The following is a 70,809-nucleotide window of genomic DNA, read 5'->3' on the forward strand; positions in this document are numbered from 1 at the left end:
AAAAGAAAAAAGCTCTTAACTTCCATAAAATGATTCCTTCAGATGGATTCCAGAGATCAAAGCATGTTACAGAAAAAGCTTAGTATTTGGATTAGTGCTGTTCTTTCTTTGCTGAGCTTTTAGCCTGTTTGTGAAGCAGTGCTTTCTTAACAGAAATGAATAATTCATGGACAGTGTTTTAACAACAACACACTGGGAGTACTATTAATTCCATTTTTTTTCTTTAAAATCCATTTTGGAGTAGTAATGCTTGTGTTGCTGAATAAACTTAATTTAATTTTTTGAGTGTTCAATCACTTACTAAGTTAAATAGAGGACAGTGCAAAAGCAGGTTGTTTTCATGGCTTTTAGCATGCTCAAGGAGCAGCTCACCCTATATAGTACCTGAAAGTTTTTTCATCCTGAGCTCTTATATTGCATATTTTGCAAAAGGAGGTGAAGATATGTCTTGTATTCGGTCCATGATCCTGAAATGGTTGTGCAAATTCCAAAGACTGGTTAAAGAGCTGCCAATGAGTGCAAGGAGTTACTTCATGTCCTAAATCAGAGGAAAGCTGGAAACATTCATGCCTTGCTGAGAGAGACTTTCCAGTGAGTGTTCTGGCTTTAGGTACCAAACCTTACTGGGACTGCCTGAGCCACACAGTCAAGCCCCAGCTCATCTCACTTTATGGTTCATCCCTGATCCTCAAAGATCCCAACTCTGCTATTCTGCTGGCTGGAGAGCTGGTTTATACAGGCCTCTGTATAAACTACTGCTGTTGTTTAACATGGATTTGAAAGCTGGAGATCAGCATTGGTGATTCACCCTTCTGTGAACCTAGGCAGCTGGGAAAATGCCTTACAAACTGTGTCATAAAGCCAAGTTTTGCTCAGTCCTTCTCTACCACTTGAACAAGTTTGCAGGACCCAAGAGTCTCCTGAACCTCGTGCCCAAGCATCAGTGGAACAGAACTACTCTGCATCCAGGTTATTCCAGGCACACAGTTCATTTTCCTGCAGCCTCAGTCCTGATCTGCTCCTGCTGTATCAACTCAGGAGTGTGGAGCTTCTGTGGCACCAAACATTCCTGGTGGAGGGACCAATCCTGTGTGCTTCCAGCAGCACAAACAGTGTCACTTCAGCTGCTCCACTGAGTGCCAGTGGGTTTGGATACTCCTGGATGGTGGCAATGCAAAGATTTACTGGTGACTCATCTGCAGGTGGTGCTTCAGAGCAGCACAGTGAGGGTTTACAGCCCAGGGTCAAGGGCTGTGATACCTCTGAAGTCACCCTGAGATTCTCATGGGCATTCGTGGGAGTTGGATGAAGCCTCAAATTAGATGGGAAAAAACAAAGGATGACAACAAACAAGCTGTGGGAACTGGCTGTGATAAACACTCCTAACTGCTTCCCTTTGCCAGTAATCACCCAGTTTGGTACAGCTAAAGTGCAGGGCTTAGGTGCTCAGTGTGCAGAAAAAATTCACAGCAAGTTGAACACAACATTACTGGATCAGCTCACAACAATATTTTGCTTCTCTGGCTTTTTTTTTTTGAGAGCGTGTGAAGGGCCTGCAGAAGCACCATAAAGGACTTCAAAGAGAAACATAATTTAAATATAATTCAGGTCAAAATTTAGTGTTGCTGGATGTGTATTTTCATGTGTTTTTTTACTCAAGCATTGTTGCTAACAATTTTATTTTGTCCTTCTCTTCCAGGAACAGTTTGATGTGATATATTTTGATGAGTGGTACCTTTACTCAGGTTTTATTTTATGGAATAATGCATTTAAACATGAAGTGGTGCTGCTGTGCATGTGGCACTGGCATCTAACACAGCTCTGGTACACAGCAGCCAAAGGCGAATATATTGATTTTTATGAATGATGATGAATAAAGCAGATCTCTCTTTCCTGCCTGCACTGAGCCTGTGGAGATGTGTAATTGATGTTTGCCTGCTGCAGCTGTAGTTCTGGGCAGCATCTGCTCAGGATGCTGGATAGGGCTTTAGGCTGACACTGGGTTATATATAAGGGTTCCTTATATCAGTTGCTGTACTGCTATGAAAAGATGTATAGAACTGCTTTAATGCATGATGCTTCTGTGGCCTGAATCAAACTTACTGGAAAGATGTTTGGTAAGGATAATCCCCAGCAAATTGAATTTCCTTTGTTAAGGCAAATGAAGTACATGAGGATGCTGAATTTTTCTTTATAAACATTTTCCAATCCCACATGGCTTCTCCCAAGTTCTCTAAGACTGCTAAATTGTGTAAAACCACCTACAGCTGTGCTTTGCCACTTGCAAAGCTGACTTGATCAGATAAATATCAAGATTTACCAGAGCTGAACATACTGCTGTACCTGATGTAGCAGGCTGTGAATCCCAGCACCAGAGTCACCTGTGGGATAGGAGTGAAGGGGCACAAGGATGCACCCAATAGAGAAATTCAGTTGTTGTGTTCTTCCTTTAATCATCACCGACTTGGGAAAACATTTCTGGTGTTGCCTTGTGAAGAAGAACTTGTGATGCTTTCTCACCTGCTACTCAAACCTGGCAGTGAGAGATGATGCTGGGGATGCCCCAGTGCTGCTGGAGGGACTGGCAGTGGGAAGGGCATGAAGAGCCCTGTTTGTCACCTGAAAAGCCCTGTTTATCACCTGTCCCACTTGCTTGTGACTGGTCCTAACCTGACCTCCAGGACTTATTCAAATAACTTGATTGCTGCTCTGGCCTTGTGGTTCCTTGATGGAGCTGTTTTTGATGTGCTCTGCTCAAAGTCACTGCACTGGGTACAACATGCTGGTCATTGTGACTGGGATGAAGTGCAGCAGGAATTTGAATCTTCTTGGTTTCAACTGTGACACATCACTTTGTGGGGGATAAAGTGCAAGTAATGGCAAGAATTTTTGGGGGAGTAAAAAAATCCTTCCTATTTTTATTTGAAAATATAATCCTATGTTCCTGAGATGCAATTCTTGCTGCTGACATAAAGCAGAATTGTAAGTGACCAGCACTAACAAGACTGGCCTCTTTTGGTTTTTCCCTTTCAGAACTAATTGGAGGATATGAAGAAATGTTTATTTTCAATTTCAGTACACTTTCTGTCCTAATCTTTGTTTCATATAACATTGCAGAACAGAGGAATCAGAGATGTGGCCAGTTCATTGGAAAATTAGAGAATAATTCAAAGGAAAATTAAAGAAAAACTAGGATTGCTTCAACTCTTCTAGAGTTTGTATTGGAAAGAAATTAATTTCAGATGCAGTGAGATTCTGTTCTGCATAGGCAGCAAAAGATAACGTATTTAAAAAGGAGAAATTAAGTTTTTCTGCTACTTGAGTGGTAGTCAAGCACCTAGATAATGTTTTCAGACTAAAAAAAATTAGAGCCTTAAGAAACTCGCTGCAATTATTGTGCAAAGAAAGGTTTCAATGAAATTTCTCTATTCAGTTATTCATTCATGGTGTTAAAATAAAGTGATAGACATCAAGCCCCAGCTGGCCACTGGGACTGTAATGAATTTTGGTAGTTTAGATAACCAGCTGTAGGAAACAAAAATGGAAAGAAAAGTTGTCTGTTCTTCTTTCTGTTCAATGATCTTCCATTTACATATTGCTAGAAACATGTTAAACAGAGTGTACCAAAGGAAATTATTTAGTTAATTAAAATAGCTTGATGAATGCTTCAGGCTTTCAATTCTCTCCTAATGAAATTGGATCTTTTAACCTTGGGAGGCCTCCTTTTCCATGCAGGGAGCTGGTGCCTGGCAGAACCCTGCAGCCACAGGCTTCCCCCTGTTTCCCAAAGAGGCTTTTCCATTGCTCACCAATACTCAGCATTCAGCATTTAAGACAAATTTGGCAAATTTGTTCTCTGGCTGGAGAGAAAGGAATGGCTAATTTTGGCCATTTGGGCTGAGGAGAGCTGTTGAGGGGTTCATCCAACAGCAGTCTGGGAGATCTATCTTCCTTTGCTCTAATCTCCCAGTGAGCCACAGGAGTTTTTGCTTTCCTTTCCCTTTCCCTTTCCCTTTCCCTTTCCCTTTCCCTTTCCCTTTCCCTTTCCCTTTCCCTTTCCCTTTTTGTGCTTTTCCCTTTCCTGTCATCTCCTGTCCTTTTCCTCCTTCTTTGCTTCCTCTTTCTTCTCCTTTCCTTTTTCCTTTCCTCCTTCCTTTCCTCTCAGCTGGTAGGATTTTTTCCCACCTCCTAATATATCTGATTTTGTGGTGGCTGAATGCAGAGTCTTGTGGCTAACAGCTTTTATCATCACTCTGTTACAAACTCCCCAGGTCTAGGGGATTAAAACTGGAAAAGGAAGAAGTCTTTAAATTGGTTTTAATAGGTTTTAAAATGGAATTCAGTGGGTCAAAGCAAGGGAATAAAGGTAAAAGAGCTTGCTAAGGTGTCAATCAGTGCCTTTTCCAGATGTCTGCTTTTAATTTTTATTTCCTAAAATGTTTTTGGAAACCTTGCTCTGTGGATAGTCACGATGGCAGATATCAGAGATGTGCCTTACACCTGCAGTATCCTTAATTAAAAATCATGTGTATAAATAACTGGGAGAAGGATTTTGCTGGGTTTTGCAGCCTCCCTGTTTTGCAGGGTGTTTGCTCCCCCACCAGACTCCCCTCTGCTCACAAAAGCAGCTGGAGGGCAGTGATCCAAAAGGGAGAGCTCCACCACAGCACCTTATCTCTTCCTTTGCACTGGGTTAGCAATTACCACTTGCCTCTGCCTTGTTGTATTTGTCTGCCCTTACTTCCCAGACCTTTCAGTTTTTAACTCAAATCCATATGTATTGAAAGACGGGGCAGAAATTTTATCCCCAGCACAATCTTCTGCATCCCACTGCATAAGGGCTTTTTCTTTTCCACTTTTCTTTTTAATTGGAGATGGAATTCTAATTGAAACATTTTGAGTGAAAACATTCCTGGACATAAATGGGCAGCAAAGAAGGCAGAAATGGAATTGCTGTAACTTTAATGAATATATTCAGTTTTATTAGTTCAAAAGTAGTATCATAATTGCTTTTTCCATTCAGTGGCTGAAGAAGTTTTCACCAATAATAAATAGGTTTTTTAATGGAAATGGTAGAAGTGGTTATGGGCAGTAATAGCCACTACAATGTTTGCAGTTTTCAAATTAGGTCCACATAATTGCTCATAAAAACAAAATTTCATTTGTTAAAAATCTCTGGAAACATATTGAATGCGTAATGGTAGAAATGCCGCTGCCATAGGAATTATTTTCCTGTCATATTTAATAATCAGGATCTAGTCAAGTATTTAAATGTGTTGCATAAACAAATACTATATTTGGAAAACAGACAAAACAGTGTTTAAAAAGTGTGCTTGAAAATATCAGTGACTGCATTTCTTAGACTTAGCGATCGCATCCCCATTATCCGAACAGTTCCCAATTAATTGCTTTCTTAACAGATTTTAGCGCTGGGAAATGAACTAGGAAGGCTGATAAATTACAAAATCTGTCTTTCTTTGTTTGTCTCTCTCCCCCTGGCTGCCTCTCTGCTGGGCTGTGTGCCCCAGGCCAGATGGTGCGTGGGCGCTCGGTGCTGCTGCGGGCGGCGGGCGAGGGCAGAGCCTGCCCCCAGCAGCTCACCCAGCACAGGAGCTGCCCCGTGAAGCCCTGCTACAGCTGGCTGCTGGGCCCCTGGTCCCCCTGCTCCGTCCAGGTAGGGCTTTCTCCACGCTCTCCAGAGCTTCTCTGTGCCTGGCACGGCAGAATCCATCATCGCCTTGTGGGGGTGATGGCTGGTCGTGGGCTCCAGGTGTCTGTGGGGCTGGTGGAGGGCTGTAGGGGGAAGTTCAGGAGTGGTAAATCCCTGCCTCTCATCTTCCAGCTATCACCAGCTGTTCATGAGAAGTGATACAGGTTCAAGTACTGTGAGCTCATAGAATTACTGCAGGGGATTTATGGAGTGAATGTGTTTGACTGGGCATAGTCATAGTGACCTGTAATTTAATTACATAAAATATCTCTAACAAGAAAATAGATACACTAGATATCAAGACAGCTTAGCCTTTTTTTATCCTTTTTTTATTTCCATTTTTTTAAGGACTCTATAGCATGTCGTCTCCCCCAGGTCTCCAGTATAATAGTGTGAGTTATTGTATGAAGGGCTGATTCCTACTTTCTCCTTACCCTGGCTATCTTTTTAATGATCTAAAATTGTCTGGATTCAGTTCCCATGTGCTGTCCCTACACCTGCCACCTCTGCTCAGCACTGGGGCCATCATTTTTTCACTGGCAGTGAACTTCTATCAAGCTTGAATTGACTTTTTCTTCCCCTCCGTGCTTTTCCTTCTCTCCTTATCTGTTAGATCACATTTCCAATATTAAAACGCATTAGTTGGGAACCCAGTTTAAGCAGAGGTGAATCTTTCACAGTGAGGTTTATCAGCCTGCTGAAATCTGCCTGGTGAGATGGAGGTAGGAGAATGTGGTGGAAACGAGCCCTGTCTGGTCCCAGGGGACAAGACCTGTGCCAGATCTGTGGCTGCTTCTCCACATTATATCATGTAGGAGATTGAAGGCAATAATGCACATAAAGACACACATCCCTTGTGATTTCTGCTCTGCCAGTGCCTTCAATACCCACGTGGTTGCTCTGTGGTGGAGGGACGTGTAGTGAATATGTGAGTGGCACAATAAATACCCAGAATTTTCTCAGGTTTTCACAAATGAAATCTGGATTGTGACAGTCCAAGATCAGAGAAACAGAAGTATATTTATATTTTCTCTAATCAATAACTCATTGCAACTGGTGATGTGAATGTGGTCCTTGTATGTGCTGTACTCAGCATGTGTAAATGTATATAACATATGTAGAACATAAATAAAACAAAATGATAGTATCAGCTGGTATTTTGCCTAGCTAACATAAGCAGATTCTGTTAAACATCAGGGAAGAGACCTTCATAGGAGCTAACACAGCTGATAAAAAAATTAGTAGGGGAGCTGAATTAAGGCCGTGGCTTACTTCAGATAAATAACACATTGTGCAGATTAAAGTGTGCCCATAACAAACCCAGCTAAATTTCAGCTCAGAGCAAGCAACCACAGCATTATACCATCCCTGCATTCAGTGACTTAGAGCCTGCTTCTCTCCTTCAATTACCACAGAGCAGTTTCTCTCCCCTTTGCTTTGTTTTGGAGAGAAGCTATTCTATTCATGTTCACTTCTCTTTAATGAGGTGCTTAGGAATTAAATGTAGTTCATAAATACAGGGTGATTTATTCCTGTGCTTTACTGGAAAAGAAGCTTAAGCCTGCATTCTAAAGAAAGCTTTCAGAAGCCCTGTTTTCAGGGGTGCTTTGTGAAATAAGGTAAAGCATCCTATGGTAAGGCCAGAATGCATAGTGTGAAAGTGTCCTCCTGTAATAATAGAAATGGGACAACTAATTATAAGGCTAAATATTTTTTCCATATATTATAACTGAGACTGCAATTCCTAGTTGTAGGAGGACTATTTTATGCTAAATTGACTTCATGTGAATAATTAGAGGTGTCTTTGTGGTTAGGAATAGAGCCTGCAGTGTTCTGTGTTGCTGATTGTCACAGTATGGAAATCAGTGTGTTGCTCCCCAAGTAATTTCACACATCCCAGGCACACCTGTGGCAGCATGAGGGCATTTCCCCTGCATCCAGAAGGCTGCAGAACTTAGCAACTGGTCAGTACATCCAGTTTTAAAGGGTTACAGGGTTAAATTTCCTCCTAGAGTTGAAGTGGTTTACCCTGATTAGCTTGAAAACAAGGAAAAAAAATAACAGTGTCTGACACTGCTCATCATTTTTTCCATTAAGGGAATATAAGTGGAATAGCCAGGCATCATCAAACACGAGCTGGCTGACATTCCTAAAAAGACTCAGAACCTTTCCTTTCTAACAGTTTTGAAGCACTCCCTTAAATGTGATCATGCAACACTCCCTCATTAGAGAGACTTTTACCTGATTAAGTGCTCATCAACCTGTGAAAGCATTGCCCAATCAACTCTTTACCTAAAATAATTGTGCACACATGAACCCCACTAAAAGCCAAAAAGGGAAAACTTTTCTTGAAGGCACCATCTGGGTGAAACATCTGATTAGGGCTGTGACCTCCTGTCTTATTGGAGTGTTACATGTGGGATGTATCAGATGTGATGTGAGAGAAGGCTCATGGAGATGCTGCCTTGCATTAGTCTGTGAATTCCAGAGATCCCTGACTGTCCAACACAGGAGCTGTGACCTTCTCCTTGTTTTCCCATCACAGTGAGCAGGGTGAGAGGTGGAGGCTCCATGCAGGTGCTGGTGGAGGGGCACATACATCCTGTATTTAGGAAACTCAGCATGGGTTCTACATCCTCACTAGGGTCACCACAGGAATTTTTGCAGACAAATGGCAGGAATCCCTTGTGGAAGTCAAATTCCCACATATTTCCAGCAAGGAGATCGTGACTCAAGAGGGAAATCCTGGTTCTAGGCAAATCTCAGAGGATCATTTCTTCCAAAGAAGAGCATTTACAACAAAGAATTGATCCCAACTTTTGAATATGTGATGGTTTCCTTGGCAGTTCTCCTCTGATTAACAGCTATTCCCTGCATCCTCAGTGTTCCATTGCTGGCACAAACTTCCTCTGGTTCCACACCTGTTAATTAGATCTTCAAATATATCATTTTGGGGGCACAAATTATTTTGAGGATGAGAAGGAAGTTAATGCAGTGCTTCTGCATTGCTTAAGACCTTTTCAAATATCCCAAAAAGCATCTCCTACTGTAAGTGACAGGGTGACATTTTAAGTGTGTTCAATTGATTTTAAAAATCCATTGCTGGTCTTGAAAGAAAGCAAGCAAGTGGGAGCAACTGGTAAAAAGCAAATCTTTCTCTTTGGGATTGTTTTGAGAAGTTGTAGGTTTGAGTTTTTGGGGTTTTTTTTGTTCTAGACATTAGAAAATATTAGCGTAGCTCCAAAATAGTGTGATAGAAAAATGGAGGGTGTTGCCTGTAGCCTTTTATAGTGGAAACAGTTGTACTGAAAAAATTTATCGTTTTGACATATTTATTTCTCAGTATTCCTCTTATTATTTACATATTGAGATATATATGTGAATAATTACATACTGTTTGTAGGAGAGGTATATTTTTGAAAACTCTTCTTGTCGTCTCCAACGATTTAGTCATTCTTTGAGTCACTTCAAGCTGGAGATACTGCAGTTTGATTAGTGTCTATTTTGCTTAAGAATATTCTCCCTTCATCTTCTGTTCCCACAAGTTATTTCTAAGCACTCTAACCTAGTGGACAGGTGCACAAGTTTTTCACACACCATTAATCTCAGACCACAACAGAAGTTTCAGCAGTGAAACAGTAATTTAGAACAGTAGGTTACACACTGACTAAAGTGAAACACTGTGTTAAAAACCTGGAATCTGACTTTATATAGTAAATCTACACTATTACTTCTTTAAGATGCTTTAGATAAGCAGCTGCTCTAAATCCAGCTGGCTATGTTCTTAGTCCCATTTTATTGTGGATCTGCAGCAGAAAGGAGGGAGAGGATGCAAAAGCTGCCAGGTGTGTGCAGGAGAGGTGTTCTTGAGATTCCTGCTAGCAAACCTGCTGCTGGATGAATGCACTCAGTAGGAGACATTCTGTTCTGAAGATGAAGTCCATTATTTTAAAAGAACCCACTGCCAGGAAATCCAAAGGAGTGTTTCCCTTGGTTATATAAAGGCAATGTTTTCTCCTTGAGTTTTGTTTACTGAATTTTTCTAAAGTGCCATTTCCACGAGGCTTCAGGTGCACATTCATAAGGCATCCTGAGGCACCTGAACAGCATCACAGCTCTTCATCTGATGAGAATGAAACAATTCCACCCTCTAGAAATAGCCTCAGTGCTTCATCTCTCAGAGCATCCTCAGCCCTTGATCATAACTTTAGCCAGGGAATATTGATTTTCCACTAAGGGATGTCATCTTCAGTAGTTTGGTGTATGTCTGGTATTTCAGGACTGGGATGATGACCATGAAGTGTCTTAGAGTGAGCCTCCTTTTTCTTGTTCCAATGGGGTTCAGTGCTGACAGGTGATGGCTGACTTGGGTTGATGTTTTGGTAGTGTGTGACATGAACTGGTGATCTCTGTCTGCTCCAGATCTGGTCACTCCCTTCTGAACATGACACAGACAGCCCACAATGCAGTAAGGATTTTTGCTTTGCAGGGTTTAAATCATGTGAGTGCTCTTCTTGGGTTGTATCATCAAAGGAGGGTAGAAGAAATGTCTGTTCCTTATGGGCAAGCCCTGTTCTTGGCTTCCTAAGAGAAGCCCAGAATGCCTGTGCTCAACTACTTGGCATTAATTAAGAATCAGTAAATTCATTAATTGGAGTAAAAGGCATGAAGGGCAGACCTCAAAGATGGTATTAATCCTTTATGAATGTATTCTCTTCCACACCTTTGATAATGACACACTTTCATGTGTGGCCCTGCCCCTGCCTCCGAGTTTCTGTAGAGAGGTGTACAGAGATCTCCATCTGTCTTCTCATAACTGGGGATACTGCTGCAGACAAAATTTGTATCTTTGAAGACTTTTCATATAGAATGTGTTTCTTCTGTCATATTCTAATGTCATTGATGTGTGCCTCTGTTCCCTTTCCTCATCCCCTAGGGTGGACAGTGTGGAGATGGATTGCAAGTCCGCAACCTCACGTGTGTAGTGCATGATGCATCAGTTTCTGCTACATCCAAACCAGTAGAAAATGCATTATGTGGTGAGCTACCATCAAAAGAAAATGTGCTGCAGTTACCCTGCTCTGTGCCTTGCCCAGGTAAAGGCTTTGGAAGGTCACAGTGAGTTTTCTGCCTGTGCTGGTGTCTGAGGTAGACATGCTCCCATAGTCCTGAGTACTGTCAGCCCTTGTAGTATAAATCTGTGCTTCAGCAGATCAGGTAAATGCTCAGTCTGCTGTTTCTGGACCACCTGAGCAAGTCTTCCTTTGTTTTCTGAGAAAATGAGATACCCCATGAAGCAGAAAATCCAAATATTGTGTACTACTCAGAGACATCTTAGGGATATTTCACTATTAAAGCTGTTGTGTGCTTAGCTTAGCCTTATCCTTCAAGGCTAATTCTTTTTGAAAACCTGTGATCTCTTGTTTTGCTGTGCAGGCGACTGCCACCTGACAGAGTGGTCAGAGTGGAGCTCCTGTGAGCTGACCTGCATCAGTGGCAGGAGCTTGGAGACAGCAGGGCGCCAGTCCCGCTCCAGAGCCTTCGTGGTGCAGTCTGCAGAGCACCGCGGGAGCTGCTCCGGGCAGCACGTGGAGACACGGCCTTGCTCAGGTAGCCACAGCACTGCTTCCTGCCCAGCAGGAGCTTGTTCTGGTGTGCTGCAGGGTGCAGAGTAACTGGTGTTGGTGTTGCAGGAGGGAAGTGCTACGAATACCTGTGGCAAAGCAGCCCCTGGCGAGACAACGTGCGCGCGGTGTGGTGTCAGCGCTCGGATGGAGTGAACGTCACGGGTATGTCCCCCAGTGGCCTGGCACACTTGGGATGAAATGTCTCCACAGAGCCTTTCCTGCCTCTGCATCTGTTGCTCAGAGGGAGTTGGGCATCCTTCCTCACTCTTCCAGAATTTCAGTTTGGATTTTTGTGCGTAGGAAAGACAAGTGGGAGCTCAGCAGCCTGGCTGTCCGCCCAGCATCACACAAGTATTGCCCGGAGTGTTTGGGCTAATTGCCCTTACTGTCAGGCTGGTCATGGGAAAAAATGAGTGTACACATACTAAAGGCCTGCCTGGGCTGGCTTGCACAGCCCTCAGTTCAACCTTTCTGAGGCTGTGAAGAGCAGAAGAGAACATCACACACTGGTAGACACCCCATCTTCTGTACCTCGTCTCCTTTTCTTTTGTTTCTTCAAAACACAGGAGTCTCAAATCAGTCAAACTGTGAGATTCCTGCTGTTGCTGTGACCTACAAATTCTGCCTGTGCAGGATGAAAAGGGAAATTCATGGTCAGAACTTTGAAGCTCCTTGAGAGATTGACAAAGGCAATAGGGCTGCATATCCATGGGATCTCTTTCAATATGCATGGGGTGAATGAGGAGAGAGTAGAAATGAAAATGCAGATGTTCATGTCTTGTTCTATTTATAATGACTAGTTAGGATAATAACAGAAGTCTTATGTGCAAAGGTTGCCAAGTATTTAAGAACTCATTAACATGTTTTTATTCCTATAAAACACAGGCTTTCCCAAGTGAGGATGGGCAAGGGCGTTATGTGGATTATGTATTTTTATGTAGATAAACCATTAATGAGGACACAGAAGATCTGCATCTAATTCCAGATTCTGTCCCCCACTTCCTATGTGGCCAGTGGCAAATTGCTTAAATCTGTATATCTCTGTTCTCCATTAACAAGATGGGTATGGTAATGATTCCCAGCCTTGTTAAGGCAAATTAATTAATGCGATGCCTACAGATATTATGCTAATGTGCTTAATAGACTAGTATTTAACTATATAAAATAAGCAGGCAAGCACTTCTTACACTGTGGTGATCTAAGAAAAAGCATTTTGAAGCATGCCCTTGGAGGCACTCAGTATTTTCTTTTCCAGGAGGGTGTCCTCTTCGGACGAAACCTGCCGAAGTCCGGCACTGCAGCCCAGCTTGCAGAAAGCCCTTCTCCTACTGCACACAGGTAACTGCAGAACAGGGCTGGAAATCAACTCTGCGAGATCTAATCAATTCCATTGCATCTTAGATTGCATTCCAGGACTTAGAAAATAGTTTAGTTTAGCCGTGGTACCACCTCGAGGATGTTGTGGGAATTTCATCCTGAAAGGAAACTGTGAACCTGCACAAACGAGTGATGGAGTATTTATGTGGTGTTGCAAGTTTGGGTTTGTTCTGTGGAGGGGTTTTTGTTTTAATTTTAATGTTAAACCTCTTGGTTTAATTTTAATTGAGTGCTGTTGCACTGTTCTTTAGAAAAGGGGCTGTTTAAAACTTCTGCAAAAGAAGAGATAAAGGAGCATCAATCATCTGTTTGGATCAAGAGTGTCAGACCCTCAGACAGACATTATAGATATAAGACAATTAGTAAAGGAAAAAAAAAAAAAATTTTAAAGTAGAAATCCAGAAAACTGAGTATCTATTTAGCAAACCACAGACTTCTAAAAAACCTCTTGAAGAAACTGCGTCATCTTATCCAGGGTAATGGATATTTGGTCATAAGAAAGCTTCATTTTAGAGAGTCCTGTGAAATACTGGAGTAGAAGCGTGAGGAGGGTTTGGGTCTGCAGGGGAATTGGTTTTTGGTTTGTCTGTTCTATTGCCCAGCAGGGTCAATGGGAAAATTGTTACTGACAAGAGGAGTTTGCCACAGATTCCTGTTGTTAAGCCTGTTGGGATGAAATATTTATATGTTGGACTTCTCTGTAATTACTGACTCTTTTTCAACCAATTCCCCAAGTATATTTCGGCTTTTTTAAACTGAAATGGGCTTGCAAGTACCAGTTCCTGGCTGGTTTGGTTTGGCAGGGGTGAATTTGTATGTGCAGGTCATACCTGGCAGTTTGTTCAAGCTTTGTGCACTGTTCTGTGTGAGGGCACTGCTTGGTTTAATGCTGAATTCCCTTTTATCTCCCAGAGAGGAGTCTGCGGCTGTGAGCGGGGATATACAGAAGTAATGAGATCAAATGGCCTCCTGGATTACTGCGTGAAGGTACCAGGTTTAGAAGATAAGAAAGCTGATGTTAAGACCATTGCCGGAAAAAATAAACCTGTCAACTCCAAAATGCATGACATTTTCAAAGGATGGTCTATTCAACCTTTTAATCCAGGTGAAAAACTTAAATATGAACGGAATAGATTGTCTTTAGAAGGTTTCTGTAGAAGAAGGGAAGGAGCTTTGTGGATGATAACATCAGAGATTTTGTCTGGGAGCTGCAGAGCGACCTCCCAGTTTCCAGCTCGTGTGCTGTCTTTCATGCCTTTGTTCCTGTACAGAGGAATCACAATCTCTTATGTTGAGAGATAGCAGAGACAGAAGGAAGCAATAATATTTTGCAAAAATGTGCTCATATGTGATTTGGGGGGATGTTTAGAACTATTATCTGATGATGTTTCTAGAAGTAATATGTTTGTACTAGGAAGGATATTGATCACTAGTGCTTCAGAAGTTTCAGAGCAGAAAGTGGTTAAGATTTCATTAAAGAAAACATTGGTTGTTTCTTGCCATATTTCAAAAATATATGAAAAGAACAGGGTAGAAAGTGTACAGTTTAGTCTTGAGGGTTGAAGTTACACATTAAAAGTGTTCCACAAAGGCAAACCAGCTGCTGTGCCCAAGCAGCTCATCCCAGGTGGATATTTGACATCTAAAGCATAAAATCCTTCCCAATTGGTACCACAGGCTGCATGTGCCCAGACTGGCCCATTGCTCTAATATCTGATTCCCTTTTTGACTGTTGCTTTGAAGATGAATTCATTCAAAACAAATTTATTAAATGCAAATAGGACTTTAAAAATGGGAAGAAAATGTGTCAGGCACATCAGGTTTTACTGAAATGCATCTGTTCTCCTTGTTTTATAAAATACTGGCAGTGCAGTTCTTCCCCCTCTTCAGATACCTGATATTGCATTTGTTTGCAATTAGTTCCTAATGAACACGAGACTTTAGAAAACATGTAGTGAAAGGTTCTGTTAGGGGATTCAGGGAGCCATAATTCTGTCTGATATATGTGATCACACTTTGAATGTTACATTTACATATTTGATTTGCAGACAGTGGTTAACCTTTGCGTTGACAGTCTCTGGGCTCACAGAGCTCAGTCCAAAGCCTTTTAAAGTTGGCTGCCTTTTGATCAAACCCTTCATCCAGTTCACCCACGCAGTTCACCAGCAGTTTGAGTCACAGGTTTGGGGTTAATTGCCTTTTTGTCAACATCCCTGGCCCTCTGTAGGTTGTCTTACTTGGATGTCATCTCTGGCTGGTACCTTTCTGGGGTTAGAAAAAGGGAGGGAGGTGTAGGTGGATGCTGCAGTCCTCTCTTTCTAAATCAGCTTTTCAGTCTGCAGCACTAAAAGCTTCTGGAGGGCTTTACCTCAGTGAGCCAACTCTCACCCAGGGTCTGCAACAGAAACAGTGGCTGAACAGTTACAGAACGTGGTGTTGCTTAATTTTAGGGCAGAAATGTTATAAAAACAATACATAGGAAAGGAATAAAGGTGCTCCATGTGTGCTAAGTGTATCAGCAGCCCTGGGGCATCCTGCAGTTCACTCTTCAGACCTCAGCTCAAGGCTGCTGCTCTTCAAATCACTCCCCTTTGTCTAACTTCATGACAAAATGTGTAATTGCTCCCCTCAAAGAGGCTCTCAGGCTCAGTAGTCTGGGGATTTGCAGTGTTTACTGCTGCCTGAGCCAGGAATCCACTGTTACCTCCCTGTTCTGCTGTTGATGGCAGGTGTGTGGTGAGAGCTGCCTGTATGGATGGCACTTAAACACCCTGCAGCCCCACAGTCCTTGACATTGTGCTGGTCAGTGAAAGCACCTGTGCCTTCCCCAGCTTATCTGTGGTTTCCCTTCCTATTTACAGTTTGGAACACTGATTTTATTTTCATTTAATGAGGCTGACGTTTTTGTTCTTTCAAACACTCTACAGGAGTGCACAGGACTGATTACAAATCAGGCTGTGTTTTTCCTCTCTTAACTACACTCTGAGAGGCCAGAGTTCACGTACAGAAACTTTTCCTCAACTTGAGAGGCAATTTAAATAGCATTGTTTAAATTGTCAGATGACATGGTCCAGTGCCTTTCTGCTGGGAATGGGGAGCAGAGCTGCCTTCAGAGCAGACATGCTGTGATGCCTTTTTGGGGCTGTGACAATCCCTTTGCAAGATTGCTAAATATTTCTTGGTCATCTCCAAATGAGAGGGCAAATTTTTTACCTAAACTTCAGCAAAATAACTCAAACAAACCAAGCCAGACCTGATCAACAGAGCTCTTCCCATATGGCAGATAGTCTGCAAGTGTTTTGAGGAGCTGAAAAAATCTCTGAGAGGTACTCAGCCTTTCCACAAAGTCTGGAAGAAAAATGAGAAAGAGTGGGATCTGATTAAATGTGCTTGCCTTTGAAAAAATTTGTCATTCAAACATAAAATGAAAACCAGGCTCAGTGATTGTCCCTCTCACTTGACTGAATTTGAAATGGCCTCTGTCAAACCGTGTCTGTGGGCACAGCACAGGTTCCTGTTCTGCCTCCAGTGTGTATTTGCAGCTCTGATGATGTGAATCAGCTCAGACTGCTGCTGGGTGGAAAAGTACCAAACCTGCTCCCTACAAGGAAAGCTGTCCAGCCAGAAACAAAGTGAGGAACAGAAATATTGATCTTGCAAAAATTGCTGTTATTATTAATGCAAAGCTTGTAATTAAGGAGCTGTCCAAGTGAAGTGTTCTGAGACAGGGGAATGTTTGAACAGACTCAAGCCCATGTGCATGGAGGGGTTCCTGCAGGGCTCCTGGCTCACTGCAGCCCAAAAAGCCCAATCCTGCCCAATCTTACCTTAAAGCCTCTTTTGTCTGCTGCTCCTGTGGCCCAACCAGAAAGCTCTTTCCCAGCTTTATCCCTCTTACTGTTACAAAGCCTATTCTTGTTTTTATTCTAAACTGAGTTTATTCCCATTTGTTGCCCAAGTGTTTCCAAGTTCTAAGCAGATTTTCCACTCATGCTTGCTGGTGTTTACCCCAACTGACCCCCAAATATTTATGGAGAACAATCCCATCCCTTCTCAGCCCTCAGCTAAACACATCAGCTGTTACCTGTGTCTGTCTGGGGCAGCTCAGCATTGAACTGCCTCTGCCAGAGCAGCCACTGGGCTCTGGAGGAAGTGCACCCCAATTATCCTGTGCTTCTGCCCCTTTCCATTAAAATTTTGTCTTTAAAATTAGAGATTTTTTCAGAAATCTTCCTTGCTATCAATAATATGGGGTTTATTAATTACTCCTAGCCACTCCCTGCTGTGTTCCCCATCAGTGATGCTACTAATTTCTCTTAAAACTTTGTGTATTTTAGAATAAAGTTTTTTATTCTCTCCTCTTCTACCTCTCTTCTTTTTCCTCTTGTTCCAACAGATGGTAAGCTGAAGGTATGGGTGTATGGTGTATCAGCTGGAGGGTTCTTCATCATCGTTTTCCTGATTTTTACATCCTACTTGATGTGGTGAGTATGGCAGGTATTCTGTCCTTAAATAAAAGCTAGTTTGCTTTTACTTAAAAAATCCAAAATGCAAACAAAAATCCCAAAATACATCACAACACTGCATTGCAGGCATTTAATGCTCAAGGCTTCAGGAAAGGATGGAGGTTTGACTACCTGAGTGCCTTAATTCAACCCCTACCTTGGAGTAATTAAAACTCTCCCAATTGTAAATGTTAACAGCCATTATTGTGAAAAAGTTTGGTGGCCATGCAGGGAAAGAATTATTTTTGGTTATCAATAGGCCCTTGTATTTATTCAGACTTCTGCTGGGATTAGAAAGAAGTTTTATTGTATTCTTAAAAAAAAAAGATAAAGTAAAACTGAAGAAAGGCCAGGAGAGTGATTGGAACAAGGAGCTGGCTTCTGCTCAAGGAAGGGCTAAATAGAATTGGGACATTCAGCTGAAAAATGATGTTTGATGTGGCAATACAATAGAGATCTATGCAATCATGAATGGAGGAGAAGAGGGTGCTATGGAATTTTTATCTCCCACAATAAAAGAAGTAGGAGGCATCTGATTAAATGGTCGTTTAAAATAAACAAAAGATATTATTTTGCACACAGTGCACTTATTACCTTGTGAGCTTGCTGCTGCCAGGGCTGTGCATGCCAGGAAGATAAATGGATTCAGAGATGGCATAAGAGTTCATGGGAGATTGGGTCTCTTGGTGTTAATTGTGCTTTTTGGCTGTTTGCTACAGCTCAGAAAATCCCTAAATAGGTTTTTGCAGTGAATACATCAGGTGAAAGCATGTCCTGTGTCTGAAGCTGCTCTCCCCAGCCATTGTTAAGGACAGGGTACCAGGTCTGCACCTTGAGTGCAGGGGCTTTTGTGTTTTTCTGGGGGTGAGGGGTGTCTGCCCCCCTGCAGACAGGGGAGGTGAGCCCAGCCTGGCAGAGCTCGCCTTGCCCTCCCTGCCTTGAGGTTTTGGAAGGGCACTGCCATTGATGCCTTGGCAGGACACAAAGGGAGAAGGGGGAGGTATCCAGGTGTCCTGCAGTTCCCAAGGATTTGACCTGAACTGACAAACATTCGTGGTGCAAGCTGGCCCAAGCCTGTCCAGCAGGGCAGGCAGCCAGAGAGTCACAGCCATGGCCTGACAGCATCACTGCCCTCTCATCCAGCACCTACTCCCTTTCACTCAGTCTTTCTCTCATTCTCTCTTGAGTTAAAAGCTCAAATAACATCCTAGGAGCTGCAGCTCCCTTATTTTCCAAGCCATGTAGTTCCATTCTCTGCTTTACAGCAGAGGATACAGAGGATTTTTTAAATAACATTACACACTTCTTCATCACGTGGAGGCTGCTGAGGAAATGCATTTCTCAATAATAATTATTGTTGCTTCAATACCATACCAAAGAAAAATGAGAATATCCCATTCCCAGAGAGCTCATGTTCCAATTTCTCTGCGAGGTGTTGCTTGTTCTCTCATGTGAGAAGAGGTGGGAGATGAATGTTCTTTATTTCCTCTGCAGATGGGGAGCACAGCTGGCTGCCCCTTTCTGGCTCTGTGTCCAAACCACACACAGAGAGCACCAGAGGGGCCATGTGGTGCCACCCAGTTGCAGCACTCTGTAGCCACTATGGAAAGTTGATTTTTTTAAATTGAAGTTTGGGGGTTGATGATGTTTCTGAGCTTGTTACAGTTTGTAATTCTGTCTTCTGAAATGCTTTTCTGGCAGCAAAAAAACAAAGCAGCATCAAAGCCCTCCACCACAGCAGAAGCCTCTAACCCTGGCCTATGATGGAGACATTGATATGTAACATAAACAAGAAATCCAAATGTAGACATCGACTGCCTTAACTGCTTTCTTTTTTGGAACTCTCCGACTTCTCAGTTTTTTGAGGAATCTCCTGATGTATAATATCCTGGGCAGAACAGAAGGATTGCAAGCTGAAAAATTTGCCACCTCTTTATTAAAAAAAAAAAAAAAAAAAAAAAAGGAGTAAAAAAACTTGGATCTTGTGAAACTTTTCTGAAGAGACCAGAAACTACATCTTTTCCTGTTGAACAATGGGAATAAGAAAAAAGGAAAGAGAGAATCATCAGACATCAAAAGGAATTAGTGAAAAAAAAAAGGCATGACAATCCCAAGGAAATTGTGACTTTTACTGTAAATGACAAGTTTGACACAGCATCATTATGCACTATATTAGTGCAGGGTTCTTTATTCTTCACATACTTCAGCAATGAGTTTTCTAGTGTTTACATTTCGTTCAAAGACTTTAAAACCAGATCATGTATTTTGAGAAATGCAAGGAAGAATGAGTTGAAGTGTCTGAAGTTATCAGGTTTTTTAAAGTTTCTTCCTTCTTATCCTGTTTTCTAGTCTGGAATATGATTTTGCTTCATTTCCACCTACAGGACAGAATAAGGATTGTTATGAAGAAGCATAGGTGGTTCCTTAACCAAGAATATTTTCTAAAGAGCTGAGCAGATACGTGTTTTGATGAATGGCTAGAGGATTTGATTGTTTAAAAAGGATTTTTAATTAAATTAAATCATGTAGATACATTATGGCCAGTTTAAATTGTTATTCAGTTTAATTAAAACAAACTCTGCTTTTGTATTTAAATTTTCTTATCTGAAATATTTATAAATTCCTTTTTTTGAATTTAATTACCTGACCTCATTTAATATACATCAAACACAAATGCAGTTTGTAGAAGGTCTTGCTTTTTTAAATGTTTCAGAACCACTGAGAAGTTACATATGATAAAATTCTGGGAACATTTGAAGAGGGTAAGTGTTTATAATAGTGTGTGTTGCAAGTAAGAAAGTGCCATCTTGTGGTATTGACTTGTATTTATAAGCAAATAAAATGCTAAAGAGAGTGAGAAAATTGCTTCTGGTATGTTGAATTAAATGTGTGTAAACAACTGGTGTTATTAGTCATTTACTGAGTCTGAGATTGGCCTTGGATTTCAAACTCCTCTGGCATTATTTTGTGCTGCAGTGATTAGTGGGAGAAAGTTCAGACAAGTACAAGTTGAGAGAATAATTGCAGGTCTGGAGAATATTTGGTCTTATTTTTAACTCAATGCTGCTGCTTATTCCAATAATCAGAAGAGAAAAAGAAGAATTGTTGCCAGCCCAGCACCTTTGTGGTCCTTCCCCATCCAAAGGCACTGGATCATCACAACAGATGGGTATGACTGGGGCAGAAGGCATTGCTCATCTTGTCATGTTGCTATTCACAGCTCTGAAAAGTGGTTTGAATGTTATGGTTTCATGGAAAGAATGATGGAATTGTAGATAGGTTTCCTTCCCTAGGGGATCCCACCCACCCAACATTGCTCCTGCAGCACTGAATACCACTGAGATGGTATTGTGCCACTAAGGCAGGGGCAGGAATGTGCTTTTCTCTTCCCTCATTACAAAAAAAGGCTGATGGAATTGTGAGTGGAAATTGTCTTGTGTGTTTCTGGCCCTGAAGATGTTCTGCTGCCACTTTCCACCTTACAGCTGTAACTGTTTATGGAACACAAACCAGGATCTGGTGTTTCCCAGTAACATTGGGGTCCTAAATCTTTTTTCAACAGTGTCCTGTAGTGAACCATTGAGTAACATCTACAGAGGAAGAATTAGAGGGGGAACAATGATCTGGCACCATTAGGAACACTGACGGATCTTAATATATTTTGTCTGTGGGATACCATGTCAGCAGAGTGGTACTCTCTGAGTAATGAAGGAATAAACTCAATTAAGCATGCTGTTCAGCAGGGCATTGGAGTGGGAAAGTTGGTGTAATAATAGCAAAAATGACAGCTGGAACATGTGGTCATTGCCCTCAGCATCAGGGTAAATTACAATCCAAACTATGATGGAGAGAAGGCTCTGGGGAGACCTCAGAGCACCTGCCAGTGCCTAAAGGGAGTATCAAGAGAGCTGGAGAGGGACTGGGGACAGAGACATGGAGTGACAGGACCAGGGGAATGGCTTCAAACAGAAGATGAGATATCAGGAGGAAACTCTTCCCTGTGAGGGGGGTGAGGCCCTGGCACAGATTGTCCAGAGAAGCTGTGGCTGCTCCTGGAAGTGCTCAAGGCCAAGCTGGATGGGGATTGGAACAACCTGGGACAGTGGAAGATGTCCCTGCCCACAGACCTTGAAGTTCCCTTGTCCCAAACTGTTCTGAGTCAATCATTCTGTGTCCAGTGCAGGAGATGCTGATCCTGGGGGAGGGGAGCAGCTGCAGTGCAACACTGCTAGGTGTGCTCATATTGAGGAGATGGATCTGGGGTGTGGTTCAGTTTGGTGCCCTCTCCCACTCTCTGTGCCCACTTGTGCACCTTCTGGCCCAGAGGGACTGGCTGGTTCCTGCTGGGGCTGAGTGCTGCTTGCAGAGCCATGGGCATGGGTTGGTGCTTGGGGATGAGACAAAACCTGCTGCAGAGCTGCTGCAGCTCACTGGTGCCCTTAGGGAGTTGTTGAGAAATGCCCAGGAAATGAGTGCACCTGTTTGACTTGGTAAAATAAAATAGAATAGAATAAAGCAGCAGGAAAGGCTCGTGGGGCTGCTGTTGGAGGCAGCAGTGCTGACTGTGTACTGTCTGTACAGGAATCTGTGTCTGCTCCTCACCCAGCTTGGACAGCATGGTGATTCAAATGTCACAAGGCAATTGCATGTATTTGATAATTTGGGATTGGATTAAGCTGTGAAATTGAACCAGTGGCCCTGCAGGGTCCATGAGGCTGAGGATGCAGCATACTGCAACACCAGGAATTGTTCACCTAAACAGGTACCAAGGTTACTGCTCTCTGTAAGAGCCCTGGATCCTGCTGAGGGGCATTCCCAGCCTCCTGTGGGACCACTGGAGTCAATTCATTGTCCAAAATGAGTCATGGCATGGAGAGGGGATTACTCCAATTCTTGCCTGTTTGGGATTTCTAAACATTTTGCTGAAGTAAATGAGGCTGGTGCTGTCCCCTGCTGAAGACAGGAGAGAGATCTTTATCCCTCAGGAAGGAATTGCCCTACTCCCAGCTCGGGCATCCCATCAGCACATGTATGTGCTGTGATTGTCAATGAAACCATCTGTGGGTGAATTTCTTCCTGATACCTAATCTACCTAAATTTACCTTCTTCAAAGCCTTTCTTGTCCTGTCACTCCATGCCTCTGTCCAAAGTCCCTCTCCAGCTCCCTTGGAGCCCCTTTAGGCACTGGAAGGGGCTCCCAAGTCTGCCTGGAGCCTTGTCCAGCCTGAACAACCCCATTTCTTTTAGCCTTTCTCCATAGCAGAGGTGCTCCAGCCCTCTGGCTGTATTTTTTCTAAGTGTACAATGTGATTTGCACTTGTGAGTGGAAGGAGAAATGTAGCTTAAATATAATTTTAAGGCTTGTTTTCAATTGGGAGTTTATAATGTGGAAAAAAATGACCTCACTCAGGACCTTCTGAGAGATGGATCAGGCTACCTGATGTATTAACATGCCTCAGGACAGATTATGGTTCTGTCTGGTTTAAAATGTAATTTAAATGAATGAACTTCCATGTCTCCCAGCTGTGGCACACACCTGTCCTGGACAGTGTGATTTATTTCCCCTTTGTGAGGATCTGTCTCGTGCCATCCATATGGATGTGCTCCTTGATTCCCAGAGCCACGACCTGGCAGGTGACTCTGTTACTGTCACTTAGCTGCTGACATGACTTGTGCCACCAGCAGTGCCATTAAGCTGTTGAGATGTCACAGGACCTGCTCCCTCCTGCGCCTGTCAGATGTGGAGGATTGAGGGAGCCCCAGTAATTCCTCCTGGTTTTTCCTGCCAGCAGCACCCAGTGCAGCTGCACAGGAGGGGAGGGACGTGTCAGGGGCTGTTACTGCCTGAGGAGCTTGTCCAGCTGTGGGGCTGCCTCAGAGAAATCTGTTTGACCCAGCAGGAGAGCCAGGACTGGAAGAGTGAGTGTGAAAAACCCGAGGCATTTGCATGAACTGCTGCTGGATAAATGGAACTGCACACAGTCATTCCTCTTCCTGCCTGGTGGAAATGAGAGAAGTGTCTTGCTGGGAAATCTGATAGCAAGGGACCCCTCTCTGCCTTGGAACAGGTTATTACTTAGCCATGCTTTGTGGTCTGGTTATATTTACATTTGGGGAGGCAAGAATGGATTTGAATGAATAGTTATAGCAGTAATCACGAGATGCTTTCTGTGTGAATTTTTAATGTGTGCCCTTTCATCCCACAATCTAATAGAGTTTATTCATATTTTTAAATGTAAACCAGTGGTAAAATGGTCACATATGAAATGTCTGAGAAAATAACCTAAACCCCCATATTTGCAGACATTGGTAATTATGCTCATTTGCTCTGATTACATGTTTTGTTACAATCATAATGGGCTGTAGGCAGATACCCAGGTTAAAGCAATTTATGGGATTTACCCTGTCTGTGAAGAGATGTTTTGATGGAATGAAAAATCAGATTCCGTTTCCTCCAATAATAAAAAGTATTGCTATTCTCCTCTGCTTCAGGAAAGTTCACCTGCATGTTATGAATGTTGGGGTTGTCACATGCCAACCTGACATTTGGGAAAAACTCCTCAGACATGATAATGGTGAAGAATCTTTCAACAGCACGTGGGTGGAACACCCAGCATTCATTTTGCAGATGAAGAAGATGGCATTCATAATTTTATATTTTTTGGGTGCAATGTGGCTCCTGCCCCATGTGAGCAGCCCACAATTAGCTTTTCTTGCAGAATTTTCTGAGCAGATGAGTGCAGCCCAGAAATGATGTTTGCAGGATGCTGCCATTGCCCAGTGGTCACAACACTGCAGGACTGGGCCAAGGAATGATGTGACATTTCCTCTCTACATAGCAAATAACCTTTGGTAACTGTTCTGGAGTTCAGGTTTAGCAGGAATTCACATTCTCTGTCACTGTTGTAGCATCAGGCAAACCCATAATTTGGGTGGCAAAGGAGGGATGTATCTGATCTGAAGTCAGTAAACAATTCTTATTGACTTCATTTAGAGATGATCAGGCCATTCATGTGTTGTTATCTGCTGCTTCCTTGGAGTTTTCCACCTTCACTGAGCTTTGTGAATATGAGTGCATTGATCCTGAAACACCTCCTGTGGCAAATTAAGTGATTTAATTACACAATTTGTGTTTGCTTTCTACATTATGAGTCAATTTAGCTCAGTGATTGGATTAGAGAGAAACATCCCAGCAATTGACAGGTCAGACCAGTGAAAGCTACAAATGTTCCCTGGGAAATTCTGTCTGTGGCTGCTCTTCTGTGGTGGAAGGGTTGAGTTTCTTGGCTTCTATGCACTGGGTACACCAAATAAATTCAAGTTTATCTAAGTGAAGTACTTGGGGTGTACCTGAGGATGGAAATCCAGGATTGTTTGACTAATGGGATGCAAGAGATATTCAGTTTTTGCTCTGAGAAAAGCATTTGTGTCATTTAACATCTGTGTTTTTCCTGTTAATAGTGGATGCTTTAAATCTTTCCTCTGATGGAACAGAAGCCTTGTCCTGCAAGTGATTGAAGCAGGACTTTGGAGAAGGGATCCCACTGTGACAGAAGGTTTTTATTCCAACATTCTACACAGAACTTTGGGTGTTGTAGCACAGCTGAAGCACCAGTGAAGTGTTTGTTTTGAGAGATGTAAGAAGTTCATTTGTGAAACCCTGACTCCCCTCCCAGTGACAAACAGGGGCAGTGCCAGGGAGTGACAGCAGGGCCAGGTGACACCAGAGCCACCTGCAGCAATCTCCTGTTTCCTCTGATGGCCCCACCTTTCAACTGGGTAAACCCCTTCATCTCCCAGTGTCTGACAGTCCTGGGGCAGAGAAAATGGGATTTGATAGCCCAGGCCAGTGCTAGCTGTGGTTTGTGCTGCAGGGGCTGTGCCTGGTGGGCTCAGCAGAGCAGACACATCATCTCTGTGAGCTGTGCCCTGCTGGTGGTGACAGCAGTGACATTCAGGCAGGTTCCTCATTGCTGCTTCCCCACTGGAGATGGGCTGAGAATATCACTTCATACACCTAATTCAAGCAGCTGATGGAGCCTGTTGAAGACAGAATTGAGATGAAAAGCTGTAATGCAGATGTGTCACATCACGCTTGTGTTGTCACTCAATTTCTTTTTAGGATACAGCAGATCCACAGCAATTAATTTTAAATGCAGTCTCCATTGCTGCAGAGCGGTAACTTGAAATATTTACTACTTTATTTGCTTCATGCCAAGTGAAATTTCACTCAATTTGTCATTAGGAACACTGTTCTCGTCTGAGGAGAGAGTATATTTACATAAACTGCTCTCCAGTAATTCTGTTTTCTGCAGGAGTAGATTATGTGCACAAAAGTCTGATGATGAGCCTGTGGGACTGAGGACAGATGTTGGGGAAAGAAGAATTTTGTAATTGCCCTCATTGGGCTGTTGAAAGGCCAAAGAGATCAAACTCCCATTCCTTTGTCACTCCTCTACGTGCAACAGGAATCCTCATTGAGCAAAAAAGCCTCTAAAACCAACAAACACCCAACTCTTCAATATTGCAGAGTTGTACAGTATTTGTGATGTACCACAGAGCATGATTTGGAAATTGAGTTGCCATCTGCAATGATTTTCCTGGATCTCTTCTAAAGTCTCTGAAAACCAAAAACCAGAAAAGTGTCTGTCTCACCTAATCATGTGAACCTAGGAAGTGGATTTTGGGGGAGGGAGGGTGGTGGAAGCCAAATGCTGTGAAATTTGAAGTGAAATAGAGAAAGTTGCATCCTCCTGGGTGTAGGACCAGCTCCCTCCTGAGTCTCAGCTGCACCGTGTGGGAATGACTTGAAACTTGTGTGTCCTGTTGTTTCACAGGGAGAAATGTGTTCATTTATAAATCTGTAGAAATGGCAAATACACACAGGAGGCTCAGGGGAGTCCTTCTCACTCTCTCCAACCCTGGCAGGAGGTTGGAGCCAGGTGAGGACCAGGATCTCTGGGCAGCAAGTGACAAGAGGAAACAGCCTCAAGATGCACCAGGAGAGGTTTGGGTTGGATGTCAGGGAAAATCCCTTCACCAAAAGGGTGGTCAGGCACAGGAACAGGCACCCAGGCAGTGCTTGAATCCCCTCCCTGGAGTTATTTTAAAAGCCATGTAAATGTAGCACCTGGGGACATGGTTTACTGCTTGTTGATGATCTTAAAGGACTTTTTCAATCTGTTCTCTTCTGTCACTGGTCCTCTTCTCCCTTAAACCTCTGCTGTTCAAGGCATGAGCTTCTTCTTAACCTGGAATCAGCCTGGTTTTATTTCATGGCTGCAACAGATCCATGCTTGGGCACTACCTTCAGGGCTGTGTTAAAACTTGATTTAAACAGGAAAAACAAATCTTTGTGTTTGGAGTTAAGCCCTGCTGCCAGCCATGGGGCAGGGGTAGCAGTGATGCTGGGCCAGTGCTGGGAGCTTTGGGAAAGAAATCCCCACTAAGAGTCTGTCAGTGCCTGGATCTGTGGCTTGGTGCAGTCAAGCATGTTCTGTGTTTCATATTTTGTTTAATATTACACACTGTCTGCTGCATGCTTTGTTTCTATTAATTATCTTTCATTTTCTTATCAGCTTTGCTTACCTTTTTTTATATAAAACTTTGGATCAGCTTTCTAAGGCAAAAAAACAAAAAAAAAAAAAAAGGTAGAGCTTTTCTCCCTAGCTGACACTGAAACAATGAATATGGATCAGAATTTTCATTTCCTTTTTTTTGCCACATCCATTTGCTTGATGGAGCAAGCTTACCAGCCTAGTTTTACTTTGATAAACCTAATAAGGAAAAAGCACTTTCCACCTCCATATTATTTTATGTCTTGTTGTGACTCCAGCATCCCTTATACAGGTTTAAAGACAATTTATTCTTTATTGCCCTTGAGTCATTTTGGGAGAGCATTTGTGCTTTTCCCAAGATAAAAATGTCCCCCTGTACCATGATGAATATTAAATAGGTGCTTGAATGAGAAGGGATCAGCGTGCTCTGACCTGACAGCTCCATTTATCTCAGCCCATAGGGAGAGCTGAAGTGTTGGTGTTGTCTGGCCCTGGCTGTGGGGCCAGGCACCCAAATTACTTCACCAAATGACCAATTTCACCATGGTGATGGTGTGAAATCCCTTCTGTCCTGCTTCCCTAAGGAGGCATTTGCTGCCCAGCTGAAAGCAGAGCTTGGCTGCAGAAGCTCTGAGCTGGTTTCAGCTCCCTGCTGGCCCAGGGGGGCTCTGCCAGCAGCAGCCAGGGCAAACACTGGGCTCCCTGTGAAGGTGATGTGTTAGTGAGACCCTCACTGTGTCAGCAGCTCCCCTCATCACCCTCTCCATGTCAGAGGGATCAGAAAATAACCCTGGGCAGATTGAAAAGCCAAGGCAGGGCAGGGGAAAGCTGCAGGGGAGGAGATGGTGGGACCCTTGTAGGGCTGTGCTGGCCCCTGTGAGGATGGGCTGTGGGTGCTGCTGGGATGAGGCTGCTCAGGAGGGCTGGAGCCAGCACCTGGTGTCCCCCCAGCAGGACAGGGACACTCACTGCCACAGCTCCTGTGCCCCCCGAGTCACCCCTGCAGACAGAAAAATGCCTGGCTGTGATATTTCTCCTGCTGCCAAGACAACAAACTGACACCCTCCTGCTATAAAGAAGAATTATGGGGAATTGAAATCCTTTCTCATTCCTGTAGTCCAAGGACAAGGAATGTCCAAGGAGGTTTAGATTAGGTGTTAGGAAAAAATCTTCAACAAAAGAGAGGTCAGGCACTGGAACAGGCTTTGCAGGGGGGTGGTGTGGTCACCATCTCTGCAAGTGCTCAAAAGGTGTGTGGATGTGGCACTTTATGGTTTAGTGGTGAGCATGGTGGGGCTGGGCCAGCAGCAGGACTTGGTGGCCTTGGAAATTTTTTCCAAGCTCAGTGATTCTGTGATTGTGTGGTTCTGTGATTCTGGGACCCTGTGATTCTCTGTTTCTGTGGTTCTGTATTTCTGTGATTCTGTGGTTCTGTGGTTCTGTATTTCTGTGGTTCTGTACTTCTGTGATTCTGTATTTCTGTGGTTCTGTATTTCTGTGGTTCTGTGTCAGTCCTGGCAGTGTTGCCTCCCCTGAGCTGTTGTGCTCAGTCACTCCTCATGCACAGAGCTCTTGCACCTGAACTTTCCTGTTCCTTGTGGACACATCCAGCTGCTCCCCAAGCAGAGGGTGAAGCAGAGAACCCTCCTTGCACACTTCATGCCAGTGCTGCCTGGAGCTCTCTGGAGTGGCCCTTCTGTGCTGCAGCTGGTGATGAGGGTGATGGGGTGGTTTGTGTGGCTGGATTTGATATTCTTTTCTCTCTGGATTTTTTCTGAATGCTGCATTCCATGAGTTCATATTGTTTTTTCATCCATTCCATTGGCTGTGCTAATAAGGGGCAACACAAGTGTCCTTGCTGAGTCAAACATGTTCATGTTATGAAAACTGCTTTTCCATGTGGGAAGTATTAATTTTTAAGGAATAGAAAAATTGCAATATCTTCACTATCTACAAATGCAAGAGGGATGACCTGGTTAATTACTGCTTGCTTTAGCAAAAATGGCTGTGTAATGGCACAGAAAAAATAGTATGGATCTGCCCAAGATTATTTTAACTAACACATTCTCTCAACTGAAATTATAAACTGTGACATAGGAGAGATTCTTGGCCATCTGCAGCAGCAAATGTGACTGTCCAAACCACACTGTCCTAATGTGCTCTGAGACCTCCCTGTGCCTATCCCTGGCTGTGGCCTCACTCACCTGGCAGTTCTGCATTCCATTTCATGGGAATGAGAGAGCTGGCAGCTTTCTTACTGTTCCCCATTAATAAATAATTAATTCTGTATAATTATTAAGCAATAATAGATCTGACAGAGCTAATGTATTAAGATCTTGAGGATCATTAGCCAAAATAGTTTCTATTTCATAGAACCACAGAATCACAGAATGGTTTGTGTTGAAAGGACCTTAACAATCATCCAGTTCCAACCCCCTGCCTGGGGATTTAGTGCTAAGAATTTAAACCCAGTGTGAATGCAGCAAAGCAAATGAAGATTCATGGTGATTCCCTGCACCAGTCAAGACTACAAGAAAAAGCAGTGGGGAAATATCCACGTTCAATAGAGGCACATCCCATTCCAATTTGTCAGGGCTGTTAAAGGTAAGAGCAGCTTTGCTTTGCCCCAGGCCAGGCTGGACTCACACAGAGCCCTGTGCCTGAGCTTGTTTGTGTGCCCTGATGAATGGCTCAGTTGTTCAGTTGCTCTTTTGGGGTTTTTTTAAATCTCCCCATCTTCCAGAGATCTTTGAAGCAGACAAGCCCTGGCACCATGGAGTGTCTGATCGTGGTGTGGGTCTGGTGAGAGCAGCTCCTGGGGCTCAGCAGCCCAGAGGGGATCACAAAGCAGCCACTGGCCACCGTGGGGCCACCCAGGCAGTGCAGGAGCCCCAGCCCCCCGAGCTGTACTGAGAGCAGCACAGTGTCCCCAGGAGCAGGCAGGGCAGCCAGCCCTGCTGGGATCAGCACCACCAGAACAGGCAGAGCTCAGTGTCTGCACCTCTCATAGTGCTCTTGTGTTTTAACTCCTTCTCCAACCTTCTATTTCTTTCTAAAGCATCACTGCTGACACATGGCAAGACCAGCCTCAGCTGCTGCTGGTGGGTGCTGGCTGACTTACCCTGGCATTGTCATGAAGGTGGGATCTGCCCTGACTTAAAATGCATTTCCTCTCTTCACTCTGACTTTTTGGTGCACGCAAAGATATGGCAAAGCATTAATTGCATCCAAGTCTGTACAGCCTATCACAGAAAAAAAGCTTGTCCCTCCTCCACTTTGCCACCCACGAGGGTTTGTAAAGGTGTTTTGCCCCCTTGCCGTGATGGCAATAAGCCTTTAAGTGAGCAAATTGGTTTTGAGGAACTGGAGTTTGTACCTTGTTTGCTGCTGCCTTTCCTGCTGTTTCCATCCTGGCTCTGGGCAGGTACAAATAATGAATTAACTGCTGGATAAGCCCCATGCTCCCCTGAGCAATTATTCTGGCTTCTGCCAGAGCAGACTCAATTTGTCCTGCAATAAGAACAATTTTCAGAGAAGTTAGTTCTGGTTCTGGTGCTAATCACCCACATCTGTGCAGCCCGGGTATTTTGGGGGGAGAGGAGCCAGTTGTCAGTCAAGATGCCAGATTGGCACATCTTCAGAGCATCAGGTGCTTTTGGGGATGCAAATACCCTCCCAGCTGGGTGTGGCATTAAGTCAATTAGTGGAGGGAGGAGCAGTATAAAATACACAACAAATACTTGGGCAATGTGTTCTCAAGGTTTGCTTCCCCATCTCGGGGAGATCAGTGCTGCTGATCCAACACGGATTGGAATCTCAAATACATAAAATTTATTTGTAGAAGGTGCTGACTTAAAAGGTGATTTCCTACATCTGCTAATTAGTTCTGGGCAAGAGGTGTCATTAGACAGAAAGCAAAGCATTGCAAGTAGTATTTGAGCAGCAGTGACACATGGTGGGCAGGCACCTGTAAACCTCACCCACACCTGAACACCAGAAAGAGGAAATTGTGGTGGTGAGTGGGAGACCCCAGGCTGGATGATGCTGAGCTGTTCAAGGTTTTCTCACTGTGTTTTAGCTTCAGGATGCTCAAGCACAGTGTGAAATGGGGCAGGGTTGGACACAAGCTCCTGGTTTTGCTTGCATTGGGTTTATGGATCAGGACTGGGTACAGCAGTGCCCAGGCTTTTCCCATTTTTCTGGGAGCCTTGGACTGGTGAAAGACATCTGGGGCTGGGTGCTAAGGGAGGCTTGGTCTGAGGAGCTGCCTGAATGACCAGGCTGCTCAGCTCTGTGTCCCCAGTACCTGCACATCAGAGACACAGGCCCTGACTGCTCACAGCCTTTTGGGGGAAAAGGGGAGGAAAAGGCTGTTTGGTGTCTTCCCTCAGAGACCCAGTGCACTGATTGCACAGCAGCAGAAGAGCCCCTCAGGGCCTCCCCTGCACAGGGATCCACAGCAGGTGCAATTATCCCACTGTTTTCCATGCCCTGGACTGGGTGAGAACTTGGCAAATTGCCTCTGCTGGCTCTGGTGAGTCTGAGAGCTTCTGCACCAGTTCTGTCATTGTAATCAGCTTCCTTCTTTGCATAATGTTTTGATGAGTCAAAATTGCCTGGTGTGTTAAAACAAATGATCTCTGCACACAGTGATAACTATCTGCACAATTGGTGTTAATCACTGCTGAATCCTCTGTGAACCTCAGTAACACAACCCCTGCCTTGGCTGTACACACCCATGACCTGGGTGCACATACCCTGTACAGAATGATGTTCCCAGTGTCCAAAAAGCAAAGGCAAATGCTGGAAGACTTTGAAAGTGAGATTTTATGGTCTCGTGCCCCATCCTTAAATAGATGCAGAATCACAGTCAGGGTTATATCCTGTTTACTCACTTTGAATATATTATTAAGTGTTTATTGGTACCAAAAGAGCATAATTAAATAGCATGTCAACTGCAGATCAACACTATATTGATGAGGGCTTGTGGCACAGGAGATGTGTGAATTTTATTAACATTGTCATTTCCAGTCCCCAGCATCATAAAGGACTTGGACATTTCCCATTACAGTTGCAGATCTACCTTAACATTGCTGAAGCAATCATAGTGTGGGAAATTAGATATAAACTGAAAAATAATTAAAGGCCTAGTGACAACTTGATAACGCTGAATAATTGAAGTGTTGGTAACAAATTCTGAATCCTAATTTTCTCCCTGTAGCTGATGCTAGTAATCAAGATCAAAAGTATCTTTGTTGCTTTAGGAAAGCTCTCTCACATTTGTACCATGTAAGGAGGGGGAGGAAAAGAGATGAAAACCTTAGGTCTTGGGTTTGCTAGCAGCTGAAAATCCCACTAAATCCTGCAGGTGGGAATGTGCCAGAGCTGACCAGGCTTCTTCCCTCCTCACTCTTAAAAAAATCTTAAAAGCTGCAGAGACACTCCAGGAGCCTCTGCAGTGCTGTTTAGGGTACACACCCTGGGGAATGTGAATGCAGACAATCAGGGACATTGATTTGGAGGGAAATGTCCCCTCCAAGGGGACAAACAGGAGATGTGAGCAGGGGCTGGGCCAGCAGGAGCACGATGGCACCAGCCACAGAGCATGGCCCAGCCCACAGGGGTCCAGCTTCCACCAGAGTGTTCATTGGCTTTTGTCTCCTGGGATTTTTGAGACAGCTGTGGTCTTGACACATTGAGGGTAATGAAATTTTGGTGCTGGTCCTTTGTGACTGAGCTGTGGGGCACCTCCTGCCTCAGCAATCAGACTCTTTCAGGGCTAACTGGTCAAAATCTGGCTGGGGGGAAAGGAATGAGATTCTGCAGCCACATGAGAGAGCAAGGATGGATGGGGGAGCTGGGGCCATCAGGAGCTGTCATCACCTCGGTGGCCAAGAAGGACTTTGTGCACTAAACATTGCAATTGCTGTAATGTTGGCTTAAACAGCATCCTTGTCTGAAGAGAGATAAAGTACCTCAGTGCTGTCCAGGGTTGATGCTGCCCCTTTGAGCTGTGCTGGCAGCTGGAGCTGCCTCCAAGGGGTGCTGGGGCTGATCCTGCCCCTTCCATTGCCAAGGTCAGCCCAGGCAGTGGCAGCCTGCAGGGAGGGCTCTGCCCTGTCTGCAGCTGTGAGCACCCCACTGACCTGTGCAGCTTCCAGGACAGGGGGAGAAGCCCAGCAGAGACTGGTCATGGCTGGAGGGAATGGGGGGAGCAAACAGTGCTGAGAAGATCCTTCTATTTCTGTCAGTATTCGGGTAAACATAAATGAACTGCTGAGTGTGTTACAACAGCACACAGCTTAGAAACTGGACAACATCCAGCACTTTGCAAGGTGACAGAAGGTTGATTGTGCTTGATCCTTGCAGTAAAATAACCCCATTTTTTCCCCTGAATATCCTGTATGTCTAGCCACATGGACATTGACAATTGTAAAATTGCCTCTTTCTTCCCTAGGCTGAAACTAGTCATTACTGTCCTTTTTTTTTCTTTATTTTTTTTTCCTGATAAAACCATATGATAATATTTTGGCATAACTTAAAAGCCATGTTTAAATGAAGCAGTTGGAGACTGTAAGTCACCATCCCTGGGGGCATTAAAAGATGTGGTGCTTGGGGACATGGTTAAATGATGGCCTTGGCAGTGCTTGGTCAGCCACTGGGCCTGATGGTTTTAAAGAGTTTTTTCAACCAAAACAACTCAGTGATACCATGACTCCAAAGAGCTGAAAAGCCATCTCCCTTTTTGCTGTTGCTGTGTGTGACTTGAAGGCAAAGCCCTGTGTCCTCCATGGCAGCACTCCTTTAGTACTGTGTGTCCTGGCATTCATCTGTGGATTTTATTGGTCAGCTTATCAAACTGGATTTGGCAGTGAGTGGGAGTGGGGAACATTTACAGTGTGGTGAGGAGCATTTTGGCTCTGATTGCACATTTCAGACTGGAGGCAAGTGCCTTATCTCCTCCTTTATCTCATCCACTCCTGATCCCTTGTCAGATATTTTAACATCCTTTGTATCCCACCTGACCCCTCATTTGGAAGCTCTTTGAGTCAGGTATTGGATTTGCTATTCAGTGTTCATTTGGCATTTCAGTAATCAATAAAGAGAAGGAGGGAGTGTTTCTGTGGGACTGGGACACTGGAGGATGCTTGGCAGAGACAGCACACCCAGCACCCAGCTGCCCTCCCAAAACCCAGGAGATTTTGGGATAAAATGAGGCAGACTTTGCTTCAATATCCTCAGTTAGCGAAACCAAGAGCTTTTGGGAGGCAGGGAGGAAAAGGAAAAAGACTTTGATGAGGTCTTGAGATAAAAACTGGCAGCTGCTCTGCTGTGTGGCATCCCAATCTTCTCCAGCAGATCTATGCCCACATTTAATGAGTTTGTTAAATATTCCTGTAATTTAAAAGCTGCTGCTGGAGCAGATGGGACAGGAGATGCTGGGGGAGCAGGGGGGACACGTCCTGCACATCATCCACAGGGTGCAAAGCCCAGGGCAGGATGGAGGTGATTTCTCAGACAGGGTTTGCACAGGGCTTGGCTTTGCTGCCTCTGCAGGGGCTGAGCAGCACAAGAGCAGATTGTAGAGGGACACAGGGCCTGTAACTCTATCAGCTTTGAGTTGGGAATACACCAGGGAGCATGTCAGTGTGCTTTATGGAGGCTGCAAGTGCTACCATGGCTAATCCATAAAGCTCAGATGGGTTCCTGGAAAACAGACATTTTGTTGTCACCATGAGGAGACTACTAAGCAGTGAGGGAAGGCAGAGAGGAGGAATAGCTGGGATGTGCAGTGCCTGCTGGAGCTGCTGGGGATGCCCTGGCAGGGATGGAGGGCAGCACTGATGGGACACAGCCCCAGAGCCACCCCAGAGCTCCTTCCTGCACCTCTCACCCTCTGGCCCAGGAAAAGCAGCTGCCCTTCTGGTCATGCTAAATGAAGTAGAACAATCTGGTTTTAGCAATTAGTGGAGATGCAGTTGAAAACACCAAGCAGTCCCCAGTGCTTCTGTTCTCCCAATTAAAACACAGACTGCCATGAACCAGCAGCATTAGCTCCACATTTCCAGCATATGGAGCAGGAAAGATGTTTATTTTGATAATATTTGAATTGTTCTCCCACTTTTCTGAATGCATTGTTATTGATAAAAGATTAATTTGCTTTCAGGATATTTACCAGAGCCTTTTTTCTCCAAAAATACTCCCAAAAAATACTCTGACACCCACTCTCCCTCCCTGCCAACCACTAAAAGCATTCCTGAAATTGCTCTGAAATTAATCAATTTTTGGATTTCTTTCAAAGCACTTTCTGTGTTTTGAAGCCTGGAGTGCATTTTGGGTACCTTAGCATACTCCCAAAGCTGGAATTTTGCTGTTGAATATTTGCTAGAAAAGGGTTTTTTCACATTTCACCCAACTTCAGGAGCTGGGAATTAATGTAAGCACCAAATATCCTGACACTTGAGATAAAACAGTAAGAGTGGGTGCTCAGTGCAGGAGGCCAAGGTTACTGGAGGTCAGAGTTGACAATTACTGTAGGGCTGGACCCTCCTGAATCCACAGAATTTCTGATGCACTGCAGGGACCCCTGCAGCCTCAGCGTGTCCTGCAGGGCTCTGTGCTCTGCCACACCAATTCTCCTCCTTTCATCTTGCTTATTCTTAGGACAACTGTGGATTTCAAAAGAGGAGAAGAAAAAAAAAAATTACCTAGATATTTGACTATTGAGCCCAAGGAAATCTCCTGGCTTTTTCCCACAGTAACCGCTCCAAAGTGTGGACATTTTCAGAGATTACCAGTTTGCTGAATGCCATTTTCCCTCAATCAATCTAAAGTACCTTTCCTTCCCACAGCCCATAAAAGAACACTAATCCACAAACTGAAAGGCAAACTCCACTCTTCCTAAGTCGTGGTGCAGAGGAGAATATTCAGCAAGAGGCACTTGCACCATGACTGCTGCCACAGGATGAGAACTCAGCCAGTGAAGAGTTCCCAAATGACCTCTGTCAGCTCCTAAAGAGAAAAGGGAAAGTCAGCAGCAGCCCCTGTGAGTGGGAAAGGACAGTTCGAGCTCAACAAGCAGAAAAGTGTCCTTGCATCCCCATCTAGTGGCTTTTGGTGAAACAAATCTGCAGTGCCCTGGTTTGGCTCTCCTGTGCTGCTGCAATCTGCTCGATGTCAGGAATGCACATTGCAAACTCCCTCTGCCAAAGCTCTTGGCTTGATCTGTTCTTGTAAATACTCCCCAGGATTGGAGAGATGGCAGAACTTAACGCCAGTGGAAAAGCAGCTTTGACCCAGCTTTCAAAGAGTTAATTTAGCCAAGGTTACTCTTTTGAAGAGTGGGACAGAGCAGGAAGATTCACAGAGGAGCAGCCAGAGTGTGTGAAAGGAGAGCATCCCCCAGGGCTCATGCCCATCTTCCACTGCTCCTTCTCTCTGCTTACCCACAGGGATGTGCCTCACCATCCTATGTACATTCCAGGAGATATTCCAATTTTCTGGCATATTTTTGCCTGGCACAGTGGCTTTTCCTGTGATTCTTTGGCTGCTCAGAGAGTTCATATCCCTTCACATGTGGTGTGGTGGCTGGGCTCAGCCTGGCTTTAAGAGCAGGTAAGTAAAAATAATTTAAATTCTGATCCTTCATCTCCTGTGCCCCTCATTTCATCCTCTTGAACCACAAAAAGCTCTCAGGACCAGTCTCTGGCCTTCCTATTTGCACTGCTAATTTTGAGCTAGAGACAAAATCTCTTTTGCTGGCAATTCCTCATGTTTTGGTGCAGCAGGATTTGCAAATCCCCCTGTTTTGGAGTGCTGTTCCTGTTGGATGTGTTTAATCCTGCTGATGTTCTCCCAGCACAGGTACACCCAGAGAAATTGAAATTCCCAGTGTGTTTTCCTGGCTGAAGATGTGTGAGTTTTTGAGGGGTAAAAGGCACATTTTACCATATCTGTCCTTGCTCTCAGAGACATTCTTTTTTTGAATACTGGATGGGTTGTAGAGCAAAGCTGGTCTTGAATCAAAGAGCCTTTTCTGCAGGAGCCACACTGGGCTTTCCCTCTGCCCTTACCTTGGCTCTGTAATTACAGCTACATGAGTTATGACCTCCAGTCAAACAGGTGGAAAAGTCATTTTAAAAGTTCTGGAAGAGCTCTACCAGGATCCAGGCTTTCATGAAGAGGCAGGAAAGACTGTGTTAAAAAAAATATATATAATAAAAAAATCTCCAAGTCATAGATAATTCAGGAGTTTTGGGAGATTGAACAGAAACATGTCTGGAACCCAGCAGCAGTGAGGGCAGGGAGGGTTGGGTTCTGCTTCAGAAGTGCCTTTGTTCCAGGATTTATCAGAAATTATTCTTTTTCCCATTGGAAAACATCCTATATATCAATATTTCAAAAAAATACTGTTGCTCAAACTCCAAAATCTACTGCTGCCCAGGATTAAAGGATTAAAGAATTAAAGAAAAACAAAATTTCCTCCTTTAATGAGAAATATTGTTGTTAACTTTCAGGAAAATGGGTGCTACAGAATTGCTGGTTATCCTTCTCTCTACTAGAATTTGCTTGATGGAAAATAACATTTGCATAAAATATTTCACTTAGGAGAGCACAGAAACTTGAGAAGATAAGTCTAGAAAACTGAAAATATCTAACTGATGGAAACATGTTCATTAAAACAGGAAACTGCTACAGAAGAGGTTTGCTCACAGGAAAATCAGTGTTACATTACCTGAGCTTTAAACCATTGTTCTGGTGGATTTGGAAAGGTCTCAAAAAACAAAGTAATAAACATGGAATCATACACTGGTTTGGGTTGGAAGGCACCTTAAAAACCAGTTAGTCCCAAACCTTCTGCCATCAATACTCTAAAAATGCCAAGGACCTTCCTGACAATCATCAAAAACCTAAAATCTGGTTGCTATTGGTTGCTATTTGCTAGGAGGGGTGAATAACAGCACCACACTTCTTCTTGGGCAAAGAAGGACTTTATTGAAAACCTGACCTGGATTTATAGGAGGGTTCATGAATCTAAGGACTGTAATTCATTGGGCAACAGGAGAAAACATCCCATGTCACCTACATCACTCGCTGTCCCATGGTCAACACCAGGTTATTAATCTATGTTATTCATTCCTTTCTGCCTGTAAGAAAGCTGTCAGCCTGGGAAAGAATCCTGGCCAGGGCTGGGAACGTCTCACAGCCTGGGAGAGAATCTGAGCTAGAGCTAAAACAGCTCAGAATCTGAGAAAAGACCTGGATGGAATTTTCCTGGGCCTCCAGCAGTGTCACAGCTGTTTAGAAGGTAAATTCATTGGAATTTGATGTCACTACCTGTTGGGAAGGATAAGGATGTGACAGGAGGGTCTCACAGATATATATGTATATAACAGAAAGGTCTTTGAATGTAGAATCTGAAGAAGGAATAGAAATTATAGCAAATTTTGACATAGAAGAAAAGAATTCCTGAGCCAGTCTTAGTGGGTAACTAAGGAGGCAAAGAGCAAGTGAGTTGGAAGGGGCTTTTGTGACTTAGAGCATAGAGTAAGTCCACCTCAAAAAAAAAAAAAAAAAAAAGAAGATGCTTTTACCAAGCAGAAGGATTTTCACAGACAAACAAAAATACCATGTTGCAAGTAGAGAAAGATCTCAGAATTTTCCACTGCAAGAAAACTGAAAAACAACTTCTAGCTTAAACTGGAACATACTAACTTTTGGTGATTAGGAAATAGAAACAGGAATATGGTAATGTTAGTAGTTAGGTAATAGTCAAGGTGTTGATTGGTTGTTATATAATAAGATGCACAGCAGTGAAAGAAATATAATGCTTTGTGACATGAATAGAACAGAGCTTCAGGACACACAGCTTGCCTGTAGCCATCAGCAATATGACACAATGAACAGCATCTTGAGAGCCCTCTGGTCTCCATCTCTCTATCCAGCTCTTACCAATAGCAGCCTTTCCTGCCTGGAGATGCGGGAGCATCTTGCTGTGGTGTGATAGAAATGGGGCACTGAGGGGAGCCCGGGGCCATGGGCAGCACCAGCCTCTCCCAGCTGGTGTGAGAGGGACAGCGGGAGTGAGTGACCTATTTCTGCGGGATCAGCCCAAACCTGACCTCCGCAGAGGGCGGGAGGGAAAACAGCGGCTTTGTTGTGCTCTCCTTGCAGCCCGGCTCTGGCTTTAGGCAGCCTCTGGTCGATCAAAAATCAGCTTTTATCTGGTGCGGGCGGCAGGGCCGGAGCGGATTGAGTCACGGGTTGCGAGCGCCGGGAGCGGCGCTGGCAGCGGCTCCAGCCCAGCCCAGCCCTGCCAGCCCGCAGCGCCCACAGTGCCCCGTTGTTCCCAAAACAAAGGCTGCTCTTTGGGCTAATGCGGGCTCGGAGCCGGGCCAGGCAGGCAGGGAGGGGGAGCAGCGCCTACAAGGAGTTTCCCAAGGGATTCAGCTCCCGTTTGCTGCAGGTTCCGAGGGCTCCGGGAGGTACGGCTGCTTCGGGACCCGCGGGGTGCGCATCCCATCGCATCCCATCGCATCCCATCGCATCCCATCGCATCCCATCGCATCCCATCGCATCCCATCCCGGCTTTGGCAGGGGGGGTTAGGGGGGTGGCTCAGCTGGGACAGGCAGAGCTGGCTGGGGACACCAGGCTGCCGCTCCTGGACAATCCGGGAGCATCCACAGCTGGTGTTTGGGGATGGCATCTCTGCTGGGACTGAGGAACTGACTGGTGTAAAATCACTGCACCAGGAGCCAAAGGTGCGCTTTAGACCTAGCAAAGAGGTTCTGCTCTGTCTATTTTGAATATTTGGTTGGAGAGTAGTAATGCAGTTGTTAACGTGCTGCTGCAGACCTGCTTTGGGGTGGGTATCTTAAATCCACCTGGAAGCCAAATCTAATGTAAATCAAGGCAGGTGAAGCATCTGCACCTGGTCCCTGGTCTCGGGGATCTGTGCAGGGCAGGAAGTTTTCTGGGGCTCTCAGAAAAAGGGGAGGCTTTATATGTCCTCTGCTCAGTCTGTTCTACCCATTGCCTTCAGGGAATGGGAGTGATGAGGATCCTAATGCTGCTCTTTCCACCAGTGGGCCTCACTTGGAAATATAAAGTCTTTAAATCCTTTTTTTTTTTTACATTCGTGTTATTAGATGTTAGGCAAAAGGAGCATCAGTCCTGTGGGTGCAGGTAAGGGAAAAATCTCAGGATTTTCTGAGTTTGGAACAGTGACCACTGCACCTTCTGCCGTGTTATCCCTTCCTGGGGACCTCCAGCCATCTGTGCCCTGGATGGCTGTCCCCAAAAGTGTTTCCTTGCTTTCTGCTCCCTGCGGCTCAGCAAGCGGAGTGGGAGCAGGCTGGGCTGGCTGCCCCCATCCCTTCAGCGGTGCCAGGCTGCGGGGCTGCGCTGCTCGCCGCAGCTTCTGCCATGTGCCCCATTTCCCCTGAGGCACAGACAGAAAAATCGCTTGCTCAGGGCTCCGGGCAGCCAACGAGCTCCTCTTCTCCCTGGGGAAGGCAGGGATGTCCCAGCGCATCCCCCATCCATGGAGGATGCAGGAAAGCGTTCCCTGCAGCGTTCCTGAGCAGGAAGGACAGACAAGGCTCACAGCACATTAAAACCGGACGGACACTGCGCTCTGCCCGGCTCACACCCCTCGGCTCCGAGGGCTCGGGAGTCCCAAGGTGTCCCTTCCTGTGTTTCTGTCCCCCGTGCCATGAGGACACCGCTGCGACACCCGCAGGGGCTCGGGTTTCCCCCTGTCCCTGTCCCAGTGACGCTGCCTGTCCCGACAGGTCCGGCAGAGCCGCGGAGCCCGGGCGGGACACGCTGGACACGCTGGACACGCTGGACACGCTGGACATGCTGACCTAGGGCTCGGCTCCTGGCTGAGCCCAGCCCCGGGTCACAGCACCGCGGCGGGAAGGGACCCACGAGGATCATCCGTGTCCGTGTGTCCGTGTGTCCGTGTGAGCGACCTGCACAGCATCGCCCCGCCATGGAGCCGCCCCCGGAGCTGAAGAGGTGTGTGCTCTTTGGCAGGGAGCGGGATGCCGCTTCCCCACCTGCTGCCTCTGTGTCACAGACGGCAGTGTGGGAGGTGGGAGGAGCAGCAGATGCCCTGGGAAGGATGGAGGCTAAAGGGGAGATCTTTAGCCCCTCCACAGCCTGAGTTTAGCAATAATGTTTATGAGTTATGAAGATATTCTTGAAATTTGTGTTCCTAGAGAAAATTTTTTCAACTTAAAGAGGCTGCATCACCTAAGGTAATAATGTGACTTCCCTGCACCTGCTGTCCATGATGCACCCAGCTCAGTTCAGGGAGGGAAGAGGTTTAACCTTGTGAGCTCAGTCTCAGCTGGGAGCTGTGGCAGGACCATCCTGCTCCCTGGCAGTCACTGCCTCAGTCCTGCTCTTGGCCATTGGGGTCCCAGGGTGGGCAGGACCAGCCCAAAATGTTATTTGAAAATTTTAGGATCTGGTCTGGATTTTAACCAGATTTTAGAGGAAATCCGTTTGTTCCAGTTTCACCTTCCCAGGCAAAAGTGTTAATCAGTCTCAGAATCTAACCTCTGCCTGGCAGAAATGGCATAAGTGTCAGTGGAAGAGATCTTGGCATCATCTGTGCTGGTGAATGCTTGTGCTGAAGTCTGTCCAGGTCTCCTGGCAGGTCTCCTGGCACGGCTGGAAACACTTGACCTGTCAGAAATGGAGTTCATGTCCAAAGCTGCTGCTCCTCCCTGCACAGGAAAAGCCACACTACCCTTCAGCATTTTACTGGGAGATTTACTCTGAAAACCACCTCGGGTTCACCCATCTGAGGGGACAGAACAAACCTCTGATAAATGGGCAGAAATGGAAGAGGTTGGAGGGCTGAGTGGAAATTGGAGGGACTGGCTTGCAGCCAAGCTTGAGATTCTGGATGTGGGCTGAGTTCTGGCTTCTCCCTAAAGAGCTCTGAGAGGTCTTTCCTGGGAGAGGTGAGGTCAAGGTGGTGGAAGAGAGAGACCTTTGACACACCCCATGGACATGAGTTACATGGCTTTGGCACTGATCCCAGATTAAATCTGTTGCTCTTGCAGGACTCTGGAAGTGCCCCAGTGTCTCTGAGACTTCTGGGACATCTCAATCTTTTCTTGCCTTCATTGACCAAAGCAGTGCAGTATTTGCACATGGCCACTTCCTTGCCACGTGGCCAGCATGCTCCTTACATATTTCCATCTCAAAGCCCCACTACAAAAATCAATTATTTACTTTTCTATCTCCTGCCTTGTTTTTTCTCCATGTGGGATTTTTTTCCTTGGCAGGGGAGACTATTGGGCTGGGGTCTGTTCTCTCAGCCTGCTTGTCCTTGGAGCATTTTCTAACAGCAAAGCTTTGGTGTATCTAAACACATTATACAAGATATCACCCCTGAGACTTGCTGTGCATCTCTTTACTGAAATGTGGTTATCCAGGAGGAGACTCTTCCCTTTGCACAGACAGCCTCATCCCAAGCCTGTCCTTGCAGAAGTGAGGTCCTTGCCCAAATTTAAATCTCTTCCTTTTGCCAGTGGCATCTCACCCCTGCTCTATGTACAAGGCATGTTGCCAAAGAAAATGAAGAAAGGACAAATCAGTCTGATGCCTTCAGCTGCATTGACTGGTTAATGGTTCTGCAGGGGTATGAAAACTTGCACAGCACATGTCACACAAACCCTGGAGCAGTGTTGGATGCTGTGTTGGAAGACAGTTGTGGATGTCCTGTCCCTGGAAGTGTCCAAGGCCAGCTTGGACAGGGTTGGAGCAACCTGGGATAGTGGAAGGTGTCCCTGCCCATGGCAGGGGTGTGGAACAAGATGAGTTTTGAGGTCCTTTCCAACCCAAACTCTTCCATTGACTCTAGAATTCCAGGATTCTATGACTATGATCAGCTACAAAGAAGTTTTGGCTTTCTCTAGTAAAAAAAAGAACAAAATAAATTATGAATTATCAGGAGAGGAAAATTTGTCCTGGAGCATCTTCTCTTTGTTCTGCATTTTCAGTGCAGCTTCAAAAAAGCATACAGCTTCTTCAAATAACTGAAGTGCTATACTTTCCTTACAGGAATAGTTTCCCCAGCATGAACTTTGAAGCAGAGATTCTGACAACTCCACATGATTCAGGTATTTGGGGAAAAAAAAAAAAAAAAAAAGAAAAGAAAAAAGAGATTAAAGTAAATGCCCACAGATTGCTGTTCCTACAAACATGTTTTAATTCTTCTGGAGTTAGAGATTGTTAAAAAAAAAAATAAAAATATGGAGAAACAGGATGATAAGCTGACTACAGTTCAGGAGATTTCAGGTTTATGTTAGGGTAGGGTTCAAAGTGTTGAGGACAGACATTGATGTCTTTATCTCCAATGGGGCTGGACCAGGAACACAGCTGCTAAGGACATGTGGTTTTGGAAACAGCAGGGGCATTAAGTTTGAGACTGCACTGTCCTGGATGAGACATGCATGATTCTCTTATTAGTGGTGATTAAAAGCAGGTGATAAAAAAGCAAATCCTTGAAAGGCAAAAATGAGGATGAAGGTGTTTTGCCAAGTCCTGTGCTTCATCCTTATTTCATTTAGGAGGAATAGCTGATTTTTTCCCACTGAATGATGTCTTTCCAGCATTGATCTGGCAGGTGGAGGCTGCACAGTGAGGCCTCCCACAGAGACAGACCCAGCCCTGCAGGGCACCTTCTCATGAGCCTCCAGTCTCAGCCCTGGCACTGCTCCTGAGCCCTGGCCTGTGCCCTGGCAGCAGCTCTGCCTTTAGGATGGGACAGCAGCAAAGGGAGACTTTGCAGTAATTGCTTGGAGCCCCTTGAGTATCCCTGGGTTTTGGCTCAAGGGACAGGTCCTGGTGCCAGTCACCCACACTGAACACGAGCCCATTCAGGTGCAATGTTTGGCCAGCAGTTGCCCTCCTGGCCAGGAGCTGCAGGTCCAGCAGGAGCAGCCCATGGCAGCCCATGGCAGCCCCAGCTGTGCAGGTCACAGGGGAGGTGCCCAGGGCTGGCTGTGCTCAGTGCAGTGTTTGTGTGCATCACCCTCCTGGGCAGTGCCAGCAGCTGCCACCTCAGACACCCTGGCCAGCGTGGGCACGGGGGGTGGCCCAAAGTTTGGACCCATCCCTTCACCTCCTCTTTAGTCTTCCAGAAAGCCCCTCCAGCTCCATCCCTGCTTGCAAACAGAGTGCCCCACATCTGGCTGAAGGCTTTGGAGATATTTTCCTCAGGCTGTCCTGTAATGATGGGTCACTTAGTAAACATGCTGATGTTGAATAATTTTTGAACCCTGAGTGTGAACATGTTGGAAAGTGCATCCTCTGCAGTTTTCCCAAATCTCTGGCTCCTGTTGGGTTAGGTTGGGTTTCTCCCATGAGGTAAGTGCTTTGACCCTTCTCGTGTCTCAAAGCCTCTCACATGCAATCCCTGTTTGTTTCCCAAGAGCTCTACACCATCCCCTCCATGAGAAGCCTCACAGCTGAGGAGTATGTGGAGGCCTTTAAATCCTTCTTGGATCACTCAACTGAGCACCAGTGCATGGATGAGTTCAACAAGGAGCAAATGCCCGACATCATGGCTGGGTAAGGAGCACTTCTCCCCAGGTGGGAAAGTCATCTCTTGTCCTGGGAGCCAGCAAAAACATTCCAGGATTTTTTGGGGCAGGAATGAGCTTTAAATGCTTTTCAGTTTTAAGTCCCCTAACAGTGGTTTTTAGGATATTCTGTTTAATGACTCCAGAGTACGTGCTGTTTCAATTAATTCACTGTGCTGCCTCTCAGCTTATGCTAAGGAAAGACTCAAGACCTCATTCTCATATCCATCTCTTTTCATTAGCTGATTTTCCAAGGATTAAAGTTGGGGTTTTTTGGTTGGTTGTTCTTTTCTGAAAGAAAGCTCTCTTGTGCTTTCTCCCTGCTTTTGGGACTTCATCCCATCCATCCAAACAGAAACACATCTCTAATTCTCTCCTAGTTGCTAATTCGTGGTTTTTCCAGTCTCCTAAGAGCTCCTTATTTCTATCCTAAGTCGATTTGCATTGCTTAAATACCAAATGATAATCAGTTTTGTAAAGTATTGATGTAATATCTTAGGGCTGCAGACAGTTTCAGAACAGCCCAGATCCAAAGCACAAGAAAGTCCTTTCAAATCTGGGTACTTTTTGGATGTGATAGGAACTGTATTTTTTTTTGTAGGCAAATTTTTATTCTACGAATCATATATATAATAAACAAAAAAATCATTAAAGATTAATAATATTAATTGTGAATTTAAATAATGGAAAACTTGGCTTTCTACAATGCTGATTTGGGGTTTGTCAAAGGATCTTGACCCTCATTAGGGCTGGGCCTCCTGGAGTTGCTCACACCCTTCAGGACTTGCTATTCATCCCACTCCTGTGGTGGGATCATTACTGTGGTGCCTCCTGAGACTGTTTGGGAATCTCAATCCCTTGGCACAGTCCATGGCCATAAACCATGTCAGAGCATGGCTGTTATTAAATATTCTGCATGTGACTTGTAATAAGCAATTTTTCTAAGGTAAAAATTAATGAAGATTCGACCCTTCTCCCAGTTTCAATCCAAGATTAATGCTAATAAGAGATGATTTCCAGTCACCTGGTTAGTCTAATGACTTTTCTGGGTATTCACATCCAGTATTCCCTCCTGAGGGTGCTGGGACTTCCCCAGCAGGGCCATCCCAGTCAGGTACAGCCCCTTTGCCCTGGGGTTCCCAGAGGCTTTTTTGCACAGCCTGAAGAAACCTCCTTGGCGAAGGGTGAGAAACTCTACACTGTGGTGCCCACTGTACTTTGAAATATGAGCTGGGTGCTCTGGGCAGGCTCCTGCCATGCTGGTTATCACCAGGCTCAAAAGGGATGATCCAATTTCTGTCCCAATTCATGGGCATGGCACGAAAATTTCCAGGCTGACATGTCAGCCAAGCTGTAAGAATGAAAAACATGAATTCCTGTGATATAATGTGGTTATATAATGTGTATTTATCCTTTCAGTCTTGGCCCTGGAAAATCAACCATCAACGTTCTGGGAGTTGGGAGTGGCACAGGTGAGGAGGTGGGGAGGGGGCACGGGTGACCTGTGGGGAGCAGAAGGACATACTGAAGAAATGGGCAATGAGACTTTAATTAATTAATCAGACATTAATGAGCATTTCCCATTGATGCACAGGAGGGCAGGAGGAAGAGTGGAGCTGGGATAAGAGGAGTTCCCTTTCCCTTTCCCTTTCCCTTTCCCTTTCCCTTTCCCTTTCCCTTTCCCTTTCCCTTTCCCTTTCCCTTTCCCTTTCCCTTTCCCTTTCCCTTTCCCTTTCCCTTTCCCTTTCCCTTTCCTTCATGATTTTAGCTCGGTTTCTGTCTCTTGGTGACTCTCACCTGACTTTATTTGCCTCAAAGGACTCCTCCTTCTGGTTAGGTACAAGATCATCTTCAAACCTGGTTGGACAGAATTTACAGACACTGGAGAAGGTCTTTCCACCCAAAAATCCTGCCTTAGACTATCCCCCTTGAAGGGATATCTTCTTTTTCTTTTTAGGGATCCCAGAGGCCAAGGCTGGGCAATGCCATGTTCTCAGTAGTGCAAAACCACCTGGCCACAACCATTAGCATGGGGCTGCATCAGCTTTTTCAAGAGATGCTACTTTGTTGTTGCTGTGTTTTTACCCAGTGATAAGGAGGGTTTTACTGCAAATGATATTTTTCCCCAGAGAGAAACCTATCCTTTGGAAAAATAGCTTTAAAGTTGTTCTAAATGCATTTGTGTTTAAAAAACCTCAAAACAACAAAACAAAAAAATGGTGAAACAGCCAACTTTGCTCCTAGGGAAACTGGGAGAAAATAAAGAGTAGAGAAAAGAAGCTATGGTTTGATTTGTCAGAGTTTACTTCTGCTTTGAAAAGTATTTCCTGCTGAATTTTAAGTGCTGATACTTTCAAATGAAAGCATTTTTCTCACTTTTTTGGTTTTGTTTTCCTGAGTAAGAGAAAATTAGCATTTGATTGTTTTCCCCAACTGGGAATGTGTTGGAGCATATGAGAAACCAAGCAGGAAGAAATGATTCAGTTCTCAATTACCCTCTATTTTCATTAAGTAATATAAAACAGAAATTCTGACTCCACAAAAGCACAAGGGGGAAATGAACTTTTAGCACCGTCCTTAATTTTCCTTTGTCCTCTTCAGAGGAGGATTTAATGGAAAAATAAAGCCTGTAAGATTTTCTGTGTTTCCTTGGTGAGATGCCAGCACAGGGGTCCAGAGCTGCACCCCCAGCTTGCAAGGGCTGAGCTTCTGGGGCTGGGCAGGGAGTGAGCTGGGATGGCACCCAGGAAAAGGTTATATCTGATCCCTGACCTTTCAGAGAAGGACTCTGGTTTCACAGAGTCCCCAGAATTAGTTTGGTTGATGAAAATATTAACAGGGATTAGTGGCTGACTCCACATCCTGGACGCCTCTGCTGTGGTCCAAATCACGTTTTCTCACCCACCCCACAGTTTCTCGTGGCTGGTTTAACTCTGAGCTGGAACTTTCCAGCTGCAGAGAGGTTCCAGTGCTGTCCCAGCATTGCTGTGGTTGGTGCTGAAGGGTTGTTGCTGGCGGGGCAAGCTGCAGCAGAGAAATTCCTGCCCTAGAGTGCTGTATTTTACTGTTTGCTTTTACAGACACCCTGGCTGAAGATGTTATTACATTATTTGCTGTTGCAAATACTGGATTGAGGAATTTTACAGAGGAGGAGTGAAAAAATCTCCTGAGCAGCTTTTAGGATATCCCCCTGCTGTTCTCCATCAGTGGCTCCAGGGCATGGGGCAGTGATGTGTGCCCCTGGCCCTGCCCTGAGCCTGCAGACAGCCCTAAGAGCTGCTGCTCCCCAAACCTGGCACTTCCAAACTGGCATCTAGGACTGTCACAAGTGGTTCAGCTGCTTGCTATTGGGATCTCCCTTCCTGTCAGCAATACTGGTCCCTGCACCCACCTTCAATGGATGCAGCCACAGCCTCTTCCCTTGAGCCTCTGGCCAGCTCTGCCCTGCTGCCACTGCATTGCTCACAGGGCTGGGGTATTTTTTCTCTAATTTCAAAAGACTCATCCTTCCTTGGATGTTCTGTGCTGGCATGGCTGGTATTTCCCTCCCTGAATTCTGGAAGCACCTGCCAGAGCTGACAGCTCTTCCCATGGCTGGTACATCAGCTGAAAGAGCAGGGAGGATGCAGGATCTCATATCAAGACCTCTCTGTGTGACATTTGCAAGGCCAGGACTATTTTTAGGCCCCACCACCAGCTACAGACAGGAATTCTTGCAGAGGTGGCTGCATCTGCTGTTTCTTTACATGGTTTCAAGTCAATCAGGGGGGCTCAGGCACTTGGCATATCATGGCATTTCTGGGAAATAAGCAGTGTGACTGGTATCACCTCAGAAGAGGCTGGACATTTCCTAGAACAGGAGGACAGACTGCTGCTTGCTCCTCCAGAGCTTACACAACAGCACAGGAGCACCAGCAGCTACATTTGCAGGGCACTTCCACACAAATATGTGAGTCCCTACCTGCATTTCCGAGATAACCATCAGTTAATGGGTGCCCTGGGCTGAGACCTTGTGGACAATCCCTGAAAAGGGAGGACCCAGGATTCTGCATGTGGATGGGGCTTTTCTCTTGTGATGCAGTTCCCCAGGTCCTGGGGCTGTGTCACAGCAGCCACGGTGTCCCTGGGCAGCCCCAAAGCCACCCCAGGCATGCTGGAGTTACACAGCTGTGCCAGCTGCCTCCTTGCACCCATTAAACTTCCTGGGGTTGTAGAAAACTCATGTTTCATGGTTATTTTTGTAAACAGTGAACTGTGATTCTTTGACCTGACTGTCCCCAAACGCAGGGTATTGCCATTAGCAGGTTTCTGTGCTGCTGCTCATCTCTGCCTTGTTCTCAGGCTCCTCTGTACCTCTCTGTTAGCTTGAGCAGTACAATACCATGGTGGGAGTATCACCAGGCTGTGCCACTGCCTGAGCCACAAAGCAGAACAAGCCTCACTTCTGCTGGGGGATTTCCTGGCAGGAGTGGTGGCAGGTGCTGGCATCCTTCCATCACATTTACCTGCTTTCTAAAGTAGTGAATTTGTGTTTATTGAATAGGTGAGCAGGATTTGAAAATGATCAGGATACTGCAGGCTGTGCACCCAGGGGTCTTTATTGACAATGAGATTGTGGAGCCCAACCCACAGCATGTGGCAGCTTACAAAGGTAAGGCTACACTTGGTGCCTGGGTTATAGCAAGGACCATCCATCTGAATGATGAGTTTTTCTGCTATTTTATGAAATTTATGGTTTTCTTCTACTTTTTGAAACAGAGCTGGTGAAACAAGCTCCAGACCTGCAGAATGTTTCTTTTATTTGGCACCAACTCACTTCCTTGGAGTATGAACAGCAGGTGAAGCAGAAAGGCACACATAAGAAATTTGACTTCATCCATATGATCCAGGTAATGGACATTGCTTTAACACAGGACTGTTGGGTTTAACTACCCCCTTCAGCTCTGCTTTATACTTGAATTTAGGACCAGAGCTGAGCACAGCTCTCCCATAACAATTCTGCAGAAGCTTTACTAACACCAGAGCTGGCAGTGCTCAGTGCTGTGAGGGGTCCCTAAATGGGCATATGAAATCAGGAAAGGCTGGGAAGCATCTGGAACAGAATTTAAAACACCTCTAAAAGAAAGGGTTTAAGCCTTTGGAGGGTCATTGCACTGTGGAGGAGGAATAATGGCTGTCACTGTCTCTTCTAGATGCTGTACCGTGTGGAGGATATTCCCAATACTATCAAATTTTTCCACAGCTGCCTTGACCATCATGGTAAACTCCTGATCATAATTTTATCAGGTAAGGGAGACCTTGCTTTTTTTTTTTTTTTTTTTTTTTTTTTTTTTTTTTTTTTTTTTTTATCTATTGCTGGAGTTTTGAAGAGCTTTGAAATCTGAGAGCCACAAATATTTACATCAGTGGTGCTCATTCTATAGTAAATAATTTTTTTAAATGCTGGATTTCTTATGGAGAATGCAATCTTGGGCTTAGCTTCGGGCCCCAGTGTCTGATGGGGCCACTTAGGCACAGCCTTTGTGCTCTTGCTTCCCTGCTTCTGGAATGGATGTGCTAGAGAGAAGTGTGGCTGAACTGTGTCCGTGAATGAGGGTCAATCCCTCCTCATGGTGAAATCAGCACTGTGAAAACACAACCTGAGCTCTGGGTGGACTCATCCTTAGGGCTCTTTATACAGCAATGACCCAGACCCCAGAAGGACAACAGATGGTGCCAAGATCTGCAGGCTTTATGGCAGGACAGGAAAAAAGAGGCACAAATTGATGGCACATCTTAAAATAATAGAATGCTTCATGCCTTGTGCCATTCATGAATCCAAAGCCCAAATCCCCATGTTCCCCATTAAAACTGCTCTCCCATTGCCTCTGGATGTTTCCCTTGCTGTCTGGGGCTGCTCTTTGAGGTTTGTGCTGTTCAAAGAGCACTTATAACCGAGGTTTGATGTGTGGAAACACTTGCACTGTTTTGGCCCAGTTAAGAAGCAGTGTGGCTGCTCAGGCTCAGCACATTGGTACCTCTGTACCCTTTCTCCTGGGTAAATTCAATGCTGGAGACTTCTCCTAGGAGTTTCCTTTAAACAGGACACTTTTGGAGGGGGAGCTGGGCGACACAAGAGTTTTATGGGGCAGATATTTGTAAGCAGGCTCACGGAAGGGGAAAGCTCTCCTGAAAGACAAAGGAAGCTTTCCCATCTGGTTTCATGGTTGATCAGCTTTGTTGACTGTCTTGGCTTTGCCAAAGTAATGTTCCCAGTGTTATAAATAATAAAGCAATCAGGCTGAATTAAATATGATCAGAATAAGTGATAATTTATTTCATGACTGAAATACAGCCCTTGATAGTCACAATCAAACAGGGACAGTACCGAGCCTGGGATGAACATGCTCTGATCCAACCTCTAGCCCATTGGATCCCCCAATGTTCACCAATGCCATCTTGGTCAGTCCCAGTTTTATACAGCTTATCCTAGCCTGGAGCTGAGGTCTTTCTTTCTTTTCGTGGTTTCGCATATTCATGTAATTTTCTTTCTCTTCGCTGGGCTGGACAAAACTATGTCTGGGAAAGGATGAATTTTGGTGAATGCAGATCTTGGCGTATGGGAACCAGGCATTGAGATGTACTTTTCCTGATGACTCTGGTTATCTTAATCATTGATACTAGTTGGGTGTTCATCGCTTGGGTGTTTCCTGGACAGTTTCTGAAAGGGCAATCTCCGCTGGGTCTATGTCTATTAAATTGCTAATTTCGATTCTTCAGCTTTTGTTGGCAGCCGCAGTGTTGCAATGAAGCAATCCCTGTTCCTCCCTCCGCAGCTTTATGTTCTAAAGTTTTTTTGTTATTTTCTTTATTAATACAAACATGATTTATTTCCCATGAATTGCAAACTAACACAAATTATATTATAACATATATTACACTAGTGTCCCGGCTATTATAAATGAGAAACAAGGTCTCAATATTTAACAAAATTTAGGTTGGTTAATTTTATATAGACAGAGCAGGCAGCGCTGGGGTCATGGCCCACTCCACACTTCCACCAAACTTGGTTTGCAGCTCCCTTTTTATAGCATGGTTTTCCTTGTATTAATCAATAATTGTTATGGTTTTGTTGTAGTAATTCTACAAGGTAAGCAGTGATGGTCAAAGGAACTTCCAAACTTCATGGAACAGCTCTTCGGACAATGGGTCATGTAATCATCTGGTCTTGGTAGATAAAAAACAGGAGAAGTAGGAAGCCTGTTCTTTAGCAGGTAGTTTGTGATTGAATACACAAAGGCAGGAAATCTGATTCTGCAGAATCTGTTGGACTGTGTGAAAGCCTTGCTTTGCAAGCTGTCAGTAGATACAACTTATTTAGAAAGGGATTTAAACAGAGTGGCTTTAATCATATATTTCCCTTTATCTAGGTCCACGTTCTTTTCTTATTTTAAGTATTCTGGTTTATACAAACTCCAGAACTTCTGTGATTGACACGAATGGTTTGTCAATTCTCGCCCGGCAGACAGCAGCGGCTGGGCCAGCCTGTGGCGGAGGCACAGGGACTGCCTGCCCGCCACCGACCGCGGGCACTACATCACCTGCAGCGGCATCACGGCCGTGCTGCGGGCGCTCGGGGCGCAGCACCGCGTGTTCGAGCTGCCCTCGGCCTGGGACATCACCGAGTGCTTCCGCGACGGCGACGCGCTGGGCGCCCGCATGATGGATTTCCTGACGGGCACCAAAAACTTCCTGGGCACGGCGCCGGCGGCGCTGCGGCGGCGGCTGCGGGACGCGCTGTGCCAGCCCGAGTGCAGCAGCACCAGGGACGGCAGGGTCATCTTCAGCAACAACCTCAGCATGATCGTGGTGGAGTCCTAGAGCCCCGCGCCGTGACAGAGCACGGCAACGCCACTGCTCTTCCGAGCAGCAAGGAGAGAGATTTATTGAAAAGCCATGGCGTGTAAATAAGGGAGATCGTGAAAAAATGTAGAAAAGACTCATTGGTCAAAGAAGGCAACACCTCTTTGAAATCATGCTTCGTGCAAAATACCACAAGACACACACAGCTCGGTGGTCAACACCAGGTGTCTATCTGTGTTTCCTTTCTGCCTTCCCATGTTTTGTCTCTGAGAAAGATGCCCAGCCTGGGAAAGATCCAGCTTAGGATCATTTAACAGCTTGGGAAAAAACCAGACTAGGTTCCCCACAAGTCTTCAGCAGTGTCCATAGCCCCAAGCCTCCCTGGACTTGTTTTTTAATACTGTGCATTCTGCCCGTGCTTTCACTTTTGCACTTTTCCATGGTAGCCAGCATGTTTGTACACCTACAGAAGAGTCTGTGTGACCTCTGCAGCTGGGAGGGTGTTGGCTGTGTGCCACCCACTGCTTCTATGTGTGTGCCAGGGCAAAACCTGTGTTTCTGTGTTACACAGTGATTCCTGTCATTATGAAAATACACGACAAAATCAATATAAACAAGAATATCGAGTCCAAAGTAAAGCATGGACATTAAACCCAAGAATATTTAATGATTTCATTATATTTGTTTAAATTGCTTTGTTGTAAATTGTTAATTTTTTTTGTTTTTATTATTTTTCACTATAATCATGAATTGTATCCACTTTTATGTATAAGGAAAATGTGAGCTTGTTTGGACATGAGCAGGCTTGTCTCTGCTGTTACCTGTTTGCTAGGAGTGTAACCTGAGAACATGTTCAAGCTTTGTCCAGACCTGGTAGGGGTTTGTAGCCACTGCTGCATAGGCTCTGGCCAACATGTTTGAGCTTGCTCAGACTTTTACCCCAGCACAGTGAGCATGTCACAGCCCACCAAAAACTGCTTATAAAAGGGGCAGTGACCAGGGGTAGGATGGACCTGTTGGCAGAGCACAGACTCCCCACGTCCCCAGCACTGCTTTGCTTGTTCCTTATCAATAAACTAATAAATTGCCTTATTGATTGACCTACCCGATTGTGGTGAGTCATTTATAACACCAGCAACATGTCCCTGCTGCTTTGCACCCAGGTAATGTCACTGCACCTGAGCTCTAAGCTGCTCTGCACCAGGCTATTTCACATGGTTTTATCAGCATAGGCATTTACTGCCCCAAGTCTCTCAGCACCTCACAATATAGATATGTCTTAAAAATTTATCAGCCTTTTTGTTTGAAGAATATTTTGGAATCCAGGATGATGGCTGCCCTGTGCTCTTCCAGGCAGACATTAATTTTGTTATTTTCTTGCTACTGTTTGTCGCCATATAAAATAAAAGCGATCTTAAAGCAAAAAAGTCACATCTCATTCTGCACATGTGAGATTGTAGAAAATGAAGAACAAAGAGGTCATTGAGTTAAAAAATATGCAAAGTACCATTTTATGGAAGCATTAAGAATTTCTTATAAGTGAGAAGGATGAGCCTGAGGATGTGGAAGCGCTGGGAGAGAGCTGCATCTTGTCCTTGTGCTGCAGCCCTGGGAGGCAGCTTGGCTTTCTTGGAGCAGCATCACTGCAGCACAGCTAAACAGCACCAATGGCACTAAAACGTGGTGTATGAGGTTAAAATGTTAATAAAGGTGAGTTAAGACTATTTCCTCAGGCCCCTGAGTTGCTCAGAGGGCTGAAGGAGGAGTTGCCAGGGCAGCCAGCTCCAAAGGCAGATGCCACACAGTGAGGTTTGGTTCTGCATTTGGCACCGTGGTGCTGTGCAGCTTGGACTGAGCACCTGGGGAAAGCTGCCTGCAGTGTCAGCAGCCTCACTGCAAACAGCTCTGAGGGGGGGGAAAACACCAGCTCAGGTGAGAAATACCTGCAGGCACAGAAGCCATCTCTATGTCTGACTTTTCCATGCTTAGACTGGGTAGGACACACACATGTGCACCTGGAGGGGCTCAGGGTGATGTGTGGTATGGATCCAATAGCTTCTCCCAGCACCATGAAATCATGGTTCATCACACTGGCTTGCAAGACATTCCATGTCATTGTCACCCTGCTGATCCTGCTGGAACTGCCCCACTCCACCTGAATGCAGTTACTGATGGGGCAGCATTGCCCTGGAATGGTGATGAGCCTGTGGAGTCATTGTGTCTCCACTCTGTCCTTTGGGGTTTTGGGTATTTTTTAGCTTTGGGTTTTATCATATATTTTTGGAATGCAGCTGTTTCTCCTGAAACTGTAACAGGGAAAATGAGCAAAATAATGGGAAAGCAGTAGAATAATATCATCTCCCTGACAGGACTGAGGCACCCTGGCCTGCAAGTACTGTTGCTGTCAGCTCCATCAGTCAAAGCTGGACAGCCTCCTCTGGAGTACCCCACACCTGTGCACAAGCTTTTCCCTTTGATCCATCCTATTGTTTTATTCCATGGGCATCTCCTTTGCTGGTGCTGGCTCCAAGCAGTGAACAGCTGGGCTGTTGGATGGGCTCTCAGCACTGCTCCCATCAGGGCTCTCCTTCCTCTAGGAATTCCCATGGCTCATTGCCAATCAGCAGTGATGTCTCTGTCTCTGCCTGGTGGATTAAGAGGAAAAACAAAAGGTGCATAAATCAGGCTTGCTTTTCAAAATTTGAAGAAAAATCTACCTGTTGGTCTTTGCAGAAATTTGACACAATGCGGGTTTGCCCAGATCTTCCCCAACCCAAGAGGTTTTCCACCCCTCTTTGAAGTTTCCTGTGCAGACAGACACATTTCCAATAAGCAGATACTCAGCAAGACCCATCTGTGAGCACAAAATTTACCCACACCCCTGTAAATCAATGCACAAATGCTCAAAAAAAGGAGCACTTCAAAGCAGACTGTTTAGTGACAGGCTGGGGAGATGAAAGAGGGCACCCCATTAAAAACATGCTTGATCAATGCTTTATATGTAATTTTTCCTTTGATTCTTCAAAAGCAAGTAGTTTATCAACAACTCTGCTTGTACACCTGGAATAAATAGCATCTTAAGTGTCCCATTTGTTTGTATATTTATTCTTTGGTGAACATGCTGTTTAATAACTATTTTGCTTTCTAGAAGACACTCTCTTGTCATGCAGAATTTCAGACTGTGCTTCCCCAGCAACAGGAGAGTGGCCACCAGAGGGCTGCAGCAACCAGCAGAATAAATCCTCCTCCCAAAACACTGAGCTGAAACAGCAGAACTAGAGTCAGGCAGACAAATGTGTTCAGCTTCCCTTGCTGGCTCATGGCACCCTGATCCCAGCAGTTGGGGACCACACTTATTTCTACTGCAGTCAGGGGCTCTGAGTCCAATTCTGGGTTTGTAAAAAGTCATGATGGCACAACACGGCTGCCACAAGAGATGCACAAAATCTGCTTTTGGGTTGTTTATTTCTTTCTCCCACCTGAGGGCTGTCTGCAGACAGATTATTGCCATTTTATCACTGGGATTTGCATTTCTTCTTCCATAGCTTCCATAACATAAGGCATGGCTATTAGTTGTGTTGATGCCATGCTGAAATCTCCATCCTTTAATGGTCTCCTGTTCTCAGGGTCTCTCAGGGACCCAGGAGTGACAGCTCCAGGCACAGGGAAACCCCAGGAAGGGCATGGCAGGAGTGAGAGGCTGCTTCAGCCTTAGCTTTGAGCCAGACTAACCCTGCTGAGCTCAGTCCAGGAGGAGCCTGCTCCACAATGAGTTTCATGGCAGTTCCCAGTGAGTGAGGAGCCAGCCTGTGTCTCCCAGAGGGAATTGTGATGCTCCAGCAGCATCAGTTGGTTCCACCCAGACAGAAGAATGCTTTTGTGCACAGTCAGCTGCCCTGTGCTCTCTGCAGCAAAATCAGTGCCTGCAAAACCCAAACTGTATATTTCACATGGAGCAGTTGCAGATTTTATCCTCATTTCGAGTTCACAATATGCCCATTTCAATGCACAGCTCTGATTGTGCTACAGTCCCCTAAAAAGGAGCAACTCTTTACAAAGTGGATGGATAATTTCAGTTTTACTGGGCCTGTATGAAGTCTTGGGGGCTGAATTGTTTTCTTTGAAGTGTTAAGACTTCTCTACTCATGGATATCATCAGGGGAGTGAAGGTAGCATAGGAACTGCAAAATTTAGTAGCTGGTTTCTGAATAATCTCATTAAAAACAAGCTCAGTAAAATACTGCAGCATATACTTAATCTCAATGAGGGGGGGGGGAATAAAGAGGCTGAACTTTTTTCCCTCTCCCTTCAACATTTTCCCACAGAAATCTGTGTTTATATCAAGCATGTAGGATTGTGCTCACCCTTTTGGAGTTTACAAAGGCCTTTGTAGGAATGATAACTTCCTGGACATAGCTCTAGAGAGGTGTTTATCACCTGGCTTTTTTACCTGATTTTTTTTTTCAAGGTTGTATCCTCCAGATGGAGGATGAATATCTAATCCAAGTCTAAAAAATATCTTTATTATTGAGAATTGCTCCTTGAAGTCAATCCCCTCCCTTACTGAAGTATCAACAGAAACTTGAATCTTGCTAAATGGTGAAAGTCCTCTTAGGCAGAGAACAGAGAATGTGTTGTTCATCCCCCATTCTCCTTTAATTCCTTGTTAACAACAAATAAATAATGAAGGAAACAAACCCCTCCAAGATAAATGCTGGAGTAGAAGCTCCAGCTGGAAAGATCTCGTGCCTGAGGAGAGTTTGTGGGACATATGAGATGCAGGATCCCAGGGGGGCTTTTCTTCTCATCTCTGAGAAGGAGCAGGGAAGAGCAGAAGAGGAGTTTCACTTCCACTCCCCACTTCTGATGACACATTTGATGAGACCTGCCAGCAAATAGCCAGAGAAAACAAGTTTTGTCATACATTGTAATGATGGTACCTCTGGTGAATTTGTAAATGTGATAAGGAAATTTTCAGAGCAGTCTCCAAGTCCCTGTTGCTTTGTTAACATTTTTTAGCATCCTATTAATCACTCAGTATGTATCTGCCAACAGCTGATATTATGGATTAAGGAAGATTACAGCTCATTGCTCCAGTGGCTGTTTTCTTTAGGATTTAACTCCACAGGAACTTTGCCATTTGCCTCCCTCTGACAAAACCAGCCCCTTGCTTTTGCAAACACTTTGCAGTGCTTCCCTGACTAAGAGTGGGTTTACTTTAAAAAGTATCAAAAATGCTCATCCAGAAGGGAAATGTTTTGATTTTCTTATTTCTGGAAGAAGGGCTAATGCACTTTCAGTGTTGAACAAAGAGTCCACAAGATCCTGATTTCCAGACGTTTCCATGTAGATAAATATTGACTTTGTTTTGTCATGTTTGTTTTTCATGTCACTTGTTATTTGGGGAAAGTGGATGTTGTGTGAGGAAATTCAGGAAAAAGTTCTCCAGGTTTGATAAATTTAACTCATAGACTTTCTCCATTGTTTGCTATCAACTATAGGTCATTTTCCAATTCTATGTATTTGTTATCCACTCTGGAATACAAAGAAATCCTTGTGACTCCTATGATGCAACACAAAGCAGAATTAACAATAGAGAATCAAACAACTCCCCCATGAATAACCTTCAGACTAAAAGTTGTTCACCCAAACTCACTCCCTTGTGCCAGGACTTGTTTTTATACATAAGAGCAATAATGTCAAAAATACCTGAGCTTATTTAATTCTTACCTTAATTTATTATCACTCCTTGCTCCTTTCCCTGGCAAAATATCTCCCCACCACAGCATCATCCCAGATCAGCCAAATTAAAGAAAACTTTCCTCCTGTGCTCAGGAGATGCAGGGTCATTGGTCCTGGCTGCCTTGTAATTCCTGCCAAATGTTAATGCAGATTTCTTGCTTCAGAGCCTGGGGTGACACAAAGCTCCTCCAGGTGTTTTACTGGGAGCCTCTCACCCCATTACAAATGTCTTAAAACAGCAAGCACTGCCAGAGCCTGCCTTCTCTGCACTCTGAAAATTATCACTGGGCCACTGCTTAATGTTTATTATTTCTGATGCTTTGAAATGTTAAACTGAGGGCATTAATATAACCTATAGTACAAGGCCAGCTAAAAGGGTTAATTGGAGAGGAAATTCTATGGGAGAGCTGTACTTTACTCCCCTAACCCCCAGCAATTACAGTCCTAAATTCATTCTTGTTTTGGTGGGAATTTGAAAAAAATCTCTCAGTTCCATCTCTCAGCCACAAATTGCTTCTGAACATAATTAGCCTTTCTACTGGTACTGGAGCCCTGTTTATTTATGTGTCAGTCCCTGGAAAGTGTAGGAATATATAAAATTTCATTTAGGCTTGGACAAAAACTCCTCCTTGACCAGAATCCTGTACTTTCAAGGGAAGGAAGGAATGTAAGGAATATAGAAAATAGTTAATATTCTATATCTTTCTTCCCCTACTCTTCCCTGTCTTTTGGAAACCTGTAGGTCAGGGACCTCCTATGCTGAAGACTGCATCTGGGCAGCCATCCCTCCTCCTTGCCTTCCCTTATTCATTTCCCTAATTTTTTTTCCACAAAATTTTTGTGGAATTTTTTTTTTTTTTTTTTTTGCAAAAATAGCCAACAAATAAATCCATTTCAACACCTCTACACAGTCACTTTTTATCTTGGTGAAAGATATCTCCTTTTTTAAATATAATTTCCTCTAATGTGAGGATCATCTGGCCAACTTTCATATATTGCAAAACAGTCACCTTCTGATTCCAAGATTAGGCTAGAAATTATTTCTGAGACAATCTGCTGTTCAAAATCTGTCATTTGGCTATTGAACAGAGAAACATTTAACTTTGGGAATGCAAAGGAAAGTTCATGTTGGTAATTAAGGGCCTCCCCAGTTCCCAGGGTATCTGTATTTGCATGGGGCTCTGCCATGGGCTTTCCCAGGCTGGCCAGGATCACTTCATCTTGCTTGGAATCAATTTTCCATCTTTAAAACCTTCCTTTCCTTGCAGGCAGGTCATGAGGCTGGATCCATTACTGCAAGAGAGAGGTTTTAGTACTGAGGTGATAAGTGTCATGCCAATACAATTGTAATAATAAATAACTTCTCTAAAAGTATAAAAGGGCCTGACATTATTAATTGCATTTCAAGCTCTTGCAGCATGTGGGGATCAGGATGGAATGCAGAATAGACCAAAGGTTTTTTTCTTGCTTGTGTTTTTGCTTTTTGGAAAGAAATGTGTTTTGTTCAGCTGAAATGCCCTCGGTGCACTGAGCCTGCAGCAAACCTCTCACCTGAGCAAGCCCCATCACTCCCATCAGGGCTCAGACCCCTGCTGGGATGCAGAGATGCAAGGACACCCTCTGAGGGGCAGGAGAGATCTTTCTTTTCGTTTTTCCCTTTCAACAGCAAATGTAATTTCTCTAAATCTTCTCAGTCCTAAGTGGAGGTGGTGTCAGATGATTCAACAGGAGGCAATGCTTTCAGAAACTCATAAAAGATGTGATGTCCTGCATCTCTCCTGCAGGCTGCCATTCACTGATGGGGCCTCTCAATGCCCCAAAAGTGACTCTAGCTCTTGCTTCAAGGCAGAAATTGTCCCAGGTGCTGCAGGGCTCTGGCACAAAGCATTGCACAAGGCTGCCTTGAACATCTAATTGGAGATGCTCCCAGATAAGTTCACTGAGCAAAAGCAGGTCACATCAGCAAATTTAATGTGTCCTTTGAACCTCCTGTGCTTCATTCTCTGTCCTCTGCTCTAACATTTATCTTCTTTTGATCATTTAGTAATGGGCAGTTGTTTCATTACAATAGAAATAAAAATAGTTGACACAGAAGGGTGGAGTTTTGCCTATTCAGAGTGACAGTGAAAAGTTGCACTCCTGAGTTGGTTGGAATAGAGTGAACATTATTAAGTGGTGACATGAAAAAGACCTCTCAAAGGAGATAATGCCTTCATCCAATTAATCCTTCCTAATGAACTTACCCTTTAGAGGTGGGCAGAACAGTTTCAGCGTGAAGTTTGCTTCCTGTGATCATTTGTGCCAATAAAAGCCTTGCAAGGAAGCTGATGAAAACTGATGTGAATGTGCCTGAAATGAATTTATTTTGATATTTGACTTGGCAGGAAAAGAAAAAAAAAAAGTGGTTTGTACTTTTCAACCTGATCTGCCATTGTGGTCTCTCCTGATGATCCCATTCTTTAATAACTCCTCAAATTACAATAAGGCTCAGAGGCATCTGCTTCCCTTTGAATTTGCAGCTGAGAAAATTCCACGTTTGAAACACTAGGAAATGGAGTTTTATTTGATAACCTGTATTTTTGAGGTGGGTAAGTACCTCGGTGAACACCTTGATGGTTATTTCAGTAACAGTAGTCTAAAAATACTCTTCTGTCTCTGAGAAATCTGGATTGAGGAAAGAATCCTTTTCCCACTATATTATAATACTTTGCAGTTAGGCACATTCTTTTATCAAAGCATGTTTTATTCATCAATACACCAGGCCCTCAACTGATTTGGTTTAATTGTGACCCTCTTTATACCTTGGAAGTCCAATTGTGACATTTCATTCCTGCTTTTTTCTGTGCTTTGGAGATCTCAAGAAAGTGCCAAAAAAGGGAAAAAGAAATGTGACAGTTCAATCAAAGCAGAAGTTGTCAGACTAAAACAAATCCAGAAGGAGAAAAAAAGTCAGAAGAATTGGTAAGAAGATTTTAAAAATCATACATTCATAAGGGGTTGGTTCTTTTATAAAACTGGCAGCTCTTGTTAATCTGCAGTTAGAACTGGCTCTGAAGTGGGATACCATCTCCAAACGAGGGCACCCAAAATTATCTGCCTAGCTCCTACCTCTGTTTTAATAACTCATATTAGTGAATTGAGTTTCATCATGTGAGTATTTTTGCAGTTTCATAAAAAGCAAACATGCCTAAAGGTTAGGATTTTAGCTGATAAACTGAAATCCCCAAATTTTAAATATTGGCCACTGCAACTTCTCCACTGCTATAAAACGACTCTGTGAAGTCATCATGAATAGCAACTCTAAGTCTTCCTCATCTCCAATTTAACCAGTAAAAAGAGACCTTTAATGAGGACAATGGAGCTAATAGCTGGGGAGAAATTATTTTCCAGCTGCTACATGGTTCTGGGGTCATGATAAAATTAACTACTTTGAAGTTGTGCAGCCCAGTTTCATATCTCAGACAAAAAATTGGGATCATTTTTGAGCACTAAAAGCTACCCATTTTTGGCAGGAAGGAACAATTTTTAATTTGCACTTTGTTCAATATGGTAGTGGAACAGCCAGTGTGTCCAGTCTAGTGCATCCAGGTGGTGGCACTGAATTAATATTTCTTTTCATATTCTGGAAGAGTGTCTCAATCCAAATGAGACTTTATGGCCTGTTTTTAATTTCACAGTCATAAAGATGAACATGCAACTTTTCCAGAGAAATAATTTGGTATCACAGAATAAAGCATGTCCCCATCAAATAATAATAACACATTTAATTAAGTGAAAAACTGTACTACCTCTAACAGATTTTACTGTCTATAATTTATTTCTAGATTAATGGGTATTTTGTAGTCCACAAGTCCACTAAGTGTATAATGATGCTTTTTTTTAGTTATTATTTCTGTTTCTATTCCCTGTAGACTAAAAACTACTGCATCCATTCTTTTCAATTAATGTCTTGGTACAGTTTCTTTTAATGAAAACATAGTTCCTTTGCTAATTTTTTGCCAGACATTTAGCCCTGGGGCTAAACCAACCAATATGTATTTTTGTTTCTCCAGTGGTTCCATGGATGAGCCTGGATTAGAGTGGATGCTCATCTAAGTGTAAAACACATATAATCACATGTAATTGCCTGAAAAGTGGCAACAGGTCAATTAGTGCAGGCTGTGGTCCTGGTCTGGACATGCAGGGGGTGTAGTGGCTGTGAGACCTGAACCTATTGGCCACCATGAGGCTCAGAACAGAAAAGGACATTTCTGCTGGCTCCAGTTTTCTTTGTTCTGTGCTTTCATCTCCTCTTTAGGGCACTTTGGTTGTGCCTCAGGGCAGGGACATGCTGCTGTTGCCTTCCAGAGCATGAGCAGGTCAGAGGAGACATTCCCTGAGCTGGTTTAAAAGCTCAGACAGGCTTTTTGGCTGAGCTGATGCTTGAGTGACTCCTCTGATGTTAAAGACACTGATGCATCAGCACCAGCCAACGCCAGAGCCATCTATTTACCCAGGGAAGTGCTGCAATAGATCAATGTTAAATGCTTATTTGTGCTTCACTGCTCCAAGGCACAGAAACTAATTACCAAAGATAAATTAGCCCTTCTGACAATGACTAAGAAATACACGTCCCAGGATAGACCACCTTGACCACAAACACACATAATTCTGCCTCTGAGGAGCAGCAGAGGGTTCCACAGCTCATCCTTCAGCCAGAGCTCACTCAGGGAGGAGTGCTGCTGGATTTGTGTCCTGGTGACCATTTGCTGAGCCCCTGGCTCTTCCCTTTCTCCACAGGAGTCACTCCCATGTGTCTGTTTGCTGTGGATTAGCAGCAGCAATAAATAAAACACCTTTTGCAGGTACCAGCAGACCTGAGTGATGGCAAACCCAAGGGATTTGAGTTAACACATGAGCTTATGAGCTCTGCCTTTACACCCTGGCTGCTCAGGTGCAAATACCTTGGTCTGTGTCACCTGTGCAGCAGTCTGTAACAAATGGAAAGTTTTCAATTTTGAGTGTGATTATGAAGTTTTTCAGCTAAAGGCCCTCAGTGTTTTCCATGGCAGCTTTAATCAGCAAATGAGAGCTGTCAGAGTTGCAATAGGTTTCTAATGCCATTGATGCCTTAAGTTTTAATTTTCATATTTTTCAGATTCCATACTGCTTTAGTGTGTAACTCTGACCTTCATATAAAGTGTTAGCAAGTTCTCTTCACAGCCTAGTAAGGCAAAAGAATCCTTTTCCAGCCTGAGAACCAAGGACACCATTGCAGCTTCTGGCCTAAAAGGGATAAACGACTGGGAATTGAGGAGAGCAGGAGAATGAGATTGCATAACCTAGGGCTGTAATTGGACAATTAACCCCAATATGGAAATGGATCAAAATTTATAAAAGTGTGAAAACTTGGACCAGGTGTCCATCTTGGGTGTAGCCTCAGCCAGACTCTTGTACTGCCCAAGGTGTGTCCTTTGAAGGGATTTTTAATAAATACCTACTTTACTGCTTTAACTCTGTCTGGCCTCTGTTCCAGGTCAGCCTCTTTAGGCATCACCACTGCTTCAGTTATCCCTTCCCTGGACCTTTTACTTCTCTCTTCCTGCCAAATTTGGTGGATCTGAATGTAAAAACATCTACCCCATCTTATTCTCATATTCTCTAACTGGAGCTGAGGGACTCAGGATGGATCTTTGGGAGTGCCTGGGAGGCTGCAGAGCTCCTCTAAATTTTCCCTGCAAGGAAAGCAGGAGAGAGCTGCTTCCATTAACTTTCTGCCCCAAGCCCTTACAAAATATCTTGTGAGGCTGGGCACTGCATTTTCCACAAATTGTGTAAAACCAGAGTACAGAGCCATTATGGATTCAACCCTGCTCACTGTGTCCATCATAACAAGCTCAGGGGAGACCTGCAGGACTGCATGAGGAATAACTTGAGTGGGGAAACCTTGGAAACACTCACAGTGCCTGGGGGAGGGTCATGCTGGTGTCAATGTCTGTGGGGAAACTTCTCTGTGAGCCAGGTTGGCTAAATTGCTCTCAAATAACTCAGAAATTACTACACTCTTCCCTATCTCCATGGAAGTACCTCTACCAGGGGAAATATCTTAGCATTCCCCTTCCCTTTTCACCTGGTTGTATCACTGTGGCACCCAGTCCCATCTCATGCTGGAGCAGAGCAGTCCCTCACCTGTCCCCCTGTGCCATCCCAAATTGTACTTTAGCCCTTAAGGACATCCATTCCTCTCAATATTATATCACAACTCTCCTCTGTACTGAGGGCACCCCTGGGTTTGGGGCATCAGCACAATTTCATCACCACAATCTTCCTTTTCTGCCAAGATCATTAATGGGAATATTCAGCTGTGTGACTGACCCTTGAGGAAGACCCTGGAAAATGCCTCCAGGTCTGGTGCTTCTCTGAGCACAGCTTGTTGCTGGACCTCAAGTATAATTAAGAGGAATAAGCTGTAATTTTATAACTATGTTTTAACTAGCTAGTATTTTCTAAATGTGAAAATCCTGATTGCTGCCTGAGAAAGTGGAGCATCCCTTGTGCCTCTGTGACATTCTCCCTCCACATGCTTCCCAGGCAGCAGAGCAAAGCACTCATGGAGTTTCTGCAGCCAGATCCCTGTGCTGCTGGGATGGACACATCAGCCCTGGCTTCCAGGTGTGGGTACACTGCCCCTGTCCCTGCCAAGCCAGCAGGAAAGGACTGGCTCCAGCCCCTGGCTGGATTTTATAGCATCTCATCAAGCTCTGCTTTGCAAACCTGGGGGTACCAACTCGAAGGTTACACCTGGGAGAGGTTGTTCCCACTCCATCAAAGCCTCCTGGCTTTCCATAATTTTGGTTTCCAGCAGCAGAGGTCAGCATTGCCCTGCTCATGGACAGCCACATCCCCACCTGCAGGGAACAGCAAAACATCACAAAACCAGATTTCATTAGTCCTTGTTCTTTTGTGTGATGGTGTGTCTGAGCTCCAGCAGCTCCTGCAGGGCCGGTGACCATGGCACCAGCTGTGTCTCCTGGGGGTGACAAGGGAGGCTGTGGGGTGGCCTGGCACATGCCATGGGGGGCTCAGGGTGCCTGGGACAGCAGAGATGCTCTCAGGGGAGCTGTGGGACACCTGTGCCAAGCAGCAGGAGAGAGCTGACAGCCCCAGCAGCACACACATCCCCAAACAGGGACAGGCACTGCAGCCCGGGCGCCTCGGCCGTGATCTGCTCATGCCAGGACTGTGCTTTGTCCAGCTGATTTGTGACTGAGGGATGTTATAAGCATGTGACTCAACTGTTGTTGCATATTATAGCACTTCTCAACAATTTGTTAGATTCTAGTCAGTCCATTAAATAATTGCTCATTCTTTGTCAACATCCTTTTGACACAAGGTGAGTCCAGCAGAGGAAACAAAAATATGAGCCAGTCCTCCAGGGATCTATCTATTGCCTAATTGCTGTGCTGTGTCCCTAATAATTTTGCTTGAGCTGAGAAATTCATCTTTCTGACTAGAAGTAGTCTTTATTTTTAAGGTTTTGGGCCTTTGGGCCTTTAGGCCTTGATGGCTCCATGGATGGACAAGGTAGTGATCAGCCTTTAATCTGCATTGAGGGAAGTGATTTCTATCTTCCCCTTTGCACTCCAGGATGTACAGAATTTCAGGAGATAAATTTGGGCTGAATGCCTAACAAAAAAAGAGTTTGAAGGCTGAGTTTGGTGTGTCCTGGCAGTGACAGGGAAATTCAGGTGCAGTGGTAAACCAGGTGAGCTTGGCCTTCAGCAGTGGCCATCAAATTGAACATCAACATGGAATCACCTCAAACACGTGTGTGATGTGAGAGACTGTGTGGGATTGTTCAAGAGAAGCTGCTTGGTGAACTCTGTTAGAGGAATGAACCCTCTTTGCCATTCCCTCAGGCATTTATTGTATCTCACACATTTCTGTGCTTTCTCAACATTTCCATCTCTTGCAGACGATTGCAAGGCCCACGAAAATTCTGTATTAGATCCCAAATGAGAAATGCACCAGTGGGACAAGGATTAACACAGCAGCTTTGGTCTCAGGACATTTGGATGTGGTGGCACATGGAGATGAACTCCTGTGTGCTGGGAGCAGCCCTGGTCCCCTCTCCACCCTGCAGCCTGAGAGGTGTTTTCTACTGACTTCATGAAAGAAGCACCACACAGAATTCCCTGGCTGTGGCAATAGATTCAATCAGTCTCAGTCCATTAGCTTAACTAATCAATAGCTCTAAGTGCCATAATGCTGTCTCCTACTTCATCACAAAAGCTGAAAACTTACAGGAGGCCACGTGTAATTATGGGCACTGTCTCCATTAACTTCAGGGAAATTAAACAGCCAATATTTGGGTGTCTGGCAGGTTACTTCTCTCAGGAAAGCTGGCACATCCAACTCAAACAGAGCTGATTAATGGGAAAAAAAAAAGGCACAATTTTATCAAAGCTTTTCATGATGTTATCATGTCTCTCAGGATGTGTTTTGAATGTTTTGGACCTGCATCTCCCCACTGTACTTGGTGCTGCTGGCCTCAGCTGCAGGGACCTGAGACAGAGATGTGCCCTGGTTTGGAATGACTGCAAAAGATCCCACTCCCTTGCTCTGGAGTGAGAAAATCCTTGGTGAAAATTGCAAGAAATAACACTAAGGGAAAAAGAAAATCTCACAAGTAATAGTAATTAATTTAAAATAACAACAACAACAACAATAATAATCTTTTCCACAACTTTTTTTGCTTGTTTCTATGCTGTAAATCCTCTGTCTGGAAAAAAGGTGGCTCCAAAATTTTATATTAAGCTTCCTTTAAAGTGAAATCTGCCTCTGGGAAGCCAAAAGTGGACCACATTTGCATTTTTGTGCCTGAGGCTGGAGGCTGGACCTTTAACCCTGCATTACCAGCAGCATTCCAGAGCCAGGGGGTACATCCACAGCCCAAGTCTCCCCACTGGGCTCTGATTTGTAAAACTCATTAACCACAGCAAGACCACGTTTTTCCAATTATTTTTGCCATAACTGATACACTGTAACCAATTCCAGCTCTCTTTGCCTTTTCATGTACTGTGCTCATGCTGGTGTATCCTAATTTGAACAATATCCCTGCTGCCTTCCCCCACGCCTCCCTGCTCCCCTGGAATCTGGATGTGACTGTGAGAGGAAGACAAGCAGCCAGAGCATGGCCAGGAGGTGACTCCCATCTCTGAAATCAGGAGCAAATCCTGAAGTGCTTCTCTTGTCATCATTAACTTGGCCAGGGGTTGTCAGAGCAGAGACAAAATCAAACCCAAGTGAAACACCAAATATGATCTGCAGAGCAGGGTAGAGATTGCAAAGAGGATTCCTGCTCAATAAAAGCATGAATACACCTGTACATAAAGAAACTCAGAGGCTTTTGTCTGAGGGAAGATGAGAGGTGAGAAGGGATCAAAATAACAAGATGGCAATGTAGCTTTCTAATAAAAGCCTGATGTCTTTAGAGTAACTGGTCCAGGTTTATTTAATCAGGAAAATAGTTGGGAGTTTAAATAACTTGCAATATAAAGCCTGCACAAAGGAGAGAGGGAGCAGGCTGGGTTGGATGTGTCTGTATCTTGTGGCAGGTGAGTTTGAAAGAAGCAGTGACACTTAGAAACTGCCAACAATGGCACCAGCTGGATTGAGGGGAGAGATAGAAATGTATTATAAAATATGTAATTTCCAGCAGCAGTTGCAGGCCTACAGGGCAGAAAGGAAAGGGAGAGCAGGGATCATGGAAAGAGATAAGGAGGGCAGGAATGGCAATTGCTGGGGCTCTAACTGGAGAAGGAACCCAAGGGATGCAGTCAGGGGCTGAGCTGTTCTTCCAGGTCTGCCCAGTGTGAGCTGACCCCAGGCTCCCTGCAGACATCCCTCACCAGGCATCCCACCCCACATGGCCTTCTGGAAAACTCTTCAGACACAGCTCTTCACATCTGGCTTCAGAGCAAATAAATGGAACAAATACACCTTCAGTGTAAGGCTTGAGGAGATGACTCTCATTTCTTTGGGAATGGCTTTTCACAGAGAGGGGCAAATCCACTTCCAGGGAAGCTTCAAGTTGGCCTTTTCAGCATCTCTTGCTGGAACATGAATGGACTCTGCAGGGAGGAGCTTCCAGTCAAGGCTCCTGTTGGCTCCAAATTAAATTGTAATTAAAAAAAAATTAAATGACAGCACTATCCATGAAAAGCTTTGGTACATTTTCACTCGAGCAATGTGTCAAGGGCTCTTGCATGATCCATATACCTTGCACTGATAAATATTAGCAAAGAAGCAGTGATTTTGTACTGATATTTCACTGTGAAATCCCACATTTGCAATGTCTTTTGGCAGTAGGTGGTATGCTCAGCTCCAAAATTAATATATTAGTTCAAACTGTAGTAAAAATGTAGTATAAGTTAAGGCATGGCTGCATTCACATGGCTATGTTCAACGTGGCTTTGGAGAGCAACTTTTTGCATTGGCAGGTGATGATAAACAAGGAGGAATGGTTTTAAACTAGGAGTTGACAGACTTAGATCAGATGTTAGGAAGAAATTATTTTCTGTGAGGGTGGTGAGGCCCTGGCTCAGGGTGCCCAGAGAAGCTGTGGCTGCTCCATCCCTGGAGGTGTCCAAGGCTGGGTTGGATGGGACTGGAGCAGCCTGGGACAGGGGAAGGTGTGGAGGTGCTGGGTGCAAAGCCCCATTTCCAGGATGCTCTCTTCTGTCCCAGGAAGCAGAATCTCTTCAGAAAGAGATATGGAGCATTTTAGATGTGAAGGTTGCCATGGCAATGTGATGCCCAAAGTGGTGAAATACAGACACCACCCCTGTGCTGGCACTGCCATCCAGCCCAGGATCCCACAGGCCTGAAGGAAATCAATATTGTCTGCAGGATCCTCTTCACAGGTCAGGGTAATCTACACGTGGGATTTTGGCATCAGTGGTGGCTTACAAACATCTGAAGTGCTCCTGATACACACAACTTCATGCAAAGATTTTGATGATGAGAGCTGTAAGCAGCTACTGCCATTGGAGAGGAGTGGGAGTGCCTAAACCCTTTCCAAAGCTTAACATAAGTTCCCAGAGGAAGAGATGTGAAGGGCATGAAAATGTTACAGTTCAGGAGGCGTGTGAGCCACACCAGGGAGCTCCAAGCAGAATATTCAGCTGCTGAATGATGGTGTGAGAGCAGCACTGCTCCCCTGCCCTGCCATGGCAGAGCAGAGCACAGCAGACACCAGTGCCAGGTGCTCAGGGGGTGATGCCTTTCCAAACACAGCCAAGAAAAAAGCCCTGCTCATTCTGGTTGATTGATTTCCAAGTGTGGCTTGTTCAGATCTTCATGGCACCAGTTCTTGAGGGAACAGCTAGAGGAGGAGGAAAGGGGAAATTAGAAACATGGGGGAGGTGCCAATGTGAAGTGAGTATTGCACAAATGTAGGAAAGACAGTGATGTTTTGAGCCAGGAATATTTGTTTTTGAAAAAAAACTCCAAACAACTATCACTGTTACAATTGAAAATTAATTAAAACACGAGCAGGTATCAAGAGCTGCATGAGTTCTGCCTCACTTCTTGCTTTTATCATCCATGGGTCTGAAGCTCCACTGAGTCAGCCTGGGACCAGGGACAGCCCCTCATGGCAGTCTCTGGAAAAAAAAAAAAAAAGGCCTAAGTTGTTATTTTTCATTTATAGGTTGTTGGGTATTTCTGTCAGTTCTCTCCTCATATCACTGCCTCTTCAAAAGAGAAAATAATTATTCACATATATGGGTAAAATGCTCTAAGAATTGGGGGTTTTTTTCATAATGAATGATTATTGCTTCCTAAAATGTGTAGAAAACCTGAATCAGCAGCAAAAGTGGCACACAAAAAAAGCCATCTCCTCTTTCCTGGCATAACTCTGCTTTCCCATACCATCAATAACCTGAGCCAGGTCTTTGCTGAGTCCTTCATGCTTCTCCAGCACAGAATAAAGTTTCTTGGCAGAGATTGCAGTCCCCAGGAAAAAATGAGCTGCACTCAGGGCTAGCAAGAAGCTGAGGCTTCTGTGGCTTTCCATGGCTGCTTGTGGCTTCCCAGGACAAGCTGCACACTCTGGATGAATTCTAGCAGCTCCTTCTGGTGTGGAGCAGCTGCTGGTGAAGGTGTGACCACCCTCAACCTCCTCCAAAACCAGGCACAGTCATGAAATTCCCTTACCAATGTTTTTTTTTTTTCAAATTGAATTTCTTTCTGAGATCAGTTCAATAAAGAATTTCAGTTTCAAGTTACTGAATGAAATGCTGTAGTATTTTTTTTTTTTTTCAGTCTGGGAATAGAGCAGTGATTTGTTTCACTAATTGCAAGCCAGAAATTTGGAGTGCTCCATAATGAGATACTTCACAAACAATTTTTGGTTCAATTAACTTCAGGAATGAGAAAAGCAAAACTATTTTAACTAAGGCACACATTTGTAAAAAATTAATCTGCTCCTCATATGTACTGGGGAAGATAAAAAGACACATTTGTTGAACAAATCATTTCTTAGCAGCCAAGTTCTGGTTTTGTCTGTTGTAGTTTTTCAGTGTATTATGACAACAAAAAGTAAAACCTCAGCCAGGTACTACTTTTTTGCTCTTTCACCCTCTATTTTTCTTTTATCATAGTCTGTTTAAAAAGCATTTGAATAATGTCCTTAACAAGATGCTTTAACTTACAGCCAGCCCTGAAGTGGTCAGGCAGTTGGATTAGATCATCATTATAAGGTCCTTCCAAGTGAAATATTCTTTCCTTCTCCTTCTCTTTCCCTTCCCAGCCTGTGGGTGGGACAGACCTGCAGGAATTAACTAATTGTAGTGATGGGG

General features: G+C 44.5%; 2 protein-coding genes across 8 annotated transcripts in view; both read left to right on the forward strand.

Moving 5' to 3' along the window:
• The window catches only part of THSD7B (thrombospondin type 1 domain containing 7B), a 484,878-nt gene extending 464,759 nt beyond the window's left edge, over positions 1-20,119 (forward strand). For 5 of the 6 annotated variants that reach the window (XM_079311745.1, XM_079311747.1, XM_079311744.1 and 2 more), the window contains 8 exons: positions 5,529-5,674; positions 10,647-10,806; positions 11,147-11,320; positions 11,404-11,499; positions 12,593-12,675; positions 13,627-13,819; positions 17,111-17,198; positions 18,921-20,119. In XM_079311745.1, coding sequence (XP_079167871.1) covers positions 5,529-5,674; positions 10,647-10,806; positions 11,147-11,320; positions 11,404-11,499; positions 12,593-12,675; positions 13,627-13,819; positions 17,111-17,198; positions 18,921-19,002 — 1,022 coding nt within the window. In that variant the 3' untranslated portion in view covers positions 19,003-20,119. The remainder of the gene's footprint in view (positions 1-5,528; positions 5,675-10,646; positions 10,807-11,146; positions 11,321-11,403; positions 11,500-12,592; positions 12,676-13,626; positions 13,820-17,110; positions 17,199-18,920) is intronic. The other variant, XR_013774988.1, reaches the window with a different exon arrangement.
• A 20,625-nt stretch (positions 20,120-40,744) lies between these two features.
• HNMT (histamine N-methyltransferase) lies at positions 40,745-53,639 on the forward strand. 2 transcript variants are annotated; one of them, XM_079311661.1, is made up of 7 exons: positions 40,745-40,799; positions 44,234-44,372; positions 45,803-45,855; positions 48,927-49,034; positions 49,142-49,272; positions 49,576-49,669; positions 51,888-53,639. In XM_079311661.1, exons 2-7 carry the CDS (start codon positions 44,254-44,256, stop codon positions 52,241-52,243), a joined length of 861 nt encoding a protein of 286 aa, XP_079167787.1. In that variant the 5' UTR covers positions 40,745-40,799; positions 44,234-44,253; the 3' UTR covers positions 52,244-53,639. The 2 variants fall into 2 exon arrangements, with proteins under 2 accessions (XP_079167787.1, XP_079167788.1); XM_079311662.1 differs by lacking the exon at positions 40,745-40,799 and adding an exon at positions 42,597-42,919.
• Positions 53,640-70,809: the final 17,170 nt, after the last annotated feature.

Source organism: Erithacus rubecula (genome assembly GCF_903797595.1).
Source record: "Erithacus rubecula genome assembly, chromosome: 8".
Classification (NCBI taxonomy): domain Eukaryota; kingdom Metazoa; phylum Chordata; class Aves; order Passeriformes; family Muscicapidae; genus Erithacus; species Erithacus rubecula.

What these genes read in the sequence shown, in the direction of transcription:
- HNMT (XM_079311662.1), top strand. Translation starts at nt 42,739, where the DNA reads ATGAATTATCAGGAGAGGAAAATTTGTCCTGGAGCATCTTCTCTTTGT. An exon ending in GCATGTGGCAGCTTACAAAG is followed by an intron (nt 49,035 to 49,141) that starts GTAAGGCTACAC and finishes TTTTTGAAACAG; the next exon opens with AGCTGGTGAAACAAGCTCCA. An exon ending in CCTGATCATAATTTTATCAG is followed by an intron (nt 49,670 to 51,887) that starts GTAAGGGAGACC and finishes CTCGCCCGGCAG; the next exon opens with ACAGCAGCGGCTGGGCCAGC.